Source organism: Acomys russatus, chromosome X, assembly GCF_903995435.1.
Source record: "Acomys russatus chromosome X, mAcoRus1.1, whole genome shotgun sequence".
Classification (NCBI taxonomy): Eukaryota; Metazoa; Chordata; class Mammalia; order Rodentia; family Muridae; genus Acomys; species Acomys russatus.
Genome location: NC_067169.1, coordinates 5282742 through 5354830, shown reverse-complemented (window position 1 = coordinate 5354830; position 72089 = coordinate 5282742). Strand labels below are relative to the sequence as shown.

At 38.8% G+C, this 72089-nt stretch overlaps 1 protein-coding gene and 1 pseudogene across 1 annotated transcript; both read right to left on the bottom strand.

Moving 5' to 3' along the window:
• Positions 1-13139: 13139 nt before the first annotated feature.
• Positions 13140-69047, bottom strand: Ptchd1 (patched domain containing 1). The gene is made up of 3 exons (XM_051141564.1): positions 68641-69047; positions 28626-29286; positions 13140-15032 (listed from the first exon to the last, which is right to left on the bottom strand). The coding sequence occupies exons 1-3, from the start codon at positions 68989-68991 to the stop codon at positions 13378-13380; spliced, it is 2667 nt and encodes an 888-aa protein (XP_050997521.1). The 5' UTR covers positions 68992-69047; the 3' UTR covers positions 13140-13377.
• Positions 50086-51067, bottom strand: LOC127185706 (ribosome production factor 1-like; annotated as a pseudogene).
• Positions 69048-72089: the final 3042 nt, after the last annotated feature.

Sequence of the window (72089 nt, the reverse complement as noted above, 5' to 3'; positions counted from 1 at the left end):
TGTGAACAATTTTGTTTGATTTCATTATTCCCTAAAGAATACAGATATTGAAGCATCACATTACATCTCATAAGCATTTATGGTATTGCTATGTCAATAATAGATATAAAGAAAGGTGAAAGCTGAAAGTTTAAAATCTTCATAGTTGTAATTTAAAAAGTTATCTTTGTGTGTGTGTGTGTGTGTGTGTGTGTGTGTGTGTGTCTGCACATGGACACTGGTGTTTTCAGGAGACAGAGCAGGTGTGTATTGGGTGTGTATGCATATGAAGTATAGAAGACAAACAAAGCTGTCAATTCTCACCTTCCACCCCTTTTGTCTTGTTTTAGACAGTTTCTTTTATTTACTGCTGTATATACCAGACTAGCTGACCAGTGAGCCTCTAGAGATTGTTTTTGTCTCTTCATTCCATCTTGCCATAGGAGTAAAAATGCATGGCACTTTGTCCAGTGATACCTGGGCTCTGGTGATCTGAAATCAGCTTATTTTTATTTTTATTTTTTCATTAAAAATACATTCTTCTCTCATATATTACATCCTGACCACAGTTTCCCCACTCCTCTCCTCCCAGTTCCTTCCCACTTCCCTTCTCCCTCAGATACACTCTCTTTTAATTTCCTCTTCAGAAAAGAGCAGGCCTCCAAGAGAGAACAGCCAAACAGGACAAAACAGGATACAGTAAGTCAAGGAAAATTCCTTATATAAAGGCTTGAGAAACTAACTTGGAGAGGCAGAAACAGTTGGATCTCTGCGAGTTCAAGGCTAGCTTACTCTACAAAGTGAGTCCAGGACAGCCAAGGCTACACAGAGAAACTCTGTCTTGGGGAAAAAATAAGCTAACTCAGTAAGAGGTAAAGAGTCCCAAGACCAGACAACAGTCAGAGATATGCCCACTCCCACTGTTAGGAATCCCACAAGAACACCAAGCTAACTGCCATATGCTTGTGTAATAAGCGCATTATCTACTAAATCATCTCACTAGGCCATACACTTGGGATTTGATATCTAGATTAAAATTGTAAAGGTACATAGGAAGATAGGATTTTAATATGAAAAGTTGTCAATGAAGGACTGTGTTTTACATGAGTCATTTCCTGGGTTTGTATACTAAATGGCTTGGAGGCTTCTACAGTCTGTGTACAAGCATAAAATAGCACTCTGCTGAAAGCTAGTCAGGTGGAGAGTAACTGTGAAATTGTCAGTCATCAGTGGGATGGTTTTCGCTACTGATTTTGTTTCTGTGTGTGTACGTGTGGAATGATGTAAATACATATTTTAGACATCAAGAAAATTCAAGTAGGCTTTTTTGCAGGGGAGGATCCAAGATGGTGGCACTGACAGCACACTGCCTCTGATTAGCAGAAAAACTAAGACTGCACAGCGACCTAAAGAACAGACTAAGAGCTACAAAATACCAGTGCTGCTAATTCCTAGGCGTGAGGCATCCACATTGTGTGGGGTTCAGGTGGGTGTGACCACTGGTCATCCAGTTAACCCACAGAAAAATCCTGGGGACAGCGTACATTAGCCACCATCTTGAGGACTGTGGGACATCCTCGCAGCTTCAGGCTCTCACCGCCAGTCTACTGCTTGCTGGATCCAGGACAAACAACTGTGGGATATCCTTGCAGCTCTGGGATCTCACTGCTCATCTACTGTTTGCGGAATCCTGGACAGGGAGCATATAGGCAGAGCTGAGTCCCAGCACCTGACACAATCTACATTAGCTGCCTCCAGAGAAGCTGAGTTGTCTATTTCCTGTGTAGTGGAGAGTGGGGTCTGACTTTCACATGAACTCTCATGTCCCATATTTGACCACGTCCCTTGGATGGAGAGGCCCAGTGGCACTCAGAGGAAGGATAGAAGGCTACCAAGAAGAGCCTTGATACCATATGAGCATATACAGGGGGAGGAGGTCCCCCTCAGTCACAGTCATTGGGGAGGAGAGTAAGGGGAAAATGGGAGGGAAAGAGGAATGGGAGGATACAAGGGATGGGATAACCATTGAGATGTAATATGAATAAATTAATAAAATGTATATTTTATAAAAAGAAGCTTGTTGTTTAGGGGTCTTATATTTTTAGGTCTAGATAGACGTTTTAAGTTGATAAGGATGAGATATGATAGATACTGATTTACATTCAGAATTTTAGATGCACCAAGATAGGAAAGATGTTTTATTCAAGGCTGTCAAATACAAATAGACAAAACACTAAGAATGTAACATTTATATAATTCCTGATTGTGTTATGGTTTTTCTTGCTATAGGTAGACTATTATATATGTATGTAATAATATAAATGTATATGTAAAATGTTTAAACCAAATTCAAGTAGTATAAACTATGGGGCAATTAATTCTAAAAATGGGCCATTTTTTATTACACTGATTTTTTTTCTTGAACTTCTTTAAAAGAGAAAAACACTACAGAAGTTGGCCTCATATCTTTTAGCCTTACTGGTATATGTGAATGGCTTCTTCAGAGTGTTTAAGTCTTTTGTTGTTGTTGTTGTTGTTGTTTGTTTGTTTGTTTTCTATTTTTTAGAGACAGGGTTTCTCTGTGTAGCCTTGGATGTTCTGGACTCCGTGTTGACCTGTGTGTACTACAAATGAATGGCAGAAACATCTAGGCTTCTTGATGTACAGAAGATATTAATCATCATGAAATAAAAGGACACAAACACACCTACACATTCTTTGTACCAAGATGAGAATTTATTTTATTTTGTTCTGCTTTTTAAAGAGAGACTGTATCTATATATCCCAGATTGCTCTTGAACTCACAAGGATCCTCAGCCTACCTAATGCTGAGATTATAGGTATGTGCCATTATTGTTGGGTAAAATTATAGGGATTTTCATCTACCATCTATTTCTCTGTCTGTCTATCTTGCATTTTTCATGTTCTTGAGAATTTAATACATGTATGCAATGGAATACAATCATATCCACCCTTAGGTTCCTCTCCTTCTCCTTTCTATTGTTCCAACACCCATCCCTCAACTTCTGGTAATTTTATTTGATAACACACTAAGTCCAATTAGTGCTGCCCATATATTCATGGGTGTGAGGCATCCACAGGAGCACCTTTAATCCTCTCAGTGATCACATACTCAATAAAGAACCATTCTTGTCCCCAGAAGCTATCAATCACAGTAACTAGCTCCTGAGTAAGGGGTTTATTAATGCTTCTTGCTAGAAAGTGCTTCAACTTCTTACAGGAAATTCTTCTGGGTAAGTTTTCTATTAAATCTCATCTGAGCAAGTGCTGTCTGCCATAGATAAAATCATATGACTCACACACTGTCAAGCTGGAGGGGTAACTGCTCTATTTGTTCCAGCATGGTTTTATACTTATCTTTCTCAGAGCTGACCAAGCTTAACTAATTATGTTTTCTGTGTTTGGATATATTTTCCTAGTTAAAAAATAATTTATTGCTAGCAGAATAATCTGTTTGTCTAGTGTAAAGAAACCCAACTGGAGATTCAGAGCAACTGTAATGTTTTCAGAAAAAAAAAAGATAAGACGTTTTCTGAACTGCATAAATGGATACTCTGAGAAATATAGTTTTATAATCTACTGACCTGGATACAACTTAAAAAGTATGATTTAGCCACCAAATTTATAAAATAATATACAATTTGAGGAGCTTCTTTCAGAAGGGATGACAGTAAAAGAAGAGACATTTTGATATTTAGATAATTTTGTGTCTGTGGTGGATATATTTTTAAATATAACAAAATATTTTGTATGAATTGTGTGTTTTATAAATATTTGGCACTTTTCATCTTAAAATTGTATTGGGTGATCTAAATATATTTAAATTTAAAATTGTTTTAAATAATAAAAATATAATAAAACTGCTTTGTTAAATAAAATAAAATAATACTGCAAAAGGATTTTAATGTATTCTGAGTAAGTTGATGAAGAGTAATTTTGAGTCAATAAATAATTTAAAGAAAACACAGGGACCTTGTAGTTCATTAAAAAGGCACAGATTAATTAATTTATTTTGTTTTATTTTATTGTATTACATTTTATTTTGATTAATTATATGCCTGTTTTCTAAGGAGGAAAAAATGGTATGTATCCTGATGGACAGGAAATAAGAAGGTACAGAAGCAGGAGTGGAAACAACAATCAGAATATATTGTATGAAAAAATCCATTTTCAATAAAAGAAAAATTAAATTTAAATTAAGCTTAGTAGTTTAGAGGTTAAGATGTTTTTAGATCAAGATAGATGCTTTAAGTTAATAGAGATGAGATATGATAGATATTAATCTCCATTCAGAAATTTAGACCCAACAAGATAGGAAAGATGTTTTCTTCAAGCTTGCCAAATACAAATGTCCAAATCACTATGAATGAACATTTATATAATTCCTGATTGTCTCGTGGTTCCTCCTGCTGTATGTAGTTTATTTTACTCATGTGTAATAATATAAATATACATGTTAAAAAGAAGCATAATAAAAAATAGAGTGGTTCAGAAAAAAAAAAAACAAAAAAACCAAAAAAAAAACCAACCCCACAAAAAACAAAAACAAAAACTAATAAGCATCAAAAAAAAGAAAAATTAAAAGTATAGATTGAGGCTTTAATACTTTTTTAATTTATTTATTTGTTTGTTTGTTTTGTGTTGGAGGAACACACATGCAATGATGCATGTGCAGTCAGAGGGTGACTTTATGGATTTAGTTATCTCCTTCCACTATGTAGGTTCAGAGGATCAAATTTAGGTCTTCAGTCTTGTACCTTTCTTTACCCACTGAGCCTTCTTGCCAGTCTGAATCTTCCTACCTATCTTGTAGTGAATCCTAAAATTTTCACTACTCTTAGTTCCCACAATGTGTCATTTCCTACCAATCTGATTGGATTCAGCTTCCCAATACATAGTTTTTGCTCTTGAAATATGCTATACTTAAAATTTTAACGGAGGCATTTGCATCTCTGTGAGTTCGAGGCCAACCTTGTCTAGAGAGCTAGTTCCATGACAGCCAGGGCTCCACAAAGAAACCATGTCTGTAAAAACAAAACAAAAAAATGGATAATAAAAAAGATGATACACATGTTTCCAAGTAGACCTATTACTTCAGAGACTGAAGTAGGAAGATTGTCGTGAGTATGAAGTTAGCCTAAACTGTATAATACAGATATTTTTCAAAATGTGTGTGTGCTTTGGGAGGGAGGTACTATACCAAGGATCGTCTTAATGTCCACTTCCCCAACTGTGTTTGTGACTTATTAGAATTTTCTGGTCATAGATAGTTCTGCTGCATGGGTAGTGTTTCTCTTAAACTAATATTTCATCTTCCATTTTTATATTTATTCCATTTTATATAATTTTGAGAATTCTATACATAAACTCACTGTATATGCATGGTATTTATCCAATTCTCCCTCACACTCAACTCTTCTTAGTTTTTCTTGAATTTTTCTTTCTTAACACATACACACACACGATGCACACACATACGCATACACACACACACACACACATGCACACGAGTGCGCAATACAACCTATTGCGTCCAATTATTGTTTCCCATTTGTGCATGTGTTTAAGGTTGTCCTGTTAGGAGTGGTTGACCCTGAGAAAAACCAGTTCTTCCACCCTCAGCAGCCATTGACTGCCTGTGGCTCTTCATCTAGGGGCAGGGCCTTGAGAAATGTCCTTCTACCCATGTTTGGTATGTCAGCTGGCATGTTTTATGTAATCCTTGCAGGCTTATTTACTGAGAGGTTATGAGTGCAACATTTCAGTCATGTCCAGAAGACATGATCTTGCAGCAGTTGTTCAGGCACTCAGGCTCTGACAATCTCTCTACAACCTCTTCCATGATGTTCCCTGAGCCTTGGGTACAGAGGCTGTAATGACAAACATCTAAACTATTTTTGTTTTTTGTTTGTTTGTTTGTTTGTTTTGAGAATACCAGGTTTCTACAGATAATGTCTTCTTTTCTTGAGGCATATGTTATCCACTGATTTTTCCCACCAAATTGGTCCTATGGATGAATGGAAAAATATTCATTCTTTCCTAAGGCTGTAAGTTGGCAAGATGGAGTGATCATCCCCTATGACTTTATTTCATATCCTGACTCTTTCCCTTTCTTTGGGCCATCAGTTGGCGATTCTAAATAAAATTTCACAATTTTATGCCTTGGAAGAAATTTCTGTCATTTTGGATCTCTATTATTATTCATGGCTTGGAAATGTTCATCAAATGCAGTTTTCAACCGTGGAACTATTCATTAGCAATTTATAAATTACATGCTCAGATTTCTTCCCTTTAAAGTGTATTGTTTGACTCCTTTCAGATGTGTTAATACATAGGGAGCACATAGAAGGTGAAAATATCATGTTGTAGGGTTTTCTATGTACAGCTGAAGCTCTTGGCCTACCTTCATAAAACACAAGAGCCAGCTGCCAAAATATTTTAATAGCCTCATGTTTGTTAAGCATATTGTAAAAGTGGTATGCAAACATGTTTACATATATGAGTTAGCTGTACACAACATGCAGATATGTAGTCCTGTATAGTTAAATACTTGTTGTGTTATAGATGTTCTGTGTAATATGTATGTGTGTGTGTGTGTATTATGCCTGTCTCTGTATATGTGGAGCATAGCCAAAGTTAATTCCAGTTTTGTCCAGTCATCCACACTTCTTGGAAGCATCATACCAATAATCTTGGTGACTCTGGTAGAGCAGGCAAAGACAATTTTTAAAAGGCATGCTAATTGAAAGAATATCTGAAAAAAAATGAGGGAAACACATTTCAGGAGTCATTGCAGAAAAATCAAGGACATTGTTTTGACAAAGAAAACTTTGAGTTTTTCTCATGAATGGGATGGAATGGAGTTGAGACATGAGTTGTCAGAGCCGTTTCTGTAGGGATTAGACAAAGCACTTTGTAGATCCCAACAAATATATAGCCCTTGAGGCTCACATTAGATGCTGCAATGTGGGACTAATATTCCTTCACCTCTGAAGTTTTACCTTGCCAGGGCTTGACAGAGGGTGATTTAAGTGGCATGAATGAAGTTTTTTGTTTGTTTGTTTTTTTGGTTGGTTGGTTGGTTTTCTTTGTTTGTTTTTAGTTTTTTGGTATTTTATATTCAGGGAAGGTGAACCTGTAATCTCTTAACCTCACCTTAGGTAAACACAGGAGGATTCCATGTGGTTAAAGTTTATACTAAAAATAGTAAAACCAACAGGTGCTTCCTCAACCTATACCATATGTAGCCTTTGCTAGTAGTCAAAAGAATTAGCCTTTTATTTGCTTCTGTATGTATGCAAGGTAGGTATCTCTTATTGTACTCGTCTGCCCATGCTAATAATTTATTTTCCACTGTCAGTATTATCAAGATGATCTAGACTTTCTCTCTCTCTCTCTTTTTAATTTCTGTTGTCAGGTCAGCCACCACAAGTATGTGCAAATAAGCTATGTGTAAATGGTTTGAGATAGGGCTCTCTTGGGAGCAGGATACTCCAGGGATATAATATGCTTGTTGCCAAGGAATGTGCAACCAAGTAGCCTGGAGATAAGCTGCTGTTTTCCTGGTAATTTGACAGGATACACTTCTATGTGTAGGCTTTGTCAGTTTTCCATTCTTTGTATGTTTATTGATTGTGTTTACTATAAAGTTGAGGCTTTACAGATGACTGGTTCTCAATATGTGAGTCATGACCACTCTGGAGTTCAAATAACCGTTTCACAAGGAGGAGTTGCCTACTTTTGGAAAACAGATATTTATATTACGATTCATAACAGTAGCAAATTGAAGTTATGATGTAACAATGAAAATAATTTTATGGTTGTGGGATATAACACCATAAGGAATTGTATTAAAGGGTCAAAGGATTAGAAGGTTGAGACCAACTGATATAGACTTTTCCACAACAAAGACAATATTGTAGTATCTGGGTGTTCCTCCTGGAAACAAGGTCACAGTGCAGAGACATCCTCTCCTGGTACTTCTTTGTATGCTATCTTTAACGGGCAATAGAACATAAATTAGCACTGGATATGTTTACAGAATAAAAAATAATGAGTGAAAAATGAATGACAAATAAATTAACAAAAGTAGGCACTAGGCTTGGTGTACAGAAACCAGTATTTGGAAGCATCTTTGACTCCTTAGAGAAAAGATAATTAAAAAGTTCTTGACTGTCCAATAACCAAGATCAGGACACCAGGCTCACACTCTCACTGAAGTCTTTATTCATTTAGGACAGTGTAGTGGGTCTTGGAGAACTCTTTTAGTGTCTCATGACAACTATGAATCCTCTTTTTAGTAAAATGTATACAGTGAATGTACACATGTCTTTGCATGTAATTTAAGTTTAGGGAGGACAAGAGCTCTTCTCTTTACCAGATGGCCCCTATGTTGAGAACTCACAATTTTGATACACAGTGTTTGGTAGTAAAGTGGCAGAATAGAGAATAAACTGAAGCTATTCAACACTTTCAGTTCTGAGAATATCTCACTTCTTTAGGTTATGGGTTTCTTGAGTATACAGGTTTATCTTTGTGCCTTGGGAAAAACCCTCTGTTCTCAATTAAGGAGGCTTCTTGGAAGTCTTGTGGTGCTAATTTTATTCTGATTAAAAACTCTCTGTGGATGCTACAGCTCTCTGGCATCTCATTTCCTTGCATGGCACTTTCATAGATATCAGAGAGGACTTCAAATAAATCACCTGGGCAAAGGGAGGGTGCAGGTGAGAGGCAAGCTGGAGAGAACATATTGATGCTGCCTGTTCAGGTGAACAGATTCTTGTTCATTCACTTCCCTCTTTGTTTTCTCCTGGACTGGCATGGAATAAAAATAAACAGTTGTTGTCACCACAGGGAGGGACTCTGCCATGTGTTGGCTCTAGCATGCTCATTTTTTTCTAGTGTGGTACCAATATTATATTTTCCTTTGTGCTCTACATGCTTATAAAGGAATAGGAACTTTATTTTCTAATACCTGGTGCTTTTCATTTAGCACAAAATTAAAAGCAAACACTATAAAAGAATATTCACATGTCATCATACCATCCAGAAATAGAGAGTCAGAAGTGATACTCTCCAGATCCCCACCAAGTATCTATATCCCATCTTAAGGTTTATAGTTCAACCCTAAAATCCAGGTTTGTACCTTCTTTACAGTTATCCTATCATATGGTAAGCCTGCCTAGCTTTAATGTGATCTCATAAAACCAAGAATTAAGAGCCTTTGGTGGTAACCCATTACATTTTTACATAGATCTAATTGTGGGCATAGATAGAATTGGTAGTTTTATATCCTTAGCCCCTGGCTCTGCAATGTGAAGTTGTAAAATTAAAGAGAACAATTTCTTGAGTTTTCTCTTTTTGCCCCATGTGTTTCACAAACACCATTTCAGTTCTCACAGCCAACTCAGAACAACACTCAAACTTAAGTCTCGAAGGCAAAATCGTGCTTCATGTGATCTGTTTGCTTGTGTTTCCAGACAATGTATGGGTTATATTAGGCACTCAAAATTTGCTCAATTTAAAGATATTTACTGTTGTTTTCCCCATTGTACAGATGAAGAAACAGAGATTCACAGAGGTCAAACACTGGTACAAGCTGCAGGGATACTTTAATAGGATCCAAAGGAATAAAGCCTTTATGAAGAGGGTACAATTTGTGATCAAGAGGCTTTGCTTCATACCATTCCACACCCTGAAGGCGACTCTCCATTCGACCTGTTCTCACAAGGGACACAGCCAAGATCTGTTGCTGGAGCTGGAAGAAGGTAGTGTCATAGTCTTAGAATGCCCCAGACAATTGGGCAGTGGTTATTTAAAATAAACAGTTTCTCAAAGGTCTTTTTGGAGCAGTAGATTGCATGAATAACTGTGGCCTGGAGGAGGCTTCTAATTGTCTCACTTCTAACTGAAAATATAGAGGTGAAAGTGGTAGGAGAAACAGAAGCCACATGAACAAATAACTACACCTAAACAAAAGCAAAATTAAAACAACCCTTTCCCCAATAAAAATAAAACCCTGTCAACCCATTAATCAAACAAGCAAAGCAAAGCCAACCCAACACACACACAAACACACACACACACAAACACGCACACACACACACAGAGAGAAAGAGAGAGAGAGAGAGAGAGAGAGAGAGAGACAGACAGACAGACAGACAGACAGACAGATAGACAGACAGAGACACAGAGACAGAGACACAGAGAGTTATTAGCAGGAACAATGGACAGAAATTTTTATGAAGGCTTGTTTTACATTTTCTCTGGAACATGTTTTGCCTGTGTATCCCTCATTGCACTTGTTGGAACATTACAATATGTCTGTATAATAACATCTAATCTCAATTATCATTTTCTTTCTTGTAAACCCTTTGTGAATTTACATCTTCTGCTAAATTCCACTGAATGAGAGAATATAATTCCTCTTATGAGAGAATATTTCTCCTCTTACCTTGGCTTTCCTTATTCTCCTTCTGAAGGCCCAAGTATCACAGTATTTTAGTTGACCAGGAGAAATATTTTTGATGAATGGAACATTTTCTTTGGTAAACAAACACCAAACACTAACTTAAAACGAACCAAATAAGTTTCTTTGGTAATGTGGACATAATGTCTTGGTTGGAATTAATGAAACGAAAAATATTTTTGTTGAGATCATTCCTTCCCTTTAAGCAATTTAAAAAGCAAAATTTTATGATTACTTTAATTTTTAAAGATATTTATATAGTGTCTTCTTCATGGTAGGGTTAGACTGATGCTGTCAGATCATAGTCACTGATCAATAATAAATATCAACAAATACATAATAATATCCTAACAATAAATAAATCATGGCATGCAGTCCTCCAATAGAAAATTTCATTTCACAGTCAGAATCTCATAAATCTTGATTTCAAGTGCCAAAAAGAGGTGACAAGTGTGAAAATGCCCTCCACTTAAAAATACAACATCTCAAGATACACAGAGACTCAGTCATATTGGAAAACTGCTAATTGTCATAAAACAAAGTTCCATAGGAAGTCATTCTGGTTGACCAAATTGATGGTTAAATTCTCAACAAATCCCACTTAATAATTGATACATGTGTTGACTCAGTTTTGTGAATTCACTAAGCTGAGGTGTTTCACGTGACTGACATTAAATCAATGGCAGATTTAGAACACACTGTTCAGAAAATTGTTTAGCAGCATATAATTTAAGAATAAAACCAATCCCTTCTTCAGTTGTCTTTTATAAATAATAGCCTTGTTTCAGACCCATAAGAGTGAACTGATTGAACATCTAGTATGCAAACTTGCCCTTTTGTGAAGAATGTACTTGTCTTTAGATTTTACAGCTCTTCATCTTCTTCTGTGAACAACACATTGGTATGACTGCTTAGTGTGTCTGCAGGGGAGACTGAGAAAATGTGTGATGTACTAGCTACAATCTCTAGCATAGCATATTTGTTAGAACTTTATGGACAAATACACATGAGATCAGAAGCACAGATTATCACTTGATGTGGTTACATAACAATCATTTGGGCATTTTTGCTGTTCAGAAGGATAGTAGCCAACCTAAATCCAAAGTGTTTTCATTCCAGACATTAAAAACATGTTTCTTCCATGGCTGATGGAGCCTTGTGTTCCCAGGTTATGTTTATATTTGGAAGGGGTAGTAGCTGCCTTATGGGAAAATCTGCAATTGCCTTGCCCTGTCTTCTTCAAGATGCTGAAATGATGGAACCACTCTAGTAGTGCAAGCTGGGTAAGTTACTTCTTTCTTCAAGGCCTATTTCTCCCTTCTATGGAGGAAGAGGAAGTGTTCTAATATGCCTACTAAGGTCCTGAAAAGTAATATGACTTTTGGAAATGCATACCACTGTAGGTAGCTAAAGAAGCTATATCTCTAAAAAGGAAAGACATTGCAGCTATTTGCCTCAAATATAACCCAGAGTTTGGCTCCATTTTTATGGATTTAAAGAAATACAGGGGTCTGAGGACAGTCTACATATCCCCTTCAAATCAAACTGTCTTTAGACCTATGAATCATTGCCCTTTTATATACAACTTCAATTGTATAAATATCTGGGCATGTTAATGTACAGAGGGCTTTACGATGAAGTAGAGAGATAGCAAAAAGGCATTTTAGGGAAGGTGAGGTACAGCCAGTTCAGCAGGGAAGTTTGGCTGCTGTTGTGGATAGGTTTGTATTGTTGATTACTATTATCCAGGAAATTCCACCTATTTCCTTTGAGCCCTTTATCTCCCAGCACTTTTATAAAGTTTCTCATTGTCAGGACTTAGACTTACCAAAAATCTTCCTTTGTTTCACTAAGTCAAGTAGATATCATCTCATACCAAATGCATTCTACTTTTGGGGGGCAAATAACCTTTTTAGTGTTTATTTTCTTTTCCTCATATTCATGGGCAGATGTTGTTTCTAGGCATCTATGCAAAAGTGTATGTGTGGCCAAACCACAAACAGCTGTACCAGCTGGCTCTTCATAGGTTCAAATAGACACCTGCTTGTCCTCCAACATGTCAGATATTTGGGCTTGGCTCTATGGCTTTGCTCCCTCAGAGGTTCCTGCCAAGAGCTGTAACTAATAAAGTAGACCAATTTGATGACAAGTAACAAGGTATTCTAAAATAGAATTGCCCCAATTCTGTAGTGCTGGAGCTGTCATTGATTTCTGGGTGTATTAACTAAACCATACAGGAATATGACAAGTTCATTCAAGAAAAAACAACTTGGCTCACCTAAGTGAATTTGGAGGTGACTCAATTTCAATTTGTGGGTGGTATTCAGTCTACCACATCTGCTTCAGAGGTTCTGGCTTCCTCTTGCTAATCAGAACTTTCATAGAACCTCCTTGAGTGTTGAGGTGCTCTATGAGACAATAAAGACCTCAAATGACAAAACCTAAGTAGAGTTACTGCTCTGTAGAAGTTAAGGAAGCCTTGTTGTTTGAACAATGCTTAAAGCTATTTTTGTCATAACAGGTGGCCTTGCAATCAGTTGAATTTTATTACAATACTAGTAACTTATGCACTGTAGGTAACATGGGATCCTGCTTATTAATAAGCTTTCCTCCGATCTGATTTAAAATACTACAAGTTTTGTGTGTGTGTGTGTGTGTGTGTGTGTGTGTGTGTGTGTGTGCATGTGTGTGTGCGTGTGTGTGCATATGTGTGTAAGTAAATTCTTTTTCATAGCAACCACTTTGCTTTAATAATTTTAAAGATGCCACACTAGTTATCCTCATTTTCTACTTTTTTCAGTGCCTGTTTCTTACCCTTTTGAAAACAGAACTACTTTGACTTTGTTTCATCAACATAAACTTTTTGTTCTTGGTAAGACCTATGGTGAAAATATATGAAGCAGATACTATCACACTGTGGTAATTTGGTCAACCACTCGTGTACTATCAATATCCACCATTTCTACACACTCAATTTCCTCCCGGTTTTCAGGATTTTTCTTCTCTTTTCTTTTTTTCTTGGAGGGTGGCAGGAAAGTCAGTATCACAGGTAAAATGGCAAAGCAGTGAAAGAAGGTGACAAATGTTATTAAAAACAAGCACCTGAACAGTGTACAGGTCAGATTTGAAGGCACAGCTGCGAGAGGAAATAGACCAACAATATAACAGAGGTAACTCTGTAAAATAGCTACCCCATGCACTTCCAGGGAATTTTTAACCCATTTAGTTCTTGTAAAATCCTTTCCCAGAACAAATGTGGATAACAGTGGAGCACAGTTGTCAATTGTGTAGTTAATTCCATAAATTAAGCATAGCACAGAAATGCAGTCCAGTTTTACTTTCCATAATGTCATGAAGCCTATCACTCCAAACTCCACAGATACAACTGTTAGAGTGATCCAGACATTGATCAGCGAATCTGCCACCAGGAATGCCGAGAAGAAGAGCAGGAACAAAGCACTGATGCAGGAGTTGTGCAGGGGGGCTCCCAGAGAGGAGGCATATCGATCCATGTACACAAAGGACGGATTAAAGACAATAAACTTCACCTTGGAGGTGACTGAAAGCCTCCTCAGGGTCTCCAAGAGATCATAGAGTTCTTCTCTGTTTGTTTCCATGGTCTTGGCCACCAAATACATTCTAGAGGCCACTACATCAACCTCATCATTGTACTTTTTAGAGAAGATGATGTCCTCTTGAAAATGTGAAAATTGAGGAGCTTTCAGGAAGGAATTCCTCAACATGTCTGTGAAATTTTTCTTAGGCAAGTCAGTGGACACATTGAGTTTCCGTAGATAATTTAAGTAGCTTTCAAACCAGGATATCCGCACAAAACCTTTAGTGTACTCGAGAACATCTTCTTGGACGCTAGAGTTCCAATATTCTATGGACTCATATATGTAAAACCCAATAACAGGACTGTAGTCGTTAAAGTACTTTTGCTGGGCAGTAGTGTACTCAGTGGTTTGTGTTGCAGTTGCTACGATGTTACTAAGGTCTGACCCTTCACTGACCTGCAGATAGCCCATTAAGGCAAAGGAAATATAAATAAGGTAAAAGAGGACTACAAAAGGCTTGACATAGGTGTTGGTTATCCAGTCACAGTAATAGCGTTTGAGGAAACATACCAATAGATGACTCTCGTAAGTGTTTGCTTCCTCACCTTCAGCTGTGTCCTCACTGAATCTAGCTGTCAGAAGAAACCTATACCATGCTGGCTTCTCCTGCAATACCTCAGGCTTTGGAACTTTTCTACAGAATATACTATGCTGGTAATTGTTTTCTATGTAGCCAGTGAACACAAGGCTGGAACCATAAAATGAGAGTACATAGAGGTAGTTGAAGAGGATTGCAATACAGGAATTGCAGCAGAAAATCCTGGCTGCCTCAATGTTTGTGAAAGGGCTGGCCCCTATGCCAAAGGTGACCAAGTACATGGCAGTGGTGAGAGAGAAGGAGAGCATGGAGTCTGCATAGACTTCTGCAGTTCGCTCTTTAACATGTTGGTCCTCTCTAGTTTTCCTCCACGAGGATAACATTTCAAAAGTCCCGTATAATCCATGACCTGAGGAGGCAGAAAAAGATCAGAGCAAAAGTTTTAAGAAACTAATCTTTGTAAAGAGCGATATCAATTTGATCATGGGGGCCTAGAGGATCATAGTAAATATAACCAGCTTTAGTAGGAACAAGTTTTGAAATGCCAAGGGTTATTCCTGTGGGGAAACAGACCCACATTTTGGAAAATCCTAAGTCTCTTCTAGGGTAGATTAGAGGAGCAGAAGTCTTCAGTCCCCACTAGCCTGACAAAACAGGATAAACTTTTACTAGCAGAAATCTTAGGAGACCCAGGCCTATGCCTTTTAGAAGTTATAAACATCAGTAGCTTATGGTTGTTGGTACAGTTGGGCTGGTGGAACACTCCAGAGAATCTTGCAAATACTGATCATTTTGTGTTATATTCCCATAAGGTCTGATGGGAGAGGTCAGCACAGAGGAAAGCTGGACATTTATGCCACTGGAATAATACACACACACACACACACACACACACACACACACAAACACACACACATCCTTTAAAAATTGGTCAAGCAGAAGGCTTTAGTGATAAAGAGGAACCGTATTTAGTTTGAGTATTGGCAGGAACCTAAATTACAGCCTCTTTTTTCTTCACGAAATGTAAGGAAGGATCTGAAGCAATAAATCTGAGAAACAGAGGCAAGCAAAGAAGTAGGAACAGGTTTGAGTGGAGAATAAAACAAGAAGAATATATATATATATATATATATATATATATATATATATATTCATTTGAACCCTCACTGCTATTGCTGAAAATGACAGTAGAATTCAGGGTTTATGGTGTACATTTGTCTTTAGTAATTTATTTCACTAATGAAATAGGACTAGTGAAATAGGACAGCAGATAATGTGTCAAGTATACAATACTCTGTCAACTTCTTGATACTATTTGGCAGTGGTCTCCCTGAGAGAGGACCAAGTTGGTAACAACTTCTCTTAACTGCTTAGGGATTTTGGCTCTCTGTTTAGGATTCCAGCAACACTGAGGTGGCATAGGCACATTGGCTGCCCATGTTGTAATTGCATTCAACTTCTTGGAAATTTGTGCATGCCTTCTGAGCCGCTCCTGTTGGAATTACACAATTCCTTGTTGCGCACTCCAGAATTTCCAAGCTAATCTATCATTGAAAGCCTCACCAAAATGACCCATGGTGGCTTCTGATAACCCCTGTTTTGGCACTGGGATTGAAATATATAATATTCTGCTTCTATACTTTGGCAAATTCAGTTCCATTATTGAGAGTAATATTTTACTCTGCTATGATAGTCTTCTTTTGAAGAGAATTTCAATTTAAAATATGAAGCCGTGTATAATGTTAGTGGGGTGAGTCACCATTGTCTTGTAGGCAAAATAACTGAGCATATGTCTCACCTTGCATCCAGGCTGGTATTTATATCCTTGTTGTAAAGTCCTGACCTCAAACCTGAATACCCATTACAAAGTAATGATACAGGCCTGTTTCCTCAGAGGGATTTGCCATTCATCTTAATTTATTAAACATCATTTTACAGCTACTCTTAGAGGTCAGGCCAAGACTGTTGATTTGATTACTAGTACCATGGCCTCTATTAAACCAGAGCACCTAAATTCCCCAGATAGGAAGTAAAAACTGTATTTTTTTTACTTGCATTCTGCTGTTAATTATGCTTTAGGCAGTTAACAATGTCCAGTCTCATGAGGGAAAACTAGTTATTAAATCAGTTTCCAGTTTTATCCAGATGGACTGGGCAACCTTTGATTAAAAGCAAACTAATCTTTGCCAATGAGTAATAAGAAGAGTAATACCTTTGAGATATCAGTGCCCTGGGAAAGTAATACTGATCATTTTATCTGAGACCATGAAGAACAAGTAAGTTTTGGAAGGTAAACTCACTTCAAAAGGTTGCTGAAAAGTACAAATAGTTTTCTAGAGTATTTACTTGTTGCAAAAACAAAACAAAGCATAAAACAAGTAAAACTTTAATACTGAGTATTTAAATATGGTAAGAGAATAGAGAGCATATGGCAGAATTAGTTAATATATAGTAACATATAGTAGCATTTTAGCTAAAAAACAAACATAAAATTGAATATGAAACTAAATATGAATTAAAAATAAAATTAGTGTGATATTTTATAATGATATTAGCCAACCCTGAATACTTGTTATACAATACATTAAGACTCCATTTCTTAGTGTATTGTAATAATCTTAGGAGCTGAATGAAAAAAACACTTGCATCAAAGAGCAAAATGGTAATATGTAAGGCTCCAGGATAAAAGTAATCACACTCAAGGAAAGAAATAAAAGCATTGGCAGCTTGCCTTGAGTTCTGTTGCTATCATTTAAAAGCCCATTGTATATCATTTGATTTTTTTATTAATTTATTCTTGTTACATCTCAATGTTTATCCCATCCCTTGTATCCTCCCATTCCCCCCCCCCCATTTTCCCATTATTCCCCTCCCCTATGACTGTTCCTGAGGGGGATTAACTCCCCCTATATATTCTCATAGGGTATCAAGTCTCTTCTTGGCTACCTGCTGTCCTTCCTCTGAGTGCCACCAGGTCTCCCCCTCCAGGGGACATGGTCAAATGTGAGGCACCATAGTACGTGAGAAAGTCGTATCACACTCTCCACTCAACTGTGGAGAATATTCTGACCATTGGCTAGATCTGGGAAGGGGTTTAAAGTTTACCTCCTGTATTGTCCTTGGCTGGTGCCTTAGTTTGAGCGGGACCCCTGGGCCCAAATCTGCCTATCATATTGTTCTACCTGTAGATTTCTTTCACTGAGTCCTGAGTCTTTTTGGTTCAAGGTGCACTTCCAAAGAGAATTTGAATTGTATTCTCGGGAGGGGGGGTCTCTTGGAAACAATCCGTCCCCTCCCCTCCCTTCTCTTTGTGTGTGAAGGTCCTCACAGAGGTCTGAGAAGGCAATGAGAAATATTCCATCTGATCACTCATTTGTTTCTATTGTAAGACTGAGACCTCTAGAGAGATCTCTACTCTATTCCCAGAGTCCCCACTAAGAGACAGAGTCCATTGTTGATGCAAATGCATAGGAATAGGAATTTATTGAGCCATCACGATGGGGTCTGTCCACTCTTTCAAGCTGCTCACCCCAAGAAGCAGAGGCATGGGCCTTTTATAGGTTTTAGATAAAGAAATGAGTTTTACAGTATGTGATTGGTTGGCATTTGGGAAGAAAAGCTGCAAGCAGGGAGTTACAAGTCTTGGCGTTTCGTGGTTGGATAATGGGTGGAGGAGCAAGTTAAACTATGGAAAAGATTGGTTGAAGCAGTCACAGGGGGCGTTTAGGAAATATTTTAGTTGGGGAAGGGTAGTGGAAATTTTAAACACAGCTGGTTCTCCTTGAGTCCAGCTGGACCCTGAGCACAGACTGAGACCTTGAGTCAAGTTGGACTCTTCAAGGTTTTTCCTGTTCTTGCCACACACACACAGTGATTTGATATCTGTCTGTTCTTGGTTCAAGCTGAACCCTCTAGAAATTTACATGCGTTGGCCTTAATGGGGGTCTTTAAGGGAGGACTGGGTGGACCAACTTTTACATTTTCCCAAACTTTGGCCTTAATGGGGGTCCTTAAGGGGGCTGGTTCCTTCACTGTCACTCCTCCTGATAGGCTAGAATCTTGTTCCTCAAGCTACATTTGGCCATCAGATTCCTGTATCCTAATAATCCAAATTGTAATTGTGTAATGTCTTAAAAGAAGCCTCGAATTCCTGAGATAATTGCTGATGCCATAACTCTTTGCTACACCTCAGTCAGTCAAGAAAGAGATGAGTGCCAAGAGAGTTAGGCACAGCTCTTAGGGATTTGTTAGCAGCTTGGAGTGTCTGCATGGCACTAGACTCAGGTTACAGCTGCATGTTTATACTTAAGAGGTTGGCCTATTATCTTAAAGCATAGATAAATTTTGGAAACCCTGTTTCCTGGCTTGGACTCAAGAAAAAAAAACATATTCCTAGAGCCCATAAAAGCGCCCCCCAATTCCTTCTATGTCCAGAATTACAGTAGAATTTCCTTTAGTTTTAGCCTTTAAAAGGTATAGTTTAAATTGCAAATTGCTTTGGACAATGGTCTATGAAAGCAGCTTCCATTAATGTGGGGAAACTGGGACAGAAAATGGGGCTGCGTGAAGAGTAATTTGGACCATTTCATCACACAGGAACATCTTTTCATTCCCCTGCCAGCCAGTTTTTCCTTTATCATTTACTACCACTGTAGAAACTAGGCAAGTTGGAGTTAGGGGAAGGTGGAGGGCCTGGGAGGGAGTAGCATGGGATCTGTTCCACTCCACTTTCCTTTCCCACCAGGCAGGTCACTTCTTTAGCTCTCTTAACTTAGGAACTGGAAATCAGCAAGTAGAACTTAGAGGCCAAATCTTAGAGGATGGTGTCTAATTTATTGTCTGTGGACTGAAGATATATTTTTGAATTGTTTGAATATTATTTTCTTCATTAAAAAAAGAGGCGTTTTAAGGGAAAAATTATTGTTTTCTTCCTGTGTAAAGCATTATTTGGGGATGGAAAGATGGCTAGTTAGTAAAGGTGCCTACCAATAAGCCTGATGACCCAAGTTTGGTCTCCAGGATTCATGTGATAGGTGGAGAGAACTGATTGACACAAGTCATTTTCTGACTTCAATATGCTTGCTATAGCTGCCTCGGTAGATTGTAAACAACCCTGAAGGCTTTGGCTATATCCCAGAAAAGAGCTTGGATAAAAGTGAGATTTAATTTCTAAGGATGCCTAAAGTTACTTTAAATGACTGGAAGATGTGTGTGTGTGTGTGTGTGTGTGTGTGTGTGTGTGTGTGTGTGTGTGCGCGCGCGTGTGTGTGATACAAATACATGTAATTTTAAAAGTCTCTGAACTAGGAGCTCTATAATAAGTGTATTCACTAAGACTCTGGTAGTAAAGCTCACTACAGTAGACACTGGAGTACTATCTAAACAATGTTTCAAATACTTTAGAAGTTTGGTGACCAGGGGCTTTGTAGACATAATGGGAGTCATGACTTACAATCAAATGGACAGGTCATAATCTCAGACATTGACTATATGATAGTGAGGATGTCAGAGACCCATTTCATATAATCAAAGCAGAAACCTTAATACTTGCCAAGGGGAGCTATTAAATGGCACAACTTATTCTATCAGATTTTGAAAGCAAAGACTTTTGAAACATTTCCTTTTCTAAGTTTTTCTTTTCAAAGCATGTTCAAGGTACATTTGTTTTTTTTTTTTTAACTGCATGACTACTGTTACATGACTAGGAGCCCATGACTGGCTATTATTACACACACACACACACACAAACACACACACACTTCCAAGTTCTAATTATTCATAAGCAATTGCTGTGAGATGGCCCAGGATTATAGTTAAGCCATGGGCTAAGGAAAGTAAAACTCTCCAGCACTCACACACACAATTTGTGCCAGGTATGTGAGTCAGAAGGGGAAGCTGGTTTTTATTAAGAATTGACTGTGACACTCTCTGTCATCTAGTAAAAGAAAATATTAAGGATTTAAGGTAATAATTCTTCTTCTTTTTCAAACATTATTTTTGATATCTGTATTTGTAGTGAACTTCCAGGGTTTGGAACTAATGAATAGAAAAAGCAGCACAGATGATAAATATCACTAATGGTACAAGAAACTCAGCTAGCTTAATCCTCCAGTTATTTAGGATGACGTTCAGGCGTACTCAACAGATTAAATCTCGCTTTCACACAAGCCCTTTTCTGGGGTATAGCCAAAGCCTTCAGGGTTGTTTACAGTCTACCAGGGCAGGAATTCACTAGCAGATAGTTGAAAGTTAACCCTACCCAGTAGATATGCTCCTAGAAATTTGCTCATAAAGTGAATCGTGTTTTAATTTTATTTAATGGCTTTCTATGAGAAACTTTCTGGGAGATTTGTTTTTGCTGGCTTGCTTTGTCAGTAACTAATCAAAAGAACTGATATATTTTATACTTCTGGATTTGGTAAGTTTGGTTTTTCCTCAGTCTGAGAATTCCTTGTCATTGCCAACCCTCATAGCATGGAAGTTGACTGCCACCTTTAGATGCTCCTCACATTTCAGTCAATCCCTCCTCTACTAGCAGGATTTCCTCAGCTTAAGTTCCTTTAGGAATTGCCCAGGATAGGAATTAAGATGAGATGGTTTACTGATAGATCATCAGTATGAAGATGTGGAATATCAGGAGAAAAATTAAGTTACCTATAATGCATCTGTACTAAATTTCCTATATGGAAACGAAACAAGTACATTCATCTACAAAAGATTCGTAGTCTACAAAAGACTCTACTTAAAACATAGTTTACTCTTAGACAAGTTTCACTAAGTAGCCCGGGTTTATAAAATGCCTTTTTTCAATGACACCTACATAAATTCATGATTTTTGTTGTATGAAGAAGAACTTTCAGGAATATATATGTCTGCATTGAGTAACCTCTATTTTCAGGTAGAAGTTCATTGATGGGGTTGCATTTAAACTTTGTTAGTTATAAACATTTATGTTGCAATATGAATTGTTTGGATTATTCCAGCCTGCGTTGTCTCACAGTTAAGAGTAAGAGTAAAAGTGTACTATACTTAAGTAAAGACAGATGCTTATATCAGGGGGAAATATTTGCATTTTAGTCTTTCTACTATAGACTCGACACACACTGGTTATTCTAATCACAACATGTAGTTTGAATCTAAGAAATGGTTTTCCTTTGCTAGACAACTGCATATGAAGGTCCAATAAATTACTTTGTTAATATATCTTTATCTAAAGATATTTGGATAGTATGTGTAAATATATTAGAGTATTTAGATGTTATATGTAAACACACTACATAAAACTAGTATATATAGATAAGATCCATAATATATGCTATGGCCATTGTATACTATCTTTTCACATGTATTTATGGTACAACATATTCAAGCATATTTTATATGTTTGTATTTGATATATATATACAGAGATATCTGTGTTTAACATTTAAAAATATGCACTGTTACATAATATTAATGCTAATTAATTCTAATATATAACCGGAAGTAATTTTATATTATATAATGATATCTGCTATAGCTAATGCTATACTTAATATATTATGTATACAAATTACACCTTCTTACACACATGAGGTGAGCAGTACACTGATGAGGAATTTATTTACCAATAAAGAGAAACAATGCTACTATATAGATCAATGCAGAGAAGATGCTAGAAACCGATCTACATTTTGTTCTTAGTTAATAAGTACTAAAGTTTAAGTGAACAGCAAGGCTTCTTTCACAAAGACTATGACTCAGCTTGCACAATAAGCTTCTATAGACCCATCTGGGACATTTTGTAGTTTTCTGATATTCTAGTCCAAATAGATACTAGGCATTTTCCTTACAGTCTGCTTTTCCATGCTCAGTGTCCTGATATTATCCCTTGCTACCTGACCTTCATGTGATTGGATGCTCTCCCATTCTTTGGATGAGACCAAGTCAGCAGACTACTCAGAGGTTACCTAGGAGACCTATATCAAAGGCAATGCTCCCTTACTCAGATGAGTTTTAACTTCCTCAATCTGTGCCCCCAGTCATATCTTAGTTTATGGTGAAGAGTGTATCAATAAAACATTTTTTGTTCTACTTCCACCTTAAGCTACATCTCACCTTCTCTTTGCCATAATATGACTGGCAAGAACTAATAACAAAAGTAGATTCTATATCTCTTTATAAAGTGTACCACAATAGACCATTATTACAAGGTAGAAAATAAACCTTGAAAATATTGTATGGAATTACTCTCTTATTTTGAAAGATTTCATTTATTGTTGTTGTTGTTGTTATATGTGTGTTGTGTGTCTGTGTGTCTGAAAAAAGCCAGAATAAGGTATCAGTGTTTGTAGCTGCCCAACTTGTGTGCTGGAAACTGAACTCTAGTCCTCATCATGAATAGCAAGTGCTTTTAGCCATTGCGCCGTTTTCCAGCTCTGGAATTACTCTCTTATTTAAAAGTCAGATGAACAAAAAATATGAGAAACAAAAAATTAGTAAACAGTTTGTTCTAAGAGCTATTGAAACTATTAACTATTTTATATCTAAGCTAAGTATTTACACATTACTCTATATTTCGATTCCATTATATAGATTGTCATATATGCAAATAGCATATTTCTCTTGTAATGTGCTACATCAAACATTATGAAATTACCATTTTTGTTCTTCAGAGGTTATTAGATGCTGGTACCATTGTTATTTTTAGGTAAAAGATGGTTGGATATTGGTAATTTCATATAAACCTTTGGTGCTATGTGGAATATTTCCCCTCGTGTTTCTAATAATTTAGGAATCTATTAGGATATAAAAACCTTTCAAGTTTGTTTAAAGTAGGAATAAGAATAATTAAGGGATGCAAAATTTCAGTTGCAACTAACCTTCTTGCACAATTTAATGTAGCCTTTTTTTTTATGAGCTTCATACATTGTCATCACATTTCAAATGGTATCAGTGAGAGCATACCCTTAAAGGACTAAAGTTAATTTTTTGATTTCTGCTAAAAATGCAGATAATCTTAGAATATACCACTAAAATAAAATAGCTTTCCTGATAATATCCTCCTTGCCCCAGCACTTAATATACATTCTATTTCCAATTAATATCCCTGAAACTGCGAGGTCTGGCTAGGTAAGTCATATAAGTGCTGTGGGCTCCATTGGTTAGATAATTCAGATGAGGACACCCTGGACTTGACATTTGACCTCTTCAAAATTGAAGAGTATTTTTCGTCTCACCTCATCTCATCTCATCTCATCTCATCTCATCTCATCTCATCTCATCTCATCTACAGGGCTCTGGAATTGCAACAAAGACAAAGTGACCCTTGTAAGTTAAAATGCCACACAGAAACTGATATCCAAATTATCTTTCACAATTACTTCAATTCAATGCATGGAATGTATATAAGAAACAAACTTCCCACATGCATAAGGAATAAGCCCTTCCTTCTGTTCCTTCTATATTCTCCAAAATTCTATTTCTTTCTTGACTTATGTGTGATAAACAAATCTGTGCAAATAAATATTACACCTGTAAGGAGAGTTTGCACATACAAAACAGATGCCAATTTCTTAAATCATACTCAACTGCACAACAATGATGTAAACCTCTTTCTGTTGAGGACATTTTATAATAGATTAGAATAATGCTTAGAAATATTAATACCTCAGTACCTGACAATAATATAGCAAAGTAAATTCTTCTCTGAATTCTAGCAACTAAAAATGACAATAAACATTTATACTACTGTAGACGTTTGAGGATTTCAGCTCTAGATAAACTACCCTGACTCATTTGGATAAAGATTTTGGCTGAATTGAAAGTGTCTAATATTCAGACACTGATGAAAAACATTCTAAATTATGAGGTATTTATGCTTACATCATTGCCAAGCTGATTCATCTGTGTAGAATATATATATATTCCTTTTGCCAGAGATATCATGTATCATTTCAGCTAGAAGCACACAACCAAATTCTAGTATGATGAACAGTCAGGGTTTATGCAAATTCTTTCCTCTTGTGGAATTTTGACAGGTTAATACTACTTAACATATGTAGTCTTAAAAATTTCCATTGTAAATCAACTGCTATTTCGGAATTTGGCTGGATTTGGCCTTACGTGACTAGGGTCACACTAAGAATGTTGAATTTGATGAATTTGACATTGATAATACTTGCCACATTATGGACTTATCAATAACTAAAGAGATTTCCACATTCAATATTTTATGAAACTTGGCCAGGCACGGTGGCACATACCTGCATTCCCAGCACTCAGGGAGGCAGAGTTGGGCATATCTCTGCAAGTTTGAGGCCAGCCTATTCTATAAAGTGAGTCCAGGACAGCCAAAGCTACACTGAGAATCCCTGTCATATGGAACCTTTTCATCTAAATGAAGACATATGTATTTTATTTGATATAGTTTTACATGACAAACTAAATCAAGAAGTTTTAAAAATAATGTGATTAGGTTAAGCATAAATAAGCATTTTATGTTTATAGACATCAAATTACTAGACAGCTAATTGAAATGTAGCATAAATTCTTGGCACTGAATTTCTTGTTAGTCTTTTGAAATATTTACTGTTATTTTAGGACCAGTCATCAATAAAAAATATTGGTCTTGAATACATTCATGAATCTGCTCTTACTTATATTACATTTTACAATCATACTCTACAGATTATCTGAGAAATCCAGAAGGGCAAGCATCCTAAATACTGGAATTGTTAGCTTTATGAGCATATTAAATACCCATTACTTTGTACAAAGTCTTTATTGCAAGTGGGCCTTAGTCACTAGCATATTTAGCTTCCTTTAATCTTGTGACTAAGTAATGTGAGTACTGTATGGGCTGAAAATGTACAGAAAGGTTGCATGCTGATTTTAAGCAGGAAAAAGTCTCCATAAAATCAATGTATGTACCATTCCTCCCAAATTTGAAACAAGTCACAGAATACTGGCCACTTTCCTGCTGCAAATACCTATTCGTTTGCTTCTGTGGTTGTTTTGTTTTGTTTTCTGAAATAATTTCTGAGGTTAAGTTCAGTGATATTTAGCCTCTGGATTGTTGTGGAACTACTTAACCATTTCTGGACTCAATTTGTGTGTGGCACATTTTTAAAAACTATTTTATTTAGTTACTTTACATCCCCTCCCTCCTCTCCTCCCAGCCCCTAACTCACACCTCCTCTCTTCTCCTCTAGTCCCTCCCTCTCACCTCACCTCCCATCCCCGTGCCCCCTCCTTTTCTTCTCAGAGAAGAGTAGACCTCCCATGAGTATCAACCAACATATCAAGTAGGAATGGGCACATCTTCTTCTATTGAGGCTACACAAGGCCTCCAGTTAAGGTGGGCAACAGAATTAGATGTAACCTTTGCTCCTGCTTTTAAGGTTCCACATGAAGATCAAGCTGTACATTTGTTGCATATGTACATTGAGGGGGGCTAGAAACATCCCATGGATGCTCTCTAGTTGGTGGTTCAGTCTCAGTGAGCCCCTACAGGTGCAGGTAAGTTGATCCTGCAGGTGTTCTTGTGGTTTTCTTGACCTGTCTGGCTCTTTCAATTCTTTCGCCAACTCTTCTATATTCACCTTTTAAAGACACTCCCCTTTAACAGCATTGTGCCACCCTAACATCACTCACATCACCTCCTCTTCCAATACTATATTATCTAATATTTTTGGTGTTTTTATTTATTTTTTTGTTTTTTTTATTAATTTATTCTTGTTACATCTCAATGTTTATCCCATCCCTTGTATTCTCCCATTCCTCCCTCCCTCCCATTTTCCCCTTATTCCCCTCCCCTATGACTGTTCCTGAGGGGGATTACCTCCCCCTATATATTCTCATAGGGTATCAAGCCTCTTCTTGGTAACCTGCTGTCCTTCCTCTGAGTGCCACCAGGTCTCCCTCTGGTGTTTTTAAATATATATATATATATATATATACATATACACACACATATATATTCATTACATTTACTTACACTGCATATCTAAGGCATCTTTAAAAATACAAGGTCAATTTGGGGAAAATATTAAAGACTCTAAGTAATTTTATTCTGTACAATCAGTTTCAAGAAGTTTTGAACATTTTCAGTTCTTTGGACTTAGTACAATTAGGTTTGAACAGTGTTACTTGAAGACTAATTCTAAGAAGTTTTAAACATTGTAATTTTATGCTCCTTCTTTATCATTAATCTTAAGAAGCTTTCAATATTGTGATGTTATTTTTGACCACTGGTCATAAGTGGGGAGTGACATAAAGCCAAACTTTCAGTCCTTTTCCAAGTTCTCACATCCTTTTCTTTTTTCTCACTTTAAGAACCTTTCTATCTCCCGTCAGTTCCACACTAATTTCTTATTCGTGTTTATCTTCCTCTTGCAAAACCAACAACAGAAACACTATTTTTAAAATGAAAAGTTAAAAAAAAAATCCAAGCACTGAGGCATGTGACTAATCATGAGCAACACATCTTAATTTAAACTTTGACTCAACTCTCCGAGGAAGTTACTAATAGTGCTCCCCACTCTTTGAGGAACTGCCTTGGATTCCACAATTGACCTACAGAGTCTTGGAGTCAGTTTAAATGGGGAGATTGTGCCGCCTTCTTATCAGACTGGATGCAGAAGGTAGTACAGAAGCTTCCTTCTCTGTTGTTTTCAACAGTGGCAATTAAATTGGTCTAGTATATTCTCTGACTGCTTAGTTTCTCACAGTGCCCTGCTTTTCACAAAAGCTACTGGTGTATGTTTATTGACTAAGTCTCGATTCTCATAACTTACAAAATATTGAGGGCAGAATGTAGCTCTACCAACCCTGCTTAACATTTAACTAAAATTCAGCTGAGACTTAAAAATATTCTGTCTTTTACTTATACTCTAAAATGTGGTATAAGGCATACCAATAAAATACATCATGATGGCTTCCCAGTCAAGAACAAAACACCCACCTCCGTCTTGTAACATTGGTATCTGATCCTAAGGGACATTTTAATTTTGCTAGAGAAATTGATGAGAAGTTGCCACAGAAAAGTGGGGATGGGGAGGCCAAACTAACCTCATTGAACCTTTGGCCCACAGGACCTTTACCACTTAGTGCACTAGACATGTCATCTTCAATAGCAGGCGGTAGAACAGCCAATGCTATAAACACTGTGACTTTGTTTTGAGCATTTCTCTATTCAGGAATTACTGCTGTTCTTCCTCAGGTAAAAACTCTGGATGAACTCCGTGACCGCCCCTCTAAAATGTTCACACCAAGATTAATATAAAAGATCCCTTCATATTGATATTTCACAGGACACTTTCCATGTTCTTGTTTACTTATCACATCCCTTTGTGTGATGCTCACGTCTACTCTATTCATTAACAGATGGAGAAATTAAGCAAGGTAGCCTAACCCACCTGCCTTTCCATTTCTAAAACTCCCTGCAGGCTTCTCACCACAAAATCACCTGGGGCATTCTATAGCTGCAGAAGGAAAGTACTAAGGATTTAGCTATGAAAGGGGAAGCCCTCAGTTAATCTAGCACAGGGCTTCTGTGTAAATAGCCCAGCTTCCTTGCCATTCAGAGAGGACCTTTCTGAGGAGTGGTCTACCCAATAGTCTAACGGTCTCCAGGGGGACCGATCGACCTACCAGTATCCAGAGCAATCCCCAAACATACTCTGAGCTGTCTGCCTTTCTGTCTCACCTCTTCACTCTCATACTGGTGCTACTAGAGTTCGTCCAAATAAGCTATATCTACCAAATACTACAGGGCTACTAAATCTAGAAACATGGCTGGAGCCAAACTTTTTGTCTTCCTGACGTATGTAGCAGGTTAGGTTGCTCCTTGGTGATGACTACTCCTTGGTGATGACAGCACTGGTTCCAGGCCTTCTCAACCAAGTGAATACACTATAACTGAAACAAAACTGTTAAATGGCACTTTGAGAAAACTAGTTAGTATCATCAACAGGAAAGAAAGAAACAAACAACAATAAAGGAAATGAAAGGCAGTAATTACCTAGCATGATGAAAGGGACTCCCAGGAAGGTGGAATTATACTTCCCACCAGTAAGATTGATGATTCCAGCTGCAGTAAGAGTGGCTAAGCTTATGGTCACCAAGCCAAGTAGGCCTAACCAGGGTTTGCTGCGGACACAGTCCTGCATAGAGCAGCAGAGGATGGCCATGGCAACTACCAGGATTAAGCTGGTGACCAGGTAACGTTCTGAAACACGGCTGGTCTTCTGGAAATCTTCCCTCAGTGATGAGGATGTGTACGGGTATATTTTGACTTTGCTGTTGGATTTCTGGAATAGTTTGACAGTGTCGCAGAAGCTGGACTCCCACCTCTCAGCTACCATGTCATTGAGACTGTTGATTGACTGTAGATAGTAGGTGAGCTGAATGGCCTCTGCAGATTTCACCCGGTCCTTGCTGTGTACAGTGACACCTCCAAGTTGGTGCCCATTATAGACAGCCCTTCCATCCTTTAAGTGAGTTATCGGATATGTGATAGCAAAATTGGTCCGATTGGTGGCCCGAGCATTCTTTAGCTCTTCCAGGACGTGTACTATGTCATCCACAATGCAAGTCTTATCATTATTCAGGACACATATGTGGGCAAAAGTATAATTAAAGCCAGGCCTTGGAACCTGGATCTTGGTTACAGCAGTATGCAACTATAGGGAGAAAAACAACAGTTAGATTATTTTTAATGGACAAGTAGACATTAATATTTAACATTAGCTCCTGAGATTAAAATATTTCTTCTTTTTTGAAAAGGAAAAGTCACTAATTCCATGTCAAAAGCAGAAATTTTAAATAAAATATTTTTTCCATAGACTACAAATAAGTAGTACACAAGACATACATTGGATCAGTAGTTTTCACAGTGTGTGGCACCCAGTCTAGTAGTATCAATCTAACAGCTTGTCATAAGTCCAAATTCTTAAGCCCTATTCCAGGCCTAAGTAATCAGAGTCTCGGGAGTATAACCTATATAGACTTTCTGGGGGATTCTGATGGTGCTAACATTTGAAAACTGTTGCATTCAAGTACCAATATTGTTCCATGTTCTCTCTATTTATGATCAAAATGGTCTATAATGTTTGTAAATCTTACATGACTCTTGTTTATTATTTTTCTTGGAAATGCCATGTAACAAGTCAATGAAGGCACAGTTCTGAATACAGAGGTCTTCTGAAGACTAGTCCCTTACTACCAATTTGCAGGGCAGCCCAATAATATTATCTAACTACTGTCTTCTATAAAAGCCAAGATATTTACCTTGATAGCTATGCTGGCTAGATTTGTGTCAATTTGGCACAAATTATCAGAGAGAGAGGGGGACCTGAATTGAGAAAATACCTCCATAAGATCAGGGTGTAGGCAAACCTGCAGTGTACTTTTTAAATTGGTGATTGTGGGTGGTGTCATTCTTAGGCTGATGGTCCTGGGTTCTATAAGAAAGGAGGCTGAGCAAGGCAGGTGGAGCAAGCCAGTAAGCACATGTTACTATGGTCTCTGCAGCATCTCCATCCTCAACATTCCAGCCTTACTTGAGTTATTGCCCCAACTTCCTTCCATGATGAACAGTAATATGTAAGTATAAGCCAAATTAACCATTTTCTCCCCAAATTACTTTAGTTATGGTGTTTCATCACAGCAATAATAAGTCCTAAGACAATAGACCTTGTCATCACTGCTGCTCTTTGCATAGATGGGAAAGGCACTAAATGGTAAGAGTCTATCTGGTAAAAATTGAAATCATACAAAAGAAGAATAATGAGACTTCTATGCAATTTAAGGACTGGAGTGTGCTCAGTGGTAGAGTATTTGCCTACTATACTCAAGACCCTGGTTTCTATCCCCAGTACTAGACGAACTATTCTACACATCTTGACCAGTGCCAGACTGTAGTTGCATCAAGATACTTTACACTTGCCACCAAAGTACACCATGAGAAGGTAACAACTATTATCCCATGCCAAGCACAGCTTTAGACATTAGCACAGATAAGCTGATTTAGAATTTATAACAGATCCCAAAGTAGGTATGAAAACTAGCGTTATCTTTCAGGTGAGGCAACTGAGACACAGAGAAATTGAATCATTTGTCCAAGATTACATGCATATGAAACTGTAGAATTGGGTTATATGTAGCGATCTGAACAGGCCCTATGTTCTTAGGCTCTTATCATGTATACCTCTAGGTCCCAGAACTGCAATCAGGGTTACTGTCAGCAGCTGATTTCTGAAGCTGTGCTTTTACGACCTTGCTAAAATTCACATGTAAGTGTTTTTAGAATCTAATATCTGAAGTGAAAAAACAGGAAGTATGTGTGTAAAGGGATTATGGGGTTTAAAGGAATTACTATCATGTGCTAGGATATCACACTTTACTTCCTCTCAGAAATTTAGTTTAATTGGCATCTGAAAAATGGTATCATCTCACTGTTTCAACTATAGATACATAAGCTCTTAATTTAACTGTTTCAACTCTACCGTTATTGTCATGGTTGTTTTGTCTTATCTGTAGAAATGTGGCCACTCTGCAAAATGAGGTCAGTGTAAGATATGTGTAGAGGTGTTAAATAAACAAGTGTACCTATGGCTGTGCCTAGCAAAGAATGTACTCTCCCATGAGTGTCTTCACGACCCTGCTATATCTTCTCTCAATCTGCTCTAAATAGGTTATCTGTTAAGATGTTTTGCTGTGCATGTGTCCGGGTGGGATACTATGCTTTTCTGAAAATGTCTGAGAAGTACCAGCTGTTAAAATACTTTACTTAGCCAAGAGATAAAGTTGTTCATCCTAACTCCTATGTCCCCTTCCCCCACATCTCTTCATGAACACCAAACCTTAGGTTTTGAGAATACTGTATTATGTCTGGGTAAAATATTCTCATTTCTTTCACATACACATACAGTCTTTCAGATATACCTAGGAAGCTATTTTTACAGCTTGCACCATATGCTAAATTTCTGTATTGGTGCTTTGGAATCAACTGCCAGGAAAATACCTTTAAGTGGTTTTAAGCTCTGAAAGTATCTTTCTGTCCAGTCTCTTCTAAGCACAGGCCAGCAAGTCTTGGTTAGGATCCTTTCTACTCACCAAAAGCTTCCAAATTTTAAAGTTTACTTTGGAAGAGGAAAAAACTACGAAGAATGTAAAGATGAGGAAATGTTGATAAGAGTTGAAGACTTGAGAAAGACATATCCCACTCTCCACTCCACTGTGGCGAATGTTCTGACCATCGGCTAGATCTGGGTAGGGGTTTGAAGTTTACAGCCTGTATTGTCCTTGGCTGGAGCCATAGTTTGAGCGGGACCCCTGGGCCCAAATCTGCCTATCATAATGTTCTACTTGTAGGTTTCTAGGACCCTCTGGATCCTTCTACTTTGCCATTCTCCCATGCTTCTCTCACACATTTGACCATGTCCCCTGGAGGGGGAGACCTGGTGGCACTCAGAGGAAGGACAGCAGGTTACCAAGAAGAGACTTGATACCCTATGAGCATAAACAGGGGGAGGTAATCCCTCTCAGGAACAGTCATAGGGGAGGGGAATAATGGGAAAATGGGGGGGAGGGAAGAATGGGAGGATACAAGGGATGGGATAACCATTGAGATGTAACAAGAATAAATTAATAAAAAAAAAAGAGTTGAAGACTTTAAGGGAAAGAGTCAGAATAGCCTAGAGATGGAGTGATATTAAAAGTACGTATATATGTAATATTTAGTGCATTGCTTGTTTTCATAAGCAGTGTAAAAAAATCTCACTTAGATTGATTAGTAAATACCATCAAGAGTAAAAGATTGCCCAAAAAAGATGGTGTTAAGCCACAGGGCCGAACCCAACTACAACAGGGGATATTTTTCCATCCATTCTCTACAATGACCATGCCCTTCTGGTTACAGAGGTATAAACTGTTTAGGGTCTGCCACCTTTACAAATCTATTGCTGAGACCTCTGGGATTACACATGAAAGGAATCAGACACTATATTAACCCTTGTACTACCAGACAATTGTTAAGAGTCTTAGAAAATATGAATCTTACTGAAATTTGAGATGAAGATTTTTTTCTTTTAAATCATCAGTAGAGATGCTGTGATATGTAGTTGCCTTGAATTTCTGATGGAATGATGGGTAACACATGTGTCATTCTTGTTTCTGAGTGGTAGGGTGATACAGAATGAATGACAAAGCAGCTAAGGAGTGCCTGAGGCTTCCCACCTGGCAGGGAAAGTAAGTGGGATTGTGGTATAGTATAGGACTTGAGAAGATAAAATGGAAACAGAAAGTTGAAACTCTCTTTGTGGCTTTTGAAACAACTCAGCTCTCATCATTGTTTCTAATGAGTACCTGTCAAGTATAAGCACATTTCACTCTTGGATACTTGCATAGTCATGATCAAACACCTTGCACATAATACTTAGATATCTACTCATATACATGGTTTTAGAATGTTCTGATTTATTTTCCTGAAGGAGCCCCAGTGAGAGAAAGAGAACTCTATAGTCTAAGTTGTGGTACAACATATATTTGTAGGCTTTTGTGAAAAAGAGAAAGAAAAAGCCAAAGAGATGGAAGCTATGCCTCAACTCTTCTACAATATAAACAACAGAAACCCAAATGAGTATAGTAATAAATTAGTCAAGATGCTTTCAGAAGAGAAAACAAGACAAATGAGTAGCCTTTACTTTAACATAGTCTGAATCTGTCACATAGGTCAGTGGAAAATCCTTGTTTGTATAACTATGTATACATGCCATACAGCAGACACACAATAAGTATGCATAAACAGTGTTGCCAGTAATATATTTTTTAAATTTAGTGTGCATGCATTCATGCATGCAAAATCACACGGAATATAATACACAAAACAGTGAGAAGACTTTAAGAATAAACAGCACTAAGTGCTTTGTATTTGTTAAGCTCAAACTTATATCAATCTTGATCATGGTATCTTATTATTATGTATTTGCTTCCAAAGACATCAGGATTGAACATTCACTTGAAATTCACTCCAAGTCTCTGAATATATCATTTAAAATTTCAGCTTCTTTGCTTTTTTCATATGAAAAATGATAATAACACTAGTGACTATAATATGCTAAACATTTTCAACAAATTTAAAAACTTATTCATGATAAAGACTATGAAAATGCTTAAATTATTATTCCCATCTTACAGTTTGAGCAACTGAGGTTTAATGAGATTCAATGAATCACCTAAGATTACTCTCAAAGTGAAAGGCAGCTGCAAGACTATTTATAAATCAGGCCTAATATCATAGCAGACCACATCCTGAGACCAATACAAATTTAGCAGTGAAAACAGAGACTCAGAAAAAGATGGCTACCTGGTTCAGATAGCTGCCAGTGAAATGATTTAGTTGTGAAACAGCCATACTTGGAGGTCCAATAAAAGGGATCAGAGATGATGCAAACAGTTAAGCCTTACTTTTAGACATCAACATCACATGACAATATGAACAAATAATAAAGGGGTGGGTTTAGAGTTCATACTTTTCTATTCTTCCTACAGTGTCTAGAACTGCCAGATAAAGTTTTTTAGGTTTACTAGAATTTCTTCTTTTGGCCAGAAGGCACAATAGGGCATGGTGGCACAAACCTGTAATCTCAGCACTGAGGGAGGCAGAGGCAGGTGGATAGCTGTGAGTTCAAGGCCAGCCTGGTCAACAAAGCAAGTCCAAGACAGCCAAGGCTAACACAGAGAAACCCTGTTTGAAAAACAAAACAAAACAAAATTTTAAAAAAGATGTGTGGGCTTGCAGCATGGCTTCTCTGCTTACCTTAAGTATGCTAGACATCTTCGGGATGTCACTCTAGTGCTTGAGGTCCAAGACTTCAGATCTCCCAGTTTCAGTAATAAAAGGGGTGTTGGCCTAGCTGATTCTTTTATTTTTATAATTATTGAAAATAGAGTCTTTTCTTATACAATACATCCTGACCACAGTTTCCCTTCCTCCATTTCTCCCAGTCCTCTCACTTCCCCTCTCCCCAGATACACTCCACCCATTTCCTTTTCAGAAAAGTGCAGCCCTCCAAGAGACAACAACCATACAAGACAAAACAAGATGCAATAAGATAAGAAAAAAGCCCTCCTATCAAGGATGGACAAGGTAACCCAATAGGAGAAAAAGAGTCCCAAGAGAAAGCAAGAGTCAGAGTACTCCTGCTCCCACTGTTAGGAGTCTCACAAAACATCAAGCTAACGTCCATAACATATATGCAGAGGACCTGGTGAAAATTCTTGAGAACCCACCATTGTATTTGTAATGCCACACTGTTCTGAGATAAATGACATCTTAAACTGTACAATTAGATATTAGGTGAAAGTTAACAACATAAATGACAATTTGAAATTTATTAGAGCTACTTGAGGCATGCTTTCCAATACACTGACGTTCCTTTTAAGGTAATGATAGATCTGAAACTAGATGAAACACAGAAAGAAAGCGGGGCAGAGAAAATAGATATACTTAAAAGATTCTCTGAGTGATTTTTTTATTCTGGGGAAGCACTGGCCTTTCTAATCCCCATCTGCCAGAGCCTGGGACAAAGCCAGGATGGGCTGCCCGTCACCACAGGCCAGAGTCTAATTTCCTTTCTACCTTTCTTTGGCATACTTACATCTTCCTCAGAAGACAGCAGGGACACCTTGTAGAGGAGGGTAGAGAAGGGATGTGGAAGGAAGGAACTGTCTGCTCCTGACTGCTATTAAAATAGGAAAAATACCTGTGTAATATGAGATCTGATGCATTATATTTCAGCTCTTAATTCTTCTTTTGTTTTGCTATAAGGGGATTGGGGCCAGGATGTTGGCTCTGACCATGTGGGGCCCTTAACATGGTTTGGGAACATCTTCAAGCAGTCACCAGCATTTCAATGTAAGGCATGACTTGGAGGTGATTCCTATTTTTTGGTCTCTGGCATGTCATCCCCAGTGAGATTTGGCATTTTCTTGTCTCATGTCCCCACCCCATTTTCTGCTGCTACTTTAGAATAAGCTGCACCCCTGTAAAAAAGAGAGAGGAGAGAGAGAGAGAGAGAGAGAGAGAGAGAGAGAGAGAGAGAGAGAGAGAGAGGGAGAGAGAGAGAGAGAGTTTTTTCTTCACCTCAAATATTACCTTTCAAAACACTAAATAAAATTTACTTAGAAATACTTTCAAGGAATAGGTTTGTTTTTTCTTAACCTCTTACATCAAATGGCTTCTGAAATGAACCTTTCCAACTTTCAGTCTTAATTAGGTTCTATATTCTGCCACTATAGGTGTCAGACAGTTACTGGTAAGATATTGTGACCATGGTCACATGAAAATACCTTGAAGTGGATAGATCTGGTCTCGGCAGTTCATAAATTACTCTAGCTCACTTTGTGTTACGTTCTGTCTTTGCATGATCTCACTTTCACCCACTCTCTTTCCTCTTCTTTTAATAGCCATGCATTACATCAGAACACCAGAAGTCTAAAGTTGGGGACTGTTACCGTGATTCATTTGTAGAGCAGCCAAAAGCAAGTTAGTCATCCCTTAATAAGTGAACAGAAATAATCATTCTGCCTTTGAAACATTACATTTTTCAGAGAACACCAAATTTAAGCTATGGATGAATCCAAACAAGTGACTATCTAGTCACACAGTTTCCTTTGCACGTGCATTCCCAGAATCATACATATCAAACTGTTGCCTCTATCAATACTGCAATGGCAGTAAAGGTCCAGAAGAGCCCATCATGCCTGTTTTGAGCCTTACTTAACAGGGATAAATTAACAGACCTTGGGAGTTGACACTGAGAAGCAGCCTAAACAACCATTTTGTAACTTCCCAAATAAGCTTAGTTTGTTTTCCAAGTGTTGGCTAAGAAAACAGATCTGCTTTCAGTTTGAAGGTACTTAACCTGAGGTTTGAGAAACAAAACAAACAAAAATAGAGTTGGTGAAGAAAAAAAAAAACAATTACAGTACACTTCTGCAGCTTTTACCTGATTTTATATTGATTTGTATGAGAAAAATAAAGTAATGTGATTATTTCCATAAACTGGGGAGATTTTCACTTAGTTAATTAAAAAAAACTTCATATCTGAAGATTCCTAGAAATCTGTGAAGTTTAACTTTGTAATCAAAGTTACTATCTTTCATTCTCTTACATTCCCACTTTGCTTTCATGGCCAATCTTACATACTGCTAAGCAAGTTCATGGGTAAGGAAACTTGTTTAATAGCTATAACAGGAGCAATACTCATAGTATCGAATACTCATAGTGTTGAAGCTAGTTGGCCAAATGGCAAAGGAGTCAAATGCACAGAACAGGCAATGATTGTTTTAAGATTTAGGAAGGAGACCACAGCAAAAACATTCAGGGGAAAGTAAAATCAAGAAGCCAAAGACATTCAGGTCTATAGAATGTGGGCCTGAATAGGAAAAATACTGCATTAGGAGTCTGAAGGTTTCTGTTTCTGATTTTGTTGGCCATTTAAAATGAAGAAAAATGAAACTATGAAAAATGTGACCTTCCCATCATGTTTACAGTAAAATCCCAAGTTCTGACTGTAAAGAAGTACATGAGGCTTTGTCCTTGCTGACTTTTATAGACTCATACTTTGCTATGTTCCTACTACTTACTCTCAAGTCTCACTGGAATGACCTTCTTCTGGGACCTACTAGACCTGTGTGCTCACTTCCTTCACTTTGCTTTAATCATATGTCCTGATAACACCTTCAGTTAAAAAAAAATCACTGCCATCAGTACTTTGTTTTAGCTTCATCTCAGCACCAATTATGATATGCCATTGACTCTTTGTTTTCATATTATGCTGTCCCCAAGGGAATACAAATTCTGCCATGCTAGAGTGCATGTATGCTTAGTTTACTGCTCCATTTTTCTTTACTCAGAAGGGTACCTGGAGCATGTACTGCATAGATGTGAAAAAACACATAGAAGAACCTGAGGAATGAATGAACTTGTGAACTCTCTCTCTCTCCCCGTGTGTGTATGTGTGTATGTGTGTGTGTGTGTGTGTGTGTGTGTGTGTGTGTGTGTGTGTGTGTGTATTTGTGTGGAAGCCAGAGCTCAGGTGTCATTCCTCAGCAGTCATCTACCTATTTTATTCTTTAAGACAGGGTCTCACTGTATACCTTTGGCTGGCCTGGAACTCACAGACATCTGCCTGCCTTTGCCTCCTAAGTACTGAGATTAAAGGTCATCTTGTCTTTTGAATCAAAATTGATTGCTGGGCATCCTGGCATATACCTTTAATCCCAGCATTCACTCAGGAGGCGGAAGCGGAAGCAGGCAGATCTCTTTGAGTTCGAGGCCAGCTTCATCTACATAGTAAGTTCCAGGACAACCAGAGCTATGTAGAAAGATCATGTCACAAAACAAAACAAACAAAGCAAAGCAAAGGCAAAACAAAAAGGAAGTCTATCATTGGCCTCCTGCACACTGAATAGGGTAGATCAGCTCAAAAACTGAACCTATACTCTTAACCACTAAGCCATCTCTCTAGCCTAGAAAATACAATGTCTAACAAACATGTTAGTACTGAATTCCAGGCCAAGCACCCTTTGAGGGAAGGATTATCTCTTTCTTTCAGATAATGAAGCTGAATTAAATTAAATGCCTAAAGACATGGTCTTTGTTTGGGTTCCCAGAGAAGCTAGTTTGGAGGTCAAGCACTATGCATGTAAGACATTTGGAAGACAATCCCACATGGCAGGAGGAAAAGAATTACACTTCCAGACAGGGCTTGAACATCAATGGGTAGTTGTTCTTCCCCCTTCTGTCTTTTCCTCTCTACCAAGGGTCCTATCAGACTTATTAAGTTTATGATAACTTGTTTGTAGGAGACAGTTTAATGATAGTATGTAAAGATTTTAAGGGAAAGGCAACTATATTAGGAATGATATGACATATCCATTAATTGTTCCTTTTCCTCACAAACAAAATCAAAGATGCACACATTATGAGCATGAGCCTCTGCAGTCCAGCAGAACTCACACATTTAGTAGTTTTAGGCCATGAAAAAAGATCAACCAGAGTGTCAATGGTTGATTGTCTGAATCAGACCCTATGGGTTTGTCTGGAGAGGAAATTCTTGATCACATTAATTGAAGTGGGATGTCCCACTTGAGTGACATCATTTCCTGGACAGAGAATCTTAAACATATAATGCATGCATGCGTTAATCCACTGCTCTAGGTTCTGGACAGCACATCTAGTGAGAGCAGTTCTTTCATGTTTCTGCTACTGTGACTTCCTTGCTACAGTGGACTATAACCTGGAATTGTGAGCTAAAATAAACCATTTTTCCCACACCCTCAAAAGAAAAAAGATCATTTACCACTATATACCCCCCAACTATAAAATTTTTTGAGAATAACAACCTAAATTTATACTTCATGAAAAAATGTCGCTATCAGATGAATATTTTTGTCATATTACATTTTTCCTTGAGTGGGCATTAGGGATATGAACAATGAAAATTAAGGCTGGTGACTGAAGTAACAATGACAAAAGAATGTTCTGCCTGATGACATGCAAACAAGTCTCTTTGATAATGGACCATGAGTCTTAGAAAGAATAACTGATGCAAAGAGAATCTTACTAGATAATTCATTTTCTACTGGAAATAACTTTTCCCTCACACAAGATGAATACTCTTAAAACTAAAGAGTGTCTCACCTACTCCCCTTTTCCTGATCTGGCAGCAAATGGCCAAGGCTGTGATTATTTCTTCAGTTCAGCTTGATAAGGCCTTGACTCTTCTGAGAGATGTTGATATTAGTGGCATAGTGTGTCTTGGTGGAGACATGGTGCTGTCTTCAAATCTCAGTGTTGACATTTGCTACATATATGCCTCAGTACTTCATCTGTAAACTGAGGATGCTGATGATGCCTAGCTCATTAGGATTGTTAGTGAATAAATTAAAAGCCAAATGTCAGCTTTTCAACAGTTTCTGAAACACCGGTACAATCCAGAAAATAAGAGCAAGAACAAAATGAGCAAGCAGAATATTCCATCTATATATTCTGTTTTGCTTTGCTACTCCCATTTTTTATTAAATGAAGATCTTCCTCAGTTGTTCTTGAAAAGTATATTCAATGAAAGAAAAGGTGACAAATTTCTGCCAGTGGATTATGAGGCTAGTGGAATTATTGACATGTATCAGTATAAATATTTTAAGAGAGATAGCATATATTTGAAAGTTAACACTTGGGACTAGAGAGGTGAGCCAGCAGTTAAGAGAACTGGCTACTCTTCTAGAGGTCCTAGGTTCCAATCCCAGAACCCATATGGCTGCTAATAGCCATCTGTGACACCAGTCCCAGGGAATCTGAGGCCCTCTGTCTGGTCTATGTGGGCACGAGGTATGCACATCATCCATAGATATATGTGCATGCAAAATACTCACATGCATAAAACATTAAAGAAAAATGAAATTTGGTACTTGTTAATTGTAGCCCAGACTCCCAGCCTAAAAATGATCCCATGTACTTTATAACTGCTCTCTAGTGAGATGGCTTTGCATGTCAACTGAAGAAATATAGATCAGTTGGAAGAAAGTAGTAGATGTAAAGAAACCAATGTAAAGGATACCAAGTTCCTATTGTGATGGCGGAAAGAAGGGTATGTGTATTGCCTCATTTAGTTACCATCCCAGAGGCAGTAGAAACTATAATTTCCACGTGCAGGTAAGGAAACTGTGTCTCACGGAATTTAAACAGCTTGCTCCAGATCATAAATTTAGCAAGTAGACCAGCCCTGATTTAAATCTTGGGCTCAGAAGATTGGCCCTTAATAGGAGATTCTTTGGCAAACTAAAGACTTTATCTATTGCTATCTCTGCTTTGGACATTTGGATAATGATTAATTTAATTTTTACATCAGATTTAATCCTAGTTGACCACAGAATAGAGGACGCTGGCATAGCAAAATCAAAGGGTCAAACATAACAAGACATCCCAAGAGAAGCAGCCACATTCTATCCTGCATTGACTGCTGAAGCCTTGTAAGCACTTGATACTCCAATAGAAACCTAAAGGAAAAGACAGAGCTCCATTACCAGTGACAAGCATGTTCAACCAACAGGAGAGAAGAAAATGTGGAAAGCGAAGATACTTTCCGTACTCTAAAACTGTTCTTTGCATCATGCTTCTTTCCTATTGATAAAGCAGCCTGCCCCCATCATGGACTTGAAAGCCATCTTATCATAAAGACAAACTAGGTTTATTCTTATTTATGATGAAATCTTTGTTTCTCAAAGATTGGGCCATGCCCCAACTATAACCTTAACTACAAATGATTCTCTACTGGCTGATCCAGGAAGTGGCAGTCATGCCTTTGTTTCAAAAGGATGTTATGACCAATTTGCTACACTTACGGTCTGCTTCTTTGATCTCTACTTATTTGTATACCAAATATCCCATTTGGAAATCCACTACTCCTATGCTATAAAAACCCTATTCTCCTCATGTGCAGTATAGATCTTTTGAATCCTGCCTTAGGGGAACTCAGCCTGTATACATGGTTGAAGCTTATTTTAATTAACTTGGCCATTATTTTGGTTTTTCTCCTCACATCTGTAGATTAACACTATGTTACCAACATCTGGCAGGGGGAGGGGGCAGGCAGACAAACAAAGAAGAAAACCTTTATTGGTAACAATGGATAACAGCTTTAGATTTACTGCAAAACATCAGATGGAAGTCATAGGTGTTAGGGAACTTGACTGAGTATCATCCTTTCCCAAAGGCAGTTTACCACTAGGATATATGTGCTCTCTGAGGAAGAGATTTTGGTTCATTTAATCTAGTATATCCTAGGCACCTACAATAGTGTTGGACACAGAGGGGCACAACAAAGATGTGCTGATTGAACCTTCAGAGTTTGTCCTTTCTTGTTGATTTAAACTTCTTCTTGTGACAGTGAATGATACCTCATTTGTGCTCATAGGCTCTTATTGTGCTTCATGTCTTCAATAACCAGATGACATTGAATTTGATCCTGTTGCTTATGTGCTAAAGAGAAATGGTTGGTCTCATTAGATGCTTATCTGTTTCACCACTTCAATTGTAGTCATTTTGTTTATAACTACAGTATTGTGGGAAACCTAAAACACTGCATGCGATACTGTGCTACCACAACAAAGGCCTTAAGGAAGAGAATTTTGGTGTGTGTGTGTGGGGGGGGGGGGCGTTGGGGAGTGATCCTTCCATCTCTAACTAAACTCTCTATTTCTCTATTGCAACTTCCGTCCAGCATAAGGCTGTGATGTGCGAGTCAGTAGGTCTCTTTTTCTTGCTACTTCTGAGATGGTGGGCATACACAGAACATTAAGCTCCTTTTCCTGAGCACACCAGCTCTACTGTAATTGACAAATGTCTCTCATTGAGCCATCTCATGGACAGAGGGCCTATGGAGGTGGTTTATCTAGCCATGAGAGAGAAGTTGCTTTAAGACCCATAGATATCTCTCTAGGTGATTCTTTCTTTAATGCTGACAATGTTTGCTCATTTTCAGGTTCAGAGATGTGAAGTATGTGATAGATTTTTTGATACTGGACAGGTGTTCTGGAAGAGTCTTTTTGCTTCATTGAGAAGTAGAATCATGCGGAGAATATATCTTGTATCTCATTATCAGTTATTGCAAAGACCCATTTGTTCAACAGTTATTAAGTGACTATACTAGGTTGGGCATTATGTAAACACCTGGAGATAAAGGATATTAAAGTATAATTTATTCTCTGAATTGGTTGGCATGTGTGAACCAGAAAGCAAAGTGTCATGTTCCTATGACAGGAGGCTCTAAAAGCATACAGAGGGATACATCTACTATGTTGGTGTGTAGGAAAGGGTGAAGAACATGTATGTGTGCATGCATACGAACATGCGTATTAGTGGGGTGCCATACAATACATAATTGGAGAGGCAACAGTCTGGATGAAGGATGATCTTTTCACTTATGACATAAAAAGCATTTCTTAGCAACTTTGAGAAAATTTTAGCTCAGGTCATGTGAACATAACATAAAGTTCTGCTTTCCCAGAGCATTCAGAAAAAAAAAGAAAGACAAAGGGCACAATCACAAAATATGTGTGGATTTCTAAGAAAACAAAGAGGTTTGTGGTATTAAGGAAAGACTTCTGAGATGGAGTAACCTCTAAATAGGGGTTCAGAATGTGAGAGTTTATCAGGGCTTTGGCCAGAGGCTTGAAACTGCTCAAAAGAGCACAGCAAGTGGGAATTGTGACTATAAAATTTGCATACAAATGGTTTCTTGTTTCCTATTTTGTTCTTCCTGTTTTGCATTAAAGAGTATGGGGAATGGGGAGTGAAAGAGACTCAAGCTGCTGAGTAAACCACAGTAAAAATTAAAGAGCCAAGAAAAAGACCAAGGGGTCTTATCTGCTGAAGTTGGAAGATAAACTTTTTTTAAGGCAACTAGAAGATAAGGAAAGGTCCTACGCGGGGGCTTGCTGGTCAGAATAGTTTCTTGGGAAAGTTACTCTGCCAGAAATATGGTAGCTGAATTGGGAAACACAGGAGTCTTGAGTCAGAATGAAATATTAGTGCTGGATCTACTGAAACACTGAAAGGTTGACTGGCTTGAAGAAGGTCGAGTTCTGACTCTGTGATTATACAGATCTAGAAAACTTATACCAGGAAGAAATCTAGGTAGGAAAACTGTAAAATATCTGTCAGGCCCAAAGTACTGGTGAACTATTTCTGATGCACTTTCTTGGGTTTATGTCTTAACAGGCCACCTATCAGTTATAGATTTACAACTGGGAAGATTTAGTTAGTGTGGCCATTAAGTTTTCTATATGTACACTTCCAAAAGGCAGGCACAGATAACATAAGCACAGAAATCCCTGGCCAATTGTTTCAAGTTATTTGATAGCAGATGTGTTTAGCATCCTGTTTAAATCCTCTAACCCAGATACCAGCACATAGACACACACACACACACACACACACACACACACACACACACACACACACACACTCACAGTTTCTTGTAAAAGCGACCACTTTGTCATCTGCTGGCCAAGCCAGAGGTGCTGGGAAGTTAACAGTGTTTGGGAGCAGCCCTCAGCCAATGACATATGGGCATTGATGTTTTAAAAAGCTAGCTCCATTTCCATGGGTGGGATCACTCTGTGATATTTTTTTATATTGGCCTCTCAGAGCTTCCCTAGTAATGTTATGATCCAGATGCCTGCAGCAATCACCTGCTGAACTGCACACACTTTTAAGTTTTCGCTACTTTCTGGCTTATGTCTTTGTTCCCTGTCTGATTACTCTATAAAAAACTTTTTCAAAAATCAGATTTCTTGTTTCAGAGTTGGCTTGTAGGGGAAAATAAATGCAAACAATGTTCAGTAATACCTAATGCCTTAGCAATGTGGTTCTTAATGTCCTCAAAACACTAAATTATTCCAAGACCACCACCCACATGTCTTTTATATTCAAATACAGTTATGTAGTAAAGAAACTCAGCACTAACAGTAAAGTTAGAATCACTTGACTTTCCTTTCCTGACCAGTCTAATTTTCTCCCAAGATGTTATACACAGTAGGTATGTAATTAATATGTCTCCAAGTAGCCTTGAGAAGCTCCACTGTAGTTGGTAGCAGTGTGATCTCTCTCTCTCGCGCGCGCTCTCTCTCTCTCTCCTCTCTCTATGTATCTTCTTTCTATCTTTCTATCTATCTATCTATCTATCTATCTATCTATCTATCTATCTCTATATCTATATATCTCACAATGCTGCTAACTGTGCTTTTTGTGGGAATAGCTCTACTATTTTCTTTAAGAATCAAAGGAAATAACATGATATATCTAAGGTGTGTTGTGTTGATGATAAGGCTATACCATAACTCCTCAATAAGGGCTTAAGTCTGCATCCTGCCAGGAATGAAAAACTGTAGGATGGCATGATCACTCATCTTCTTGCTCATAATAAAAGAAACAGCCATTTCTTTGACTTTTACTTATTTTGAAGGAAAAAAACCCAAGCTTAGTAATGTAGTTAGAAGCTTCTTTTCATCCTTCTGGAACATCTCAGGAGGCAAGGTCTCAGGCTTCAGTGTTCTCTCTTGACAGCAAATGCTGGCAGGTTGCCCAAGTTGAATAAGAGTCCCTATCTTTACATTTCTGCATTTCTGCTGTTGTGGCAGTAGGTGTGTGGGAGAGACAGTTGATGTGTTCACTGGATTCTTTCCCAGGCAGTGATGTGCCTGGGGAGTATGTGCTGGTGGAGACAAATTCTCTATACATCAGTTGTGCTGCCAGTACAGGTGTTGAAAGTCTCCATGGTGGCAGTGTGTTGGACTTCAGTAAAACTGGGTGGATTTGTCTGCCAAGCTTTGAGCTGCCTTTCTTCTGTTTGGTATTTACCACTGTTGGAGGCTCTGTACTCTTCCATTTTATTGACAGGGTCACTGAATAGAGGGCAAGTGCATGTGTATACTCTTCGTTATTGAGATATAACTTGTACATGGTAAAGCGTACATGTGTTGAATATACAGCTTATGTATTATCTATTCACATACCCATAACAGTATCCTTTAGATCAAAAGATAGAATATCTATAGCACCAATACCTATGTCCCTTTCCTTTTAATACTGCCACTAATCATAGAGAAAAACTGTTCTGACGTCTGTTGATATTGATTTGTTTTGTTTGTCTTGAGCTTCCTATAACTAGAATGGGATAGTATGTACATGAATGTGTAGTGTGTATATTACTCTTTAGATAGCCCTCACATTCCATCTTATGTCTTATGCTTTTAAGTAGTTTTTGCTTGTATTCAATGCCTTAGTAATCTATTGTGAGAAGGTGCTGCATTTTATTGTCCCATTTTATGTTGGTGGATCTTTAAGGTTTTTGTAAATAAAAATTCCAAGGACATAGCCTTTGGAGGACATATGAAACTACTTCTTTCAGGAAAATAGTGATGTTTCATAATTCTATATAAAAATAGCTATGTCTTAAATTTGTAAATATCCTCACAATTGCCAATTTCAAGTTATTCAGGGCAGGCAATGTAGGAAAGGATAAGGCCAATGAGAATTCAGAGACCAATATCTGCATACCATTAGGTATATAGACTCTGGGGTGAAATATTAAGATCATAAGACAAGCATATATTTAGTTTAAGTTTTTAAAGTGTTTAGACCCCTTTACATGTCCACCAGAAATATGGTAGAGTTGAATTTGCCTCATAGTCTCAGGAATAGTTAGCATTATTAATCATTTTAACTTTTACCATTCTGGTATGTGTCCACTGGTATCTCATTTTTGGATTTAATTTGTGTTACCATGGTGACTGAAGCTAACTTTGCACCTTTCCATATATTCATTATCTATATGGCTATGTTCAAGTCTTCTGACCTTTGTGTTATTGGCTTGTTCCTTCATTCCTTAGTGATATGTAGGGGGGGAAAATCTAAGTTCAAAGACTAGTAAGTATTATCAGATACAATGAAAGAAAGGAGAGCTTCAGAAGCAGCATGACATTCTAGAAACAATAATCTGACGTAGGATTCACACAGACCTCTGTTCATAACCAACTAAATAACTTCCTGATGACCTTGAGCAAATGAACCTTCTGAGCCCTCAGCTTCTTTATTGTTAAAACAGGAGTACTATAATATAGTGTTGTTGGTTCCCATCAGAAATATTCATTAGAAGTGTCCAGTTATTCTTTTGTGTACTGAGAAACCTTCTCTGATCTCAATCAGAAAATGGGAGCTGGCACCTTTGCCCAGGAGTGCTATTCATGAGGCAGATGATGGCCTAATTGAATGCCCAGAAATCTCATATTCTTGGCTGTCTGGTGATGTTATTGTCACAGAGCTACTGCCTTCCTCATGGTTTGAGAGCTATATTATTTGTAAGGAAAAAAAAATGCTCCTTTATGGCAAAGTTTAGTAACACGATATTCTCAAAGAACTTCCTTGATATGGTAGTATATCTATATAGCATTTTTTAAGAGTGCTGTATCTGCTATTTAGTGGTAGATGCTTCCATGAATCAGCACTATTAAGAATCTGGGACTGTTTCTAGAAAGGCAGCACTGTGACAAGATAATCTGCAGTGTTCTTCTTGTCTTTTTAGTCTAGATTTGTGAAAAGTGATAGCCTCAGCTTAGATACCATCCTCTCCAGGAAGGCTGCATTGAAAATTTAGATTAAGTCTTTCTTGATACCCTGTGGTAGAAACGTCTGTTTCATCACTTACCATACTTTAATGGCAATATTCTCTTAGATGTTTAGGAAAGAGCTGAGTTTCAGTCTGTTATATTCATGCTCCCAGAACACTGTGAGCAAGAGAAGGTATATGAGTCAAGACAAACATACCAGGCAAGTAGACACACTCTGGCATCACTTAAGCAGCCTCTCCTGATATCTACTAAAACACTGTGAGGTGACTGAAAAAAAGTACTGCCTAGTTCTCAAAGACCCAGAGAAAAAGGGCAAAACAAATAAAAAAGCAAGCAACAAGCAAATAAGAACCAAGGCATGAATTAAATTGAGTACATGTTCTTGTATGTTTGTCCAAGATACCACGGCAGTTTAAAAACAAACAGATACGCTAATACTTTTCAGCCTAGTACACAAGAGAATATGTAGGAAGATATTAATATCTGTATAATATCACACTGCAATGAAGAATAAAGGAGTTTAAACAATGCCATTTTTTCTTTCTGTGTAGAAGTAATTTTCTCAGAGCTAATAAAATGCAGCCTACAGACCTCCAATAAGCTTTCAGTTTATTTAAAAAGTAGGTGAGCTTAGGTGTTACTCTTGTTAATGCCAAGACATGTGTAATAGAAGAACCAAGAACGCAACACAATAGTCTTATAAATTGTTTTCCATGTCAAGTTAACCATTCCAAACAATTGTTAAGCTGTAATGTGTTTAGGACATGTTACAGAGTGATTCTGTACTGTTATAATAAGTAGTATATTGTAGTTTTTCTTTTTAAGTAACAAGATAGGAAAACTAAAATGCTAAAGAGCAGACCATTCTGAAGTGGAAATATTTTCACTGGTTTTGATTACAACTTCAGAAAGGGAGACACCCAATGGGAAGCAAGTAACTCAAAGTGAAAAGCTCATGGTGGAGACTGATAGACTTGACAGATCACCTTGAAAACAGAGCATCAACTATGCTTCATCTTGTCTTTCTCTACCTATAATTTAAATAAGAGATGAAGATAGATTGCAAGGACTATAAAGATTTTGACTATGCACTTTAAGTTAGGATTTTTGGTGTGTGTGTGTGTGTGTGTGTGTGTGTATGTGTGTGTGTACACAGATGAAGCTAGAGACTGTCATGTGCCCTGCTCTAATATTCTCTGCCTTATTCCTTTGAGACAGGGTTTCTCACTGAAATTGGAACTAGAATGGCAGCCAGAAGGCCTCAGTGATCCTCCTGTCACTGTCCCTCAGAAAAGTGCACTGATAGGTGGTGTATGTGACCATAGTCAGCTTTTCACAAGAGTGCTGTGGACTCATATTCAGGTACTCATGCTTGCACAGCCCAGCAAGTGCTGTTAACCACGGAGCCATCTCCTCATTCTAGTTCAAATTTTACAGTTCTTTTTATGGTTCTGGTGGCACAAAATTGCAGTAACAACTAGTAGAAAAACTAAGGTAGGAGGATCCGAAATTCAAGGGCAGCTTGGGCTAAAAAGAAATTTCAAGGACATTCTAGGACAACTTAATGAGACCGTCTCTCAAAATAATACCGGAAGAGCATAGTAGAGAATCATTAGTAGTGACAGTGGTCAGCTCTCTCCCATGGGGTGGTTCTCAAGCTGGGCCATTCATTGGTTTGCATTCTCTATCTCTGTTCCATCTTTGCCCCTACGCTTCTTGTAGACAAGACATATTTTGGGTTGAAGGTTTTATGTGTGGTTTAGTGTCCCCTTCCCTCTGCAGGGAGTCCCACTGACTACAGGAGGTGCCAACTATATACTCCTTAACATGCATTGCTTGGAATCTCAGCTAGAGTCACCACAGACTCCCAGGAACCTCCCTTCTTGTAGAGATACCCTTCCCCAAGAGTTCTGTTCTCTCTCCTGGTCTTTCTCCTCACTTGCCTGCCCTCCTTTCTCTGCCCACCTGATCCCTACTCCTGTTATTCTGTCCCCCTCATCTCACACATAGTTTCTTCCTTCTATTTACTTTGGACGTCTATTGTATTTCCTGTTCTGAGTGACATTCAAGCATCTTCCCTTGGGCTTTCCCTGGCTTATTGTCTTCTGAGATGCTTAGCCAGGCAGCTGATGGAGACAGATGCGGAGACCCAAGGCCAAGCAATGGGCCCAGTTTGGAGAGTGTTGTGGACGAGTGGGAGGAAGGACAGAGGGACACACCTTACTATTGTTTTGTGCTCAAATTCTATGAAAGAGATTGCTTCTGCATTACTATTTAGTCTCTTCTCAATCCATTGTCATTTGGTTGCCAACCCCATAAATACTAGAATATTCTTTTTTTAGCACTCAAAAAGACTTCATCTCCTGTTTCTTTCTATCTTGAAAAAATTCAAACCATCAAACAATCTCCAACTTCCTGCTACTAAATACATAACGGTAGCTATATTTGCATCCATAATATTCACTTGTGAAAATCAGGCTTGTCTTGTAGATTTCTAGGACCCTCTGTATCCTTTTATTTTGCTATTCTCCCATGCGTCTCTCATTTAGAGTCCCAATAGGATGCCTTCCCTTCTGTCCCAGTTTCCTGGTAAGTGAAGGTTTTCGTGGGACATGCCCCTTGGGCTAGTATGCAGATATAAGTGAGTATATACCATTTGATTCTTTCTGCTTCTGGGTTAACTCACTCATTATGATCATTTCTAGCTCAATCCATTTATCCACAAATTTTGGGAATTCCTTGTTTTTAATAGCTGAGTAGTATTCCATAGTTTCTTTATCCACTCTTCTACTGAAGGTCCTAGAAATCTACAAGTAGAACAATATAATAGGCAGATTTGGGCCCAGGGGTCCCGCTCAAACTAAGGCACCAGCCAAGGACAATACAGGAGGTAAACTTTAAACCCCTTCCCAGATCTAGCCAATGGTCAGAACATTCTCCACAGTTGAGTGGAGAGTGTGATATGACTTTCTCATGTACTATGGTGCCTCACATTTGACCATGTCCCCTGGAGGGGGAGACCTGGTGGCACTCAGAGGAAGGACAGCAGGTAGCCAAGAAGAGACTTGATACCCTATGAGAATATATAGGGGGAGGTAATCCCCCTCAGGAACAGTCATAGAGGAGGGGAATAATGGGAAAATGGGGGGGGGGGCAAAATGGGAGGATACAAGGGATGGGATAAACATTGAGATGTAACAAGAATAAATTAATAAAAAAAAAAAAAAAAAAAAAAAAGAAAATCAGGCTTGTCCAGCAAAATTCAATACTACTCCTCTAGTACTTTATAAATGGAATTTTCTTCAACTTGTATCCATTTCCTGTGGCTTATGGACCTACTCATATTCTCCATATATAGAATCAAAGGTTTACTTCTGAAGAGATCATAATCTTAAGGTAAAATGTGGTCCAAGTTTCTGAATTCCCACTTTCTTTTCACTTTTGAATATGTATCTATGAAACCTGAAGATGTAATCCTGATGATTGTGGAATGTGGCAACCTGCCTACGAATAAACTGAGGATTATGAGGACAGAGAGAAAAAAACCATACATACATACATACATACATACATAAAATAAAACCTAGCTATGTTGTAAAGTTATTCAGAATTATCTTGGGTACAGGTTCTGTGGGGTCTTTGCCTTGTCTCTTAATTTCTTTCTGATGACAAACACTACTCATTTTAAAGTGAACAGTTGGACCATTTGGCAAGTGACTCAAAATAAATCCATTTGGTCTTTTCCGATCTTCATTAATAACAATTAGGTCTGTGAAATCTCTTGCAATGCACTGTTAGGTAATTTTTTTCAGAGCCAGTCCTAGTCTATAATAAGCATGTAAAACTGGTATGACTGTTGAGAGCTGTTCATAGAGTTGTACTGTTCTCCCATGAGGTCCATCTGATGTTGTGATGAGAATCTTAGGAGATGTCTGTCTCTTGAAGTAAGAAGCAAATTCATCTATAGCTTCACCATAATCCACCTCTTCATCATTGGGATATCCTGTGGCTTCATCACAGATGCGTTGATTGTCAGTGGCTTTGGCACAGCCTTATCACTAAGAGCCTCTTTCTTTTCTAAGTTTTTTCTTAGCCGCCAACTTTTCCTTTTGCTGCTGAATGTCGCCCCACTTTGTTCTTAATCTCTGAGATACTGAAGCCCAGAGGGAGGGCAGTGGCTTTCTGGGGCTGCACCTTGCTCTCAGCTGCCCACCATAGCCTCTTGAGGCTCTTCAGTGGAGGCGTTCCTACATCGGTAATCTCCATGTCTTTAGCTATGTTGTTGAATCTGTCCCTCTTTCATTTCTATAATGAATTCCAACTCAACTCAACACTTTCCCTCCTCTTACATGACCAACTAATTTTGTGTTTCCCTCTAAGTAAATCTTCTATCTTTGTTGATTTACAAATTTGATTTTACTGAAAATACTGTCTCTGTAGTCCCTGATCTTGATATTGCCCACTAAACTTTTCATGACAATAAATTTGATTTCCAATTTGACTTCTTGGTTTTAGGCTGAAAAACCTACAGTTCACATTAGCACCTGTCTTCAATAGGGACCTAAATTTCTATCAATCTGAAGATTTGTAGATAGAGGCTATGACAGTATTTTACCTGGAGCTATCCTGAATCTTTCCTACCAAATTGAACTTTTTTTGTTGTTGTGAGTAACACAGCCCTATTTCCCTCTTCCTATTCACCTAATCAGGATACTTGTAAATTCAAATCATCCTTTTCTCTTGATGTACTCCAAGGTCCAGTGATCTGCAACCCTCACCAGTTCTATCTGCCTATTATGGGACTAGTACATTTAGTATCTGTTCTGAAGTTCATTAGTCCCCAGTGATGTCAGTCGGGTCACACAACAAAACCAAACCAGAGAGTCTCCATACTACACAATTTTTAGAAATGTCCAATTAGGCAGAGTTAAATGGTTTTGTTGTTATTATGGTTGGATTTTTTTTTATATTTGTTGCTTTGCTTTATGTTTTTTTTTTAAGAAAAGAACATTCTAGAGGCTTTAATGTGGCAATGTATATTCATTATGGGGATTCCCCTTGTTGTTTTCCAAAGTTACTGACCCGCAGAGCATGATTTTATTACAACACCAAAGGAAACTTTTCTAAAGCTCATTTTAGAAAATGTTTGTCTAATCTTATTCTTTCCTTCTATTGCTCTCCTAGTCTAAGCCTCTCAGTTTGTAGATTTATAATGGTCCCTTGGGTGGAAGAGTGGATCTTTTTATTTGAAATACCTGGATTATCCAGTTGAACCTGTATCCTCATATAAAAGCTGTATTTATAAAAGTCTGATGATTATACTCTCCAGAGCTGGAGGTATACTGCCCTTTACTTTGCCCAGGTCATTTAGAGCCATATTTTCTACCTGCTTATTCTATCACTGACAAAACAAAGTTGTGGTTAGTAACTTTAATATTATTTATCTACTTCTTTTAAAAATATACCAATTCTTGCCTTATATATTTTGGTGCATTGTTGTTAGGATTTTTACAATTATTGAAGAGCTGGTCCCTTGGTTCTTGATGATTTTTTTTCTAGTTCTGAAGTTAATTTATTTTGAAATTCATATAACTACTTGGGCTTTTTTTAGATTACTATTAACATGACATATCTTTCTCCATCCCTTTACTTTCACTCTCTGTGAATCTTTATGCTTAAGGTGGCTGTACTGTATGTAGAAAACAAGGAAATGGTTCTTTTTTCATAATTTACTGATAGTTACTGTCTTCTGCTTGACTGATTATATATACATGTACATATAAATTAATGTATAAATCATATTTATGCTTATTATTGATATAGTTGTACTAATATTTACTATAATATCAATTGTTCTATTACATTTTACTTCTCTCTCTCTTTTTTTTTTTTTTTACCTTTTTTGGTTTTAACTGAGCATTTCATAATCTCTCTTAGTTACCAACTATACTTCTTTTTAAAAAATTAGTATTTGCTCTAACACTTACAATGTATATGTATACCTAACCTAAGTTCACCTTTAAATACAACTACACTGACTCAAATGTCCTGCAGTTAAAACAGAATACTCCTTCCTCCTTCATCTATCTTGTGGCACAATTGCCATTCATTTTAGTTCTCTATTTTAATAATTCAAAACCTTGTTATTACTTAAATAAAAAAGTTTTAAAAGCCATAATAGTAAAAAAAATGAAATGTTTTTGTTAATATCATTTATTTTTAATATTTTCTATGGTAAATCTGAATTTCTGAACTACAATATTTTCCTTCAATGTGAATAACTTTTAACTTCTTGCAGGTCAGTTCTGCAGGCAATGGATTCTCTCAGGTGGTCTCTGAGAAAGTCTATATATCCCTTTCAACTCAAAGCATGATTTTGTTGGATATAGAATTTAAAATAGGAAGGTTTTTATTTTCCCCTTAATACTTTAAATATTTTACTTTGTTCTCATCTTGTTCGTATCCTTTCCTGATAAGTAGTGCCATTCTTCTTGTGTCTCTGTAAATAAGGTACCTCTACCTTGTCTCTGGTTTTCTGTAGCTTGATTTGTGCAGTTTGATGAAAACTCTTCTTGGTGTGCTTTGAGCTGGTGGATCAGTGATTTAGTGTATGGCATTAATTTTGGAGGAGTTTTTGGCCATTGGTACTTCATTATTGCTATTGCTTCATTTTGCTCTCTCTACCTGTATTCCAATTATGAGTATAGTTTTTTGATATTGTCCTGAGGTTGAAAATTCTGTTAAGGACATTTGTCTTTTTCATTATTTAACTCTTTTTGTTTCTGTTTGTGATGTTTCTACTGAGCTACAATCAAGTTCACTGAGTATTTGTTATATTTTCTGATGATTTCATGTCATGCTTCAGTTCTGCTGCAGTGTTGCTTTTACCTCTAGCATTTTTTTATTCATCCAGAGAGTTACTAACTAGCATTTCTTTTTGATTCATCTAGATAATTCCCATCTCTGATGATATTACCCATTTGTTCTGACAATTCTAACACATATGCCATATTAGTTCAGTTATGATGCTTCCTTTCTTTCCTCAGAGTGAAATTTTTTTCTACTCGATATTTTTCCATTCATAGGATCTGAGATGATAGTCTTTCATAGTGAGGCTTTATGTTAACTCAGTTGCCTGGAATTATTTTAATGTTTCATGTTGTTTGGGCCTCCAGTGTTTCAAATTCACTGACTATCGTTTCTGTCTCTTCATTGATTTCCTTCTTTTTACATACATATCCCAAGACAGTTTTTATCTTGTTGATATTTTAATTAAAATATATTGCTATTATCCTGGAGCATTGTTATACACTGGTAAAGTATGAGAAGACAAAATGCTTTATATTATTCCAAGGAAATTCCAGTTTTTGAGTGGATTTGTGCCTGTGAGCATAACAACCATCTATTCCATGGTATGAACTACTTTACAAATCACCAACTCATGTTGATTTTCACCACTCTTTTAAGTATGCTAACAGAAAGCTTTGAAGGAGCTGTAGGAACTTATGATAAAGTTTCAGAAATGTGCATTCCCAGTTTGTGTCCTGGAGAGGAGCCTTTTGCTAAGGCCAAGAGTAAATGATCCAATTTTACAGGGAGCAAAGTGGAAAGTCCAGAGTTTCAGCAGTTTGATCAAGGACCCTTCAACAGTTCATAGCCTTAAAACACAGAACTGTAGGATTCTGAATCCCTGCTTATTCCAATAGGCCCAAATTGGAGCTTGATCAATTACATCTGCCTTTGATAGCACTAAACGTCAACAGTAATTAAGATTGAACATTTGTTGTCAGGGCCTTCCCTGTGGAAAACTTACTACTGGTAACTGACAAAAACTTACTCCATTCACAAATCCCCATTCTGCTCCTTGACTATATATTACTACTTTTTCTTGAATTAATAATTGATTCTGATCTCTCTCTGTCCTACCACAGAATACTATACTTAATATTATACCAATTTCAATGGTTCTGACTGAACAGTGTCTACCTTATCATTCATTTAAACTAACAAATGTCTTAATTTGGTTTGCATACAAAATGATCAGTTTCATTATCACACACACACACACACACACACACACACACACACAATATACAAATGCACTTTGATCAGACTCTGTGTAACTAACACTATGTTACTCCCACCTTTTCATGGTCTCCTTTCTTTCCAAATGATGGTTCTCAGTCTAATTTCATGTAATTCATATATAAGGCACTGTATATATGTAACTAGTGTATAAGATTCTGTTTATCTGTGAAAATATGCAATTTTATCTTTCCCAGTCTGTTTTATTTCACCTAACATGATTATTTCCAGTTCTATACACTTTTCTGCAACTGACAGAATTTCTTTTGTCTTTATCAGCTTTAATGTTCTCTAACAAGTGCTACTAGTAATTTTTCTTCAACATAACTGCATAGCAGAAACATAACATGTAGGTATTATTATCTGTGCCTGAAGCATTATTTGCTTTGATGGAACTTTCTCTAAAGGCAATTGTCCTATAATCCAACATAGAAACTCTCTAGGAGAAAGAAAACTTTGGTAGTTGTAAATGTGATGCTACTAGTAACCTTCCTCTCCCTCTCTCTTTCTCTCTATATGTATATGTATGTTTTCTTCATGCTGCTCAGCCATAGACTCAACTATAGCGCCTGAGAACAGGTAGCTGAGGAATGTCTTAGTTTATGCTGAAAACTTGACACTATTTTTTAATTTTAAAAAATTATTTATTTTTAACTTATTCACTTTATATATCAGTTGTAGCCTCTCCCTCATCTCCTCCAAGTCTCAACCTCCTTCCCTCTTCCCCCTCCCCTAGTCCTCAGAAAGGGGAACCCTCTTCCCCTAACATCTGACCCCATCCTATCAAGTCTCATCTGGACTGCCTGTATCCTCTTCATCTGTGACCTGGCAAAACTGTCTGTCCAGGAGAAGTGAGCAATGAGGGGGCAACAGAGTCCATGTCAGAGGTGGCTCTTACTCCCCATATTAGGAGACCCACATGGAGACTATGCTGCCTATGGACTACATCTGAGCAGTGGGTCTAATTCCTCTCAATGCATGGTCCTTGGTTGGTGCATCAGTCTTCTGCAGGGTTCCCAGGGCCCAGATTTGTTGACTTTGTTGTTCTCCTTGTGATGCCCCTGCCTCCTTTAGGTTCATCAATCTCCCAACTCTTCCATAGGACTCCCTGTGCTCTGTCCCAAAGTTTGGCTGTGAGTCTCAGCATTTGTTTCAATTCCCTGTGGGATGGAGTCTTTCAGAGGTAGGCTCCTGTCCTGTTCCCTCTCCTCAAGCACTTCCGGTGTCTATTCTATATGTCTTTATGAATGAGAATTAAGCACCCTCCATAGGGTCCTCCTTTATTATTTAGCTTCTTTAGGTCTATGGATTGTAGTATGGTTAACCTGTATTATATCACTAATATCTGCTTATAAGTGAGTATATACCATGTGTGTCCTTTTGTATCTGGGTTACCTCACTCAGGATGATCACTTCTAGTTCCATCAACTTGCCAGCAAATTTCAAGATCTCCTTGTTTTTAATAGCTGAGTAGTATTCCATTGTGGAAATGTGCCACAGTTTCTTTGTCAGTTCTTCGGCTGAAGGACATCTAGTTGTTTCCAGATTCTGGTCATTATGAATAAAGCTGTTACAAACATAGTTGATCAAATGTCCTTGTCTTATGGCGGAACATCTTTTGGGTATATGACGAGGAGTGGTATAGCTGGATCTTGAAGTACCATTATTCCAAATTCTATGAGAAAGCACCAGATTGATTCCAAAGTAGACCTTACTCTATTAATGATATTCTTCTATACTTGCAGACAGGAGCCTAGCATAGCTGTCCTCTAAGAGGCTTCATGCAGCAGTGGAATAAAACAGATGCTGAGACTCACAGCCAAACTTTGGGTGAAGCATAGGGAATCTTGTGGAAAAGTGTTGGGAGAGGAGGATAGAAGGACCTGTAGGTGACAGGGGCTCCACAAGAAGACCAACCGAGACAACTAACCAGGGCCCAGAGGGGCCTGTGGAGTCTGAAGCACCAAGGACCATGTATGTACTGGACCTAGGTACTCTACATTGATGTAGCCTCTGGGCAGCTCAGACTTCATGTGGGTCTATTAGTAAGGGTTGCAGGGACTGTCTCTGACATGGACTCTGTTGCCTGCTTTTCAATTGCTTCCCTATGATGGGACTGTCTTGACAGGCCATAGGGGAACAGAAAGAAAACTCAATTCTGATGCAACTTGATGAGCTGGCGTGGGTGGGTAGTGGTCTTATTTTTACTGAGGAATAAAGAAGGGAGCGTGTGACTGAGAGGAGAGGAGGGAGGGAGCTACACCCGGGATATAAAGTGAATAAATAAATAATTTTAAAAAGAATAGCTTGTTTAAAAAGAAAAAAGAAAACTTCAAATATTTAGATTCAGGCAGTACTCTGCATAATAGTTATTATATCATTCAGAATTCACTACTGAACAATAACACTTGTATTGGGCTTGTATTTATTGCCCATGTTCTAGAGGGCAAGAATACCAGTTTGGAATTAATTATGGTAGCTAACTGCTGGCATGATTTACATCAGTAGTCTCTTTTTTTTTTCTTTTTTCTTTTTTTAAAATTTTTTACTAATTTATTCTTGTTACATCTCAATGTTTATCCCATCCCTTGTATCCTCCCATTCTTCCCTCCCTCCCATTTTCCCCTTATTCCCCTCCCCTATGACTGTTCCTGAGGGGGACCTCTTCCCCCTGTATATGCTCATAGGGTATCAAGTCTCTTCTTGATAGCCTGCTGTTCTTCCTCTGAGTGCCACCAGGTCTCCCCCTCCAGGGGACATGGTCAAATGTGAGGCACCAGAGTACGTGAGAAAGACATATCCCACTCTCCACTCAACTGTGGAGAATGTTCTGACCGTTGGCTAGATCTGGATAGGGGTTTAAAGTTTACCACCTGTATTGTCCTTGGCTGGTGCCTTAGTTTGAGCAGACATCAGTAGTATCAAAATGTGGTCAAAAAGACACCAGTACCTCTTTGGAGAACTAATAGAAATACAGAATCATAGGTTCCACTTGAGGTGTACTAATTCAAAAATTCATGATAGAACCCAGTCTTCATATGGATAGGCCATCTTCTTGGCTGAAATTGGAGAGCTATTAACTACTTTATCATAAAGACACTACAGCCACACCCACACAAACATACACACGCATGCGCACATGCACACACACACACACACACACACACACACACACACACACACACACACACGTGCTTCTGGCCCACAAATCCACTATTCTCCTCTAAGTATATTCAACAGATCAGCACCAGCATTCTGGGAAGTTTAAGCAAGTACCAATTCCCAAGGACTTCAGAAGCACATTCAAACTGAGAAGTATCATTAACCTTCACTTAGCGATGGAGATGTTTTTGTTTGAGAACATTAGGCAGAGAAAACCAGGTTAGAAGAAGACTCTTCAGTGGTGGATTTGTTTTCAACCTAATTATTGATTTCTTTTAGAACCTTTAAAAACAGATTTTGAAAAGGAGTGGGTGGGGAAGTACACTGACCTAAATGATAAAAACATCCACTAAGCCAAATTTTCCAACATTCCATTTTCAAAAGAATTTTTAATTATCCTTTCCCTGATTCTCCTGATCTAGGGCAATTCTAACAACACTCTTTTCAAGTGCTTGCAGACCTACTTTTGTGGGTAAGATTTCCCAGGGAAATACTGAAGTCATATAAATTAAGTAAGAGAGAAGAGTTAGGGACTCTCTTGCATCTAAAGTAGGGAGAATCCCTTTTCTTGACAAGCTGCTCAGAATTGTAAAAGAGAATTATGAAAACAACAGATCCTGCTGTCTCCCAGATACTGTCATTTCAATGGTATCTCCCTAGGGAGGAAGATGAGGAGTTCTGAGCCCTGAGATGAATTGATGAATTGGAATCCCAACCCCATCTACAAACTCTGCCTTCTTTTTTTTAATTAATTTATTCTTGTTACATCTCAATGGTTATCCCATCCCTTGTATCCTCCCATTCTTCCCTCCCTCCCATTTTCCCATTATTCCCCTCCCCTATGACTGTTCCTGAGGGGGATTACCTCCCCCTTGTATATGCTCATAGGGTATCAAGTCTCTTCTTGGTAGCCTGCTGTCCTTCCTCTGAGTGCCACCAGGTCTCGCCCTCCTTAAGAACTTTGTTCAACAATAGGATGAAGCCAATCATCTGTAATAACCCATGCAAGCTCCTCAAAGACCAACAGATTGCCAATCTGAGTATTGAAGATGTAGATGGAGCACAAATTATTGCCTTTTGGATCAAAGAAAAACTATGCAATGAGTATTTACTCAACAGGCAATAATCATGCTCAAAGAGCTGGCAATAGGAAATTGCAGTCATCCTGAAAGCAACCGACAGGAGAATATGGTTACATAATGCCTTCACATATTTATCTCATTGTAACTTTACCTTAAATGGATGAAAAAGATGCTGTTGCTCTCAGTGCAAATGAGAGAATATTCAGTGGCTTGTCCAAAGTCATAAATCTATAAAGTTGTTAGAACCATTGGTATTTGAGCTTGGATTTGTTTATTTTTTTTAAAGCATTCTATTTACAACAACTAAATCTAAGCCTTGTTCCTCAAAATGTCATCAGCTGACCAACAACATCAGCCATTGTGTCAGAACACTATGGAGATGCAGACGAAGCATGGCATGGTGACTCACACCTGTAATCACAACACTTGTGATACTGAGGTGGAATCATTGCCTAGGATTTGAAAGAACCTGGGCTAAGGTAAGAGACGTTGTCTTAAAAAAAATTCCCCAGAAGAAAGAACACAGACAAACAAAATGCAGATTGGCAGGTCTCACTCCAGAAACCACCGAAACAGAATCTATACTTTAAACATATAGTTTAACAATAGTCTTAGGTGATGGATGTATGATAATTAAAAAGCCTAAGTGCAACCAAGTAAGCTTTACTCAACGTATCACTTACCCATATGTAATACAATCATAAGAACAAAGTCAAAAGCCAACAACTCAAACCCTTGAAAAATTAAAGTCTTAAATGTCAGGTTTTTTAAAAGCTTAAATTGATAGCTATAGAATGCAGAAGGACTTTTTTTTTCTTGAGACATTCAGAAAGAATTGACAAAGGTTTGGTAGTAGTGATGGCAAGGTAGCATCACAGAATAGGCAAAATGTATTTATTCTTAAAGCTGAAAAATTGAAACTCCTACAGATTTTATTAAATTCACAGAAACATGTTGAGTTTTTTGTAATGATATCAATTCTTTCAAGTTCATCTCTGTGAAAAATATTTTCTGTTATCCTGATTCACTCTTTAGAGGAATACTAATAAGTAATACAAATTTAGAGCTCTGTAACGGTGATGCTATAGCTAGGAAAATCATTTGTCCAAGATTTTGAAAAAAAAGTATTTTATGTTTGCATTTGAATGTGGGAGTGGCCAATATTTTGAGACTTACCCCAAGCAAAAAAGGATACGTGTAGAGTGAATAGTTGACTTACAGCATTCTTGATGAGAACTGCTGAGTGTCCTACTTTCTCTATGGGAATAAACTGTTCAGTGTAGAAGTTTTTACCTTCCCAAACTGTACACAAACCAGAGAGGTTGGTCAGGTGTTTGCTTTTCTAAGGATTTCTTCTGACCTAAAGTAAACAGCATTGAATCTGGTTGCAGAATGGATGCTTATCAAAAAATTTTGTCAAAGACGAAGAATGAAAAGATACCTAAAGAAATGTGAAAAAAACACTTTGACTGCAATAAATCAAGAGGGAAGAAGAGTACATTTTTCATTCTCTAAGTCACCAATTGTGAATAATTTAATTATTAAGTACCTGCTTCACATTACACATTTTGCTAGGACTTAGGAGATATTTGTCAGGATCCAGCATTTTCCTGTCCTAGAGAAAGTATCACAAAAATACAGAAAATTAAGTAATACTCTCTACTTAGCATTATGAAATGTGGATGCCAGAGTAAGTCACGCAGATTTAAGGACACGAAGAGTCATGAATCTGAGAAAGCCCACAAGTAGAAGCCATTAGAATTGGATCTTAAAGGAAAAAGGGCATTTCTAGGGAGAAAAATAGTAAATGTGTTAAGATGCTGGATATGAGATGGAGGCCTGCAGACTTTTGAGTTCATAATGAGTGGCTGGACATGAACCATTTAGATGTGGAGGTTCACCAACTAAGACCATATTGTCTCTTTGTATCTGAACCCTGTCTGGGATAATCTATTCAGAATCTGGTGGTTCTTGGAAAACTGAAGATAAATAGATATGCTGTCTCATGACTTTAAGCTTCATGAGGATGAGATAACAGCCATCTAGCTGAGTGAAAGGATGAATATCATCTAGAAACTAGCACCTAAGTCCACAAATACTTAACTCTGGTTAGATCTAAGATCTCAGGACAGATGCTCTTATGGCCCCACTCATATTCTCTCAGCTTCCACTTGTCTCCACATGTCCAAATCACTTAACACAATGACCTGTGTTGCTCTATTGAGGCTTTAAAATATCTAGTAATGGGGCCAAATTCTGCATATAGAAATGCTGTAATTTATTATTCCTATATGCAGGAACATCAGCTGGGGAATAAATATTTAGCTTCTCAGACACTCATTATCCAGTGTCTCCCTGAGGTAGTCAGAGAGAATTTGATCTGGGTGCCCATGGTGGATAGTTGTTTGATAATGTCCTCCTCATTGCCTTCCTGATATTCCCTATATTTTGTTCTTATTCCCCTATTGGCATTTTCAAATCTCACGTCCCAAGTTAATTAGATTTAAACTAACATAATTATCATCCCAAGTGTTCTTAGAGTCCACAGTTTAAACCTAAAGTAGAAAACCAAACAACTGGATTATTGTTTTGTTTTGAGATAGTCATTTTACATAACCCTGGCATTCTTCGAACTCACTATGTAGACCAAGTTGGTCTTGACCTCAGAGACGCACCTGCCTCGGCCTCCCTAGTGTTGGGATTAAAAACATGTGCCAACATGCCCAGATGAACAATTCCATCTTTAAAAATACCAGAAACAACCTCTCTGGAGGATTTCTCAGAGAACAGGAATACAAATTAGCTTCTTTAGTTCTTCATTGTCCCCTTTTGATGAAAAATGAATTGTGAACTCAAAGGCACCACATATTAGGATATATTATTTAGGGCATCCCACATGAAGAAACAACTGCTGTTGACTTCCATTTTTGTTTTGTTTTGTTTTTTTAAAGGTTAGAGATTACTCACCTCCCCTGCTGGTCATGAAATCAGTCTGGCAGGGTACCTCCTCAGTTCTGTGGCCTTCCGGGTATGTGGCAGGGACACAGGCAGTGCTGCAGACAGGCCTGCTTGCTGTGATATACTACCAAGCAGGTGACATCAAAGGTCTGATTTAAGCCTATCTCACATAGCAGTCAGGGCTCATACTGAGCCCCCAAATCAGGTACCAGATGGCACATTCCACCAAGTCAAAGTTTATCAGCTCAGATTTCCCTAGCTTCTGTTCCAAGGGATGCTGCAACCTCAAGAAGGAAATATTGTTTCTTTTGATGATTTTTCTCTTCTTAGTTATCATTAAGGGCTGGCCCGTTAAATGCTTTATAGTCCTATGAAATTTGTGGGTCTGTCAGGAGAATTATTAAAGATTCAGTTTCAGGGTTTATTAAAAAATATTCATCCTTTCTTATGGACTCTACTAAGATCCTAGGAGTCATTAAAAATTAGTTTCCTCTTATAGATTTATATTGAAATGTCAATTTAGGTTCATATAATAACCAACGTTTGTATAGAATGTTTACCTGTATGAGGAGAACAAATGAATGTTCTTAAAATCTCTTGGTTTCTAGAAAGGGGTTTCATGTACACTGGGCTGGCCTCCAACTAGCTTGTCATCATGAAGCTGAGAATGACCTTGAATTCCTCAACCTCTCCATCTCAAAAATATTAGAATTACAGACATGTGCATTCACCACCTAGTCTGGTTATGGTTTTCAAATTTAAATAAGAAAAGTAGGGTGGGAACTCGAGATATTGTCTTTCAAATGCAGGTTACTCACAAGTCAAACAACTCAGAAAATGGTTGTACTGAGGTTGAGTTTACCTCTCCTGAAATGGGAATCAAGTGTCTTAGATCTCTTAATTTTCCCTAGTATAATTTAACAGGTAGAAAGCAATTTACTGGTGGGACAAATGTAAAAAAAAAAATGCTGCTCTTTCAGGGTTGTGCTCAATCTTAAAAGTATATGCCACCTGGATAACTCAGAAAAGGAACTGCACTGTCCTGGGTATCATAGAACCTGTCACCAAAAAGGACACCCAGAGATGCTAAGAGCAGATGCCTGCATCAGAGTTTGTTGAAATGACCTTTACACTGCTTTCCAAACTCAAGGTCTTTGATTCTATGTTCCTTGAATGAAGCTGTTTTTGTAGTTTTTGCAGAACAGCTGGAATAGGCAGCAAAGTGCTGCCTCCTTTTTCTTGACAGATTAACACTCACAGTGGGGTCTTATACACAGGCAGAAAAATCCTGTTCTAAGTAGGCAAGTGCTATAGATTGAAGCTTCAGGCACACCGATAATGAGCACTTTAGTATCTGCCAAGTCTCAAAGGGTAGTATCAAGTCAGCAGCTTTGTCATTCAAGAAGTTAGACTACATTCAGTTTCTAGGGTTCCACTTCTGCAGGTATGATTAGACTATAATGGATAAAGTTATGGGAGAGGGCAAGATAATCACATCTTGGGAAGATTACACTGGAAAATCTGGTGTTTGCCCAATTGCCCAGGTCTGCACCATTTCACAGGTCAGAATATTTGTCCCTAAAGTTCGGTAATACATTTTGGTGTGAACTACTCCTTTGTATTTTTTCCCATTAATCAGTATAGCTGAAAAAAAAAAGTCCCAATAAATACAAACATATAAAGAGGAGGATTTCTCTAATGTGACATGATTATCATTTGGAGCTGGATAGTACCTTGTTGGGAGGCCTATTACATGATTCATTGTCAAATTCTCAGCAGTGTCTCTGGCCTCTGCTCACTAACAACAACAACAACAATACTAAAACAACAACAACTACGACTACTACTACTACTAATGATGATGATGGCATCATTATATTTTGCTGTCCCCTGGATAGGGACACAGTCATTTTCAGTTGTGAAATAATGCTTTATGGGTTATTTTAATAGTACTGACATCCTGAAAAAAAAAAAAAACAGTATCAACATATTTTAGGCATATCCAACCCTATACAGTTCCTGGCATATATTTTTGTTTTGTTTTGTTTAAAACATTCGAAAGTGTAAAAAATATTTTGCTAAAAAATAGATTATCATTTCTTCTGGTAATTTCCATAAGCTGGAATCTTCATCTAGTTATCAGGGTCTTTATTACCTTAAGCTGTCAGTTGTGTTGCCCTTCTTGGAACGACTGAATCATATAATTCTGAGTTAAATTCTATTATCTTGTTTGCAATTTAATTTTATCAAATATACTTAAAAATGAACAATTTAAATAAAATGGAAACTAGATATTTGAGCCAAGTGAGATTCCCTAGCAAATGAAAAACCATATCCTCAGTGAGAATATGTCCTTTCTCTGGTATGGAACTAGTCTGTGGGTTTTTTTTTTTTTTTTTTTTTTTTTTTTAAAGATGTCAACGTAGTACATAATACAAAAGAATTTCCCATGATCAATTTGAAAGCCAAAACATGTTTTTATATGACTGCAGAGGATACCAAGGAAACATGTTGTTTGCTTGAGAACTGCCAGTAATGTTATAAAAATTAAACATCATTTTAAAGATATATTTCAAGGTAGCTTCTATGGATTTTTCATTATCTATTGCAAAAATTCTTTAGTAAGCGAGCAAAGATCTATTCAAGTATTTATTGAATAGCAAGAATCTGCCAGGGGCTGTAGATGACCTAGGTAGGGTAGAATATACCTGAACCCTACCAGAGAACAAACACTTCATCAGGAAAACAGCCATGTTCATTCACTCAATAAATTTCAGTTCAGGACTTTTTCTTTGATTTTTATATATTGATAATTAAAAGTAATGTTTTGCTTTGGGTATGTGGAGTGTGTGTGTGTGTGTGTGTGTGTGTGTGTGTGTGTGTGTGTGTGTGTGTGTGTGTGTATTCGTTGATATCAGAGAAAAATTGGCCAAAAAAATAACCTTGTTATCCAATTTAAGCAACATTTTAAGAGAGGATATAAATTAGACTTTGGTCAAGTGTACTTCATTTGAATAATTTGAAAAGATTCATTCAACATCATTCAAGTTGTCTATTATATGAAAGATGGTTGAAGGGAAAACAATATCACAAAAAAATCACACTAAGATGTGAGTACCAATCTGTGTTCTGGTTCTATGTGTGTGTGATTTCATCCTGTAAGATGAGATAGCAGTACTGTTTTCAATATATTTAAACATCGGATATGCTTTTAAATTGTAAGTGGCACAAAGATGATAAGAATATCCTGAGGACTGAGCTATACCAGTTCTTCTCTCTAGATGGATGATTCCTAGATAAATCCACTATGTTCTTGGCTATAGCTTAGATTAATTAACAATAGGATTTTCATAAATGTCTTCTTATACAATCATAAAATACATATAGCTTATAACGTCTTACTTTGAAATTTGCTGAGATGAACATCATCGTCTTTCTGTTGACAGTATAAGGAGCTAAATTTAATTTTGTAGTGAAATAAAGACTTTTGAAGATCAGCATTTATTTAAAGGGGTTCAAAATTCTTGAGGCATTCTTAGCATCATTGGACTCCATCCACTTCTGCCTAAAATTATAGCTTTGCCTTGCAGCCTTCAGAAGAAATTATTGTTTAGGAAAGTCACCCCACACAGTATGGGGTCAAATTCTTTACTACAGTGTCAGAGTAACATAGTCACATCACTTGCACAAATTTGAGAAAGCACCTTTGAACCAGGATCAATGAGATTTTCAAACAGACTTTTCTCTGTTATTCTCTTGACTATATTTTAAAAAGCCAACTTTTTTGTCACAACTACCTTCAGTCTATTTTTTATCAGCAAGTAGCTGTCCTAGCATATAAAAAGAACAGTATCCTTCATTGAATAGTGGAGAAAAACATTACACTTGCAATGCCTTATGCAGCACCACAAGTTGCTTCTTTCAGTTTGGCAATACCCAGAAAACTCAAGCTCTGCTCATGCTCCCTCTCATTTAACTTCAAAGGAGATGCTATAAAATGCACAGGGGCTGTTAGATGTCCTGTAAAATGTTAAATGTCTGTGGTGCTGTCCTTGATGCTAATAACAAAGTATTGAAATTATACTATCAGCAACAATAACGGTAATACTTCATCCCTAATGCCCTTTCGAAAGGACAAGTCATCATGTCTCTAAATGGAAAAAAGTGTGAGGGGGGAGTGCTCACTCCCACACTTCACATTGCCATGACTACTGAAGAACCATTTTCCTATGCCCCTGTTCTATACCTACCAAAAATAGGGGGTGAGTTGAGTGTATAAGGAGTAAAATGGATATCCAATTTAAAAGCAAAGGCAATTCCCAATGTTTTATAAGTATATGCTGTTATAAGCTGTACGAACTGATTTGACTAGAGATATATCATGTGGAAATGAGTTTCTGACCACTATTTGGCTTGTCTTTGCTTTTACCCATATACCTAAACCATGAAAAATCATCCCATTTTTTTGTAACTGTCTACTGACTTCAAGACTGTCCTTTCACATGTAGGCAAAGCCAGTCTTTTTTCTCTCCAGTCCCAGCTTTCTTATAATATGCATTTTTTTTGTCTTGAACTGCTCAAAATCAAACAAAAAAATCTAACTGCAAAAATATCGGATGTGCCTGCCGATGATGTCTCATTAACCTTGACAGTGAGTGTAACCGGTTACTGCCTGTCACAGTGGCATGATGGTTTGTTAGTGAGGGAGAAAACATATGATAGAAACATCTCAGGGGGAAAAATCAAAGGAGAAACATAACTTAGTAGATCATCTACCAAAAAAAGAAAGAAAGAAAGAAAAGAGAAAAAGAAAGAAAGCATTTCCAAGTGGCCAGTCTTGCTCCATTATACTTTCCTTAAGCCTGTGGTAGTTCTATTATATACATTCTTAAGAAAGCATTCCTAACAATATTTATCTACATCACAAGATATGCTCTGAAATATTTGTGGGGGGTGGGGGTGGGGGGACTTCATACTTTTATGTTGAAAAGTAACCTCTGAAAAAAAGCAAACATCTCCAGACTAATGTTGATAAGGTTCTGCAGTAAGTGAGTATGTGCAGTGATTTGTGTGCCATTAAAAATACCACAAGACACTCAATGTGAGAATGTTTTAATTACAGTCTCCAGCCAGATTCCCTCTTTACTAATTGCTGGTGGATAGCATGTCAACAAACAGAGAGGAAAACAATAGAGGAAAACGAGCTTCTCTCTAGGGACAGCACATGGTTACCTGGAGAGGAAGAGGCACACTAAAGAGTTCCCTAGATTCACCAACAGACTTCCTTTAGGAGAAGGGGGAACCTAACCTTTCACTAGACCCAGAGACTCCGCAGGAAACCTGCATTTGCATTTCTCCTGCATTTCAGCTGGGACTGGTTCCTGTCTGTCCTCCCTAGAGCAGAAGCTGAAATTAAAAACAAAAACAAAAAACAAAACAAAACAAAAAAAAACCCAAGCAAACAAAAACAAACAAACAAAAAAACCCGTAGTCTCCACCTAGATTCAGATGGAGCACTCTCACTTTTCTTTTCTTTTTTTTTTCTCCCATGCTGTCTGCTCTCACCATTTTCCATTTCTAGTCGTCACTCTTCAGATTTTCTTAGGAACTTCTTGAAAGTTATCACTGTTAATCTCACTTTTCACATCAAATTCCCACCTCTTGGCACAAGCGGTTTCTGTTCTGTGTTCCTGTGATCTTCTTGGAGCCACATTCTGGCTCAGGGCTCTGGATCTGCCCCTTACCCACGCATTCAAATAAACCCTTATGAAAGTGTATCAACCTGTTCTCTCTTTCCCCGAAGAAGTTGTGTTTAAGTGGATTGAAAGTACTGCGAAAGATGAAATAACTGTGAATTACATGCACCCTTTCCTACTCTAAAATACAGACATGGCTACCCTGCTCTGGGAGGAGTGGGCTGGTGGCTGCCGTAGTCCTCACCAGGGACTGCACATTTGTGTGTGTGTGTGTGTGTGTGTGTGTGTGTGTGTGTTATTTTCTCACCATGCCAACTCATATTCCTCTGTCCCTTATCTACTACCCACACCAACATTTCCCAAAACACTTTGGGAGTAGGAACTAGAGGAAGGGAGGAAGAAATTGGGGACAGGGAATGGTGTCTCTGAACCTCATCTCCTTCCTGCACACTATTTTGTTCTCAAGTAACGGGACTTTCTTGAATGTATTCTCTTGTTCCAGTTCTTCTTGGCCCAGTTATCCCAAAGCCTCCCTGCCCCCAAGCCCACTGCTACCAAAACAAGCGCACTGACTATAGCACCGCGGCTGCCGCCGCCCCAACTGTTGCAGCAGCTGCCGGGTGAGGGCAGAGGCAGCGAGGGCAGGGCCGGGCTGGGACCCAGACCCGGACATTTCTTGTCTTGGAGCCTGAAAGACTCCTGGCCGCTACCCAAGGGCGCGCAGTACAAAGGAGCCCACGCTGGAGCCACTGACCGGGAAAGGAGAGGTGGCGTTCTCAGCTGGGACCCCGCACAGAGCCACCCCGACCGCCGCAGCCGCGCCACCAGGGTATGCCCGCACCCGCCCTGCTCTTACCTTTAAGATCAGGTCCGTGTGATGCTGGTCCAGCATGTTAGCTTTCTGGAAGGAGGTGACGATGACCCGGCCGTAGCGCCCAGGGGTCTGCAGGTCCGAGTAGAGCCGGTGCTTGGAGCGGTTGACCGGGAAGAGGCTGTTGACTAGGTTGCGCTCTATCTTGGCTAGGCTGTGCTGGGGAGCCAGCAGGTGCTCTACGCTCTCTTCGACCTGGTAGCGGCTGAAGCTGGCGCCAAGCAGGATGGAGATGAGCACCGGCGCCGAAGCAAAGAAGACCGGGTGACTAGCAATGAAGTGGCCAAGCCGGGAGAAACACTTCCTCAAGCCCCTGTGCAGAACCTGCCGCAGCATCCTAGAGCAGAGCGGGCGCGGGAGGAGGGCGAGGCGCACGCTTGGCGCGGGCTCGGGCGACGACGGCGGCGGCGGCGGCGGTGGTGGTGGTGGTGCCCGCGGCGGCGGCGGCGACGGCGGCGGTGGCGGAGGCAAGACCCTGAGCTCTCTTGGAGCCGCGGCACCACCATCGGGGAGTCCCGCGCCCCGCCTCGGGAGGGTCCCCTCCGGCTGGAGACACGCCCTCCTGCCCGCGGCCGCGCCTGCCCGGAGAGCCCCCCAGCTTGGCGGCCTCTGCGCCGCCCCCACCCCGCCCTACCCCGGGCGCCCTCCCCACCCCACGCCGCCTCTTGGCCTGGGGGGCTACACGAGACACTGCCGCGTCCCCGCTGAGCTCTGGCGGGGCTGGGGGCGGCCCCACCAGCGAGTCATGACCCCACTCACCCGATCCCCGAAGCCAACGACCGGGATGGCGAGGGGAGCGGCGGTGGCGGTGGCGCTAGCGCCAGGAGACTCTACGCGCCAGCCTGGAACACGAGGACTGAGAATTCCAGGCAACACCCAGTCCCGTCCTCTTAGCGCGTTCCTCTTCCCCCGGATCAGCGAGCCAAGCGGGCCCTTCTTTTCTGGCCTCCTCCGGGGACACTCAAAAGAGATGGCCCGGATTTTTGAAACAAAATAAAGTAAAAGAGTTCTCCTGTTTACAGGGGTAGGATGGGGGCGTCGGGGCAGACCCGCTTAGAGCCCAGTCTCTCCAGACTAGGAAAGAAGCAGGCTGAGGACTGCGTGCGTCCCAGCTCTTGCCAGGCTCAGGTGGTGGCGCGCATTGGCTGCTGCCAAGAGGGGGTGGGGAACCCGAGACGCTTGAGCGTGGAAATCACGCCTCCTCCCAAGTAAGAGCCATTTAAGATCGCCCCAACACTGCAGCTCCAGCGATACCACAGGGGACCTGTGTGCATCTGGATCCCGTCCACCCCAAATGTGTCTGAGGATAATCTTTCTCCTGAGCCCCAATTTCAGGGTCTCTCCAGAGTGTATTCAACTGGACAGTTCTGCTGCACATCCCTCCACCGCCTTCGCTACCCTGTTTCCCAATAATAAAAGGGCTAATAATGGCACTCTGTCAGTCTATGCAACCGTCTGTCTTCAGGCTCCCCTTTTCCACCTTGCCTTTTTCCTTCCTTCTCCTCCTCCTATCTCTGTCGTCACTGGCAGGTCTGGGGTATCTAGTGTGGTGGAGCTGGTGCGGGAGCCCCTGCGGGTGTAGACGGTTTGAGAAAGGCTGGTTAGAGAGTCAGTACTTAACCTCCTTCTTTCCCTCATTCCATCTGTTCCTCCTCCACACGCGACAGTGTGAGAATAGGGGGACCCTTATCTCATACCAGGAGATTCCTGGTCTCTGAGTATGTTGAGCCGCAGGGGGCGCGGGGGAGCCAGAGGGGCTCTGAAGGCTTGACAAAGTTGGGCATGTGTATGTGCAAGCCAGCCACGAGCTAGCTGGCAGCCACTGTGGTTCCCCTCACACTTCCCCTCGGGAGATTTCCCCGAGAAGGCGGGCGCCGGTTTCGGCCTGGGACAGACCTGCGGCGGCGGCGGGAATGGCCACGCACAGGTACAATTTAGCGCGTTTTCTTTTTTTGTTTGTTTGTTTTTTCGCGCTCTGAGCTCCCCCTCCCCCCCCCTTGTCGGTCCACTGGAATGCAGACCTAGTGGGATCCATAGAGTCTGAGTCACAGAGGTTCCCTGTCCCACCAGGATGGCGGGGGTGGGTGGGGTGGGGTGGGAACCAGAGTACAAAGAAAGGTCCTCAGGTTCACAGCTGCAACAGCTTGGTCTTCCTACCCCACACCTCTGGTCGGTTTGCCTGACCTCTAAGTACCAAGGGTCTAAGGGGAAGTGCTGGTGGCAGGAGGTCCCTTGAATGTGGCCCACAAAACTGAGCGTGGACATGCATATTAATTAAAGCAGAAGGGAGAGGGAGTAGTAGGGGAGGAGGAAAAAGAGAAAGGAGAGAGGGGGAGGGAGAAAGAGAGAGGAGAGAGGAGAGAGAGAGAGAGAGAGAGAGAGAGAGAGAGAGAGAGAGAGAGAGAGAGAGAGTCAGACAGAGCCAGAAAGACAGAAAGAGCCACAGAGCCAGAGCCAGACACTAGAGAGAGCTCAGCAGGAGTGGGAAAAAGCATTGGAAAGAGGCATTTTCCTAAAATTCCCATCCTCCTAGACTCCCCAACACCATTAGGTCCTCTACTTCTCAAACTGAACTTAAGAACTTGCGCTTCGCAGACAATAAGTCCTGGACCTGGAAATCCTTTCTTTTTCTTTTCTTTTCTTTTTTTCTTTTTTTTTTTCTCCTGTCCTCATGCCACATCTAGGTTCCTTCAGCAATGCGTACAACTGCTGATCTGTCCACCCTTGAGACACACTTGCCCATTTCCTCCCACCTGTCTCTTGCTGATATTCAAGCATCCGCCCCCCCCCCCCGCCCCGCCTCCCGCTTTTCGCCACCCAGCTCTCTTTCAGAAGGCTCCTCTGGACATCCAAGTCCCGCAGCTTCCAGCCCACATTCCCCTCTCACTCTATATTGCCCTTCTTAGGAAGGACATAAGGAGCCTGCTAGAAATTCCCCTGCCACATTCCATTTGTGCCCTTCCCCCAGCATCTTAATTTCAGCTCCCTGAGATGCCGCTGCTCTGCAGCGCTTTGCTGATTCATGATGATCGCTGAGGGAAAAGCCTCATTGACTTGTGCCCCTGCAAGCGCTGAGGTAGCAGGAGCTGCTGCAAGGGCAAGAGTGTTGGGAACCCCCAGCCCCCTCCCAACACTGAGCAGTCAGAAGTGCTAAAATGCAGGGTGACTGCCCTTAGTAGCTCTTAGTCCCACAAAGAAAAAGATAATAAGAGCGGCCAGGATGGGGGTGGCAGCAGGAAATGTTGGGAACCTAGATCGTTTCCACTAAGCTAGTTGCAGTTGGTGGGTGGGCACCTGCCAGGAGGCCTAACATCTGTCTATGTTTCACATACCCTGGTGCCATATACTGCTGGGACAAAAGTAAGAGAAGAGAAATCAACACACAGATCTACTTTGGAACCTTTAACATTTGGGGGAAGCTCTTTTCATTTTGA

Excerpts from the sequence above, each read along its gene's own strand:
- Ptchd1 (XM_051141564.1), bottom strand. The coding sequence starts at position 68,991 with ATGCTGCGGCAGGTTCTGCACAGGGGCTTGAGGAAGTGTTTCTCCCGG. Across the intron at positions 29,287-68,640 it reads ACACGGACCTGATCTTAAAG|TTGCATACTGCTGTAACCAA; the intron begins GTAAGAGCAGGG and ends TTCTCCCTATAG. Across the intron at positions 15,033-28,625 it reads AGTCCCTTTCATCATGCTAG|GTCATGGATTATACGGGACT; the intron begins GTAATTACTGCC and ends CTGCCTCCTCAG.